This window comes from Trichomycterus rosablanca, chromosome 3 (assembly GCF_030014385.1).
Source record: "Trichomycterus rosablanca isolate fTriRos1 chromosome 3, fTriRos1.hap1, whole genome shotgun sequence".
Classification (NCBI taxonomy): Eukaryota; Metazoa; Chordata; class Actinopteri; order Siluriformes; family Trichomycteridae; genus Trichomycterus; species Trichomycterus rosablanca.
Window position 1 is genome coordinate 30,140,156 of NC_085990.1, and position 72,089 is coordinate 30,212,244.

Here is a 72,089-nt window from a genome sequence, read left to right on the forward strand (position 1 = left end):
TACAACCTAGATAAATAAACACACTACAACCGTGAGGTAAATGGGTAGAAAAGTCAATGCTGGTGTGACATTGTCCAGTGTAATGGATTTTACCATAAAGCTGATGCTATGAAGTTCAAAAATGGCAACGAGTAAAACCTAACACAGTAAAAACCATAAAACAGTGTTAATAGTTCTTACCACATACCATTCGTCATACCTGATGCACATTTCCTAATCTAAACATAGCACCATATTGTATTGTGACGTACTCTGCTAGATCGGGGTTGCAGGTGGGGATGCGGCTACCCATGGGGCTGTACACCACCTGCAAACCGGGTCAGCAGAAACGCTAATAACTTCTCCTAATGAGAACAGTTTGAAATAGGCCAGTGTTTAGGAGAATCTGTACAATTAGACAAATCGAACCTTGTACATTAAATGCTGACTGTTTAGTTTGTGGTTTATTCAGCCTGACTGTGTTGCTTAGTGTAACTGGGGACCCAGCTCGATAGTTGTGCATGTAATCAAAGGGTACAGGTAGTTCCTATACCTGTTCTTCTGCCCACTGATTCACATAATTTGTTTATTTATCATATAAAAAGAGCAAATTGATTCCTTCTTGGTCTGTGTCGACTCCACAATATGCACGCTCATTCTAAACGTGATGGCCAAAACACATTCCAAAACGTTTACCATAGAGCCTAGTGTTGCATTACCTTTATTTTTATATATGTTCTGTCATCATATTTTTCCTGCCAGCTTAAGGATATGATGATGTTGATGATGTAAAGCTTGTTTGACTGTGAACAGTAACACCTTTATTTCAGCATCTTCTAAATTATTGTAGACACGTTTCTGCAATCTGCCTAGTAATACATGTACTCAAACCATACATGCACAGAGACGTCACCAGCCAAATCATAGTTACTAACAAGGATTTTCAGACATTGTAGAACAGTATGAAAGGGGGCTAACAAAGCATGCATAGAAATAGATGGACTACAGTCAGTAATTGTAGAACTACAAAGTGCTTCTATATGGTAAGTGGAGCTGATAAAATGGACAATGTGTGTAGAAACAAGGAGGTGGTTTTATTGTTATGGCTGATCGGTGTATGTTTCTAGTGACAAAAAAAGATTTACCAGTCATCATTTATTCCAGAACTTATATTATATACATACAAATTTATTATACATTCATACTTACCTGTGCTTCAACATGATTAAAACCATTGTGTATTAATATAACATCATTAACCATTAAAAAAGCAATCTATTTATACTACATAATTAAAGCTTTATGATGCATTTAGTGCATTTACAATGCTTATAAGGATTCGTTATTAACTGAGGGCATTGCTTAGCTATTTAAGAGCTTATTTAAAAGCTGACTGCTAGATAATACATGTTGTTAACGCAGGTACCATAAAAAAGACCTAAAATTAACATTATTAACTTCTTTATTGAGCTATTTTATGAGACTGTTTGGTTTGCAAATCACTCAGTCCTGCAAACATCTAAAAACTTTAACTGATTCAAATTTAATTATTTTAATTTAATAATTTTATATTAGAAATATTTACAGTATATTGTTCATGTATGTGCGTGTTTATTTTAAAATATTTTTAAATATTATTATTAATAGTATTTAATATTAATAGTGTTTTATAGTATTATTATTGTTATTGTTATTATTATTATTATTATTATTATTATTATTAACAGTATTTACAATTTCATATTGTAAATATTTAGTTTTAAAATTTTTTAAATGCTATTATTAATAGTTTTTAATATTGGTAGTGTTTTATAGTATTATTATTATTATTATTATTATTATTATTAACAGTATTTACAATTTCATATTGTAAATATTTAGTTTTAAAATATTTTTAAATACTATTATTAATGGTATTTAATATTGGTAATGTTTCATATTATTATTATTATTATTATTATTATTAACAGTATTTACAATTTAATATAGTAAATATTTAGTTTTAAAATATTTTTAAATACCATTATTATTAGTATTTAATATTGGTAGTGTTTTATAGTATTATTATTATTTTTATTAACAGTATTTACAATTTAATACTGTAAATATTTAGTTTTAAAATATTTTAAAATACTATTACTTAGTAGTGTTTTATATTATTATTAACAGTATTTACAATTTCATTCTGTAAATATTTTTAAAATTTAAAATATTTTTAAATACTATTATTAGTAGTGTTTTATATAATTTTTCTACTTGTTCCTCAGCCTTTGTCCCATTTTTCGGTTACGGGGTCGGCATTTCCGGCTTCTTCCCGTTAGGGGTCGCCGGCAGGATTTGGCACAGTTTTTTACGCCGGATGACCTTCCTGACACAACCCTCCCTATTTATCCGGGCTTGGGACCGGCACTACAATGCACTGGTCTGTGCATCCCAGCGGCTAGGTAACTATGGGACAATTCAGTGTCTCCAATTAGCCTAGCGGCATGTCTTTGGAATGTGGGAGGAAACTGGAGCACCCAGAGGAAACCCACGCAGACGCGGGGAGAACATGCAAACTCCGCACAGAAAGGACTCGGACCGCCTCACCCGGGGATAAAACCAGGACTTTCTCGCTGTGAGGCGACAGTGCTACCCACTTAGCCACTGTGCCGCCCAGTGTTTTATATTATTATTATTATTATTATTATTATTATTATTATTATTATTATTATTATTGGCAGTATTTACAATTTCATACTGTAAATATTTAGTTTTAAAATATTTTTACTAAACATCTGAGTTATTCTGAGTAACTTAATAAAACTGAAATACTGCTATATCTGTAAAATATCTTCTAATGTTATGCTTGCTTTATATAATAGTAAATAATCCTAAATAACCTGCCACAAGTCGTGATTGTATTTTTTACTGCCACATAAACAGTCTAGTTATACTCAGACACTTTTGTCACATCAGCTGTCTTGTCATCTTTTGCCTCTCTCATCCATTCTCTGCCAACAAAATCACTTCTTTCATTTCAGGTTCACTGACAGGTTTCTCCCGACGAGGCTGATGGGTCGCAGAATGGCAGTGGAATCTGAAATGACAAATAATAATGGACTCGCTGCATGTACAGGCTTGCAAATGAAATCTGCACTGTGAGATCTTTGCCCTCTCTTTTCGTGGGTGGTGTTTCTCTGGCTTATGGCATTATTCAGACCAAATGAAGCGGCCAGACGAACACGTGGGAGAAAAATAGCAGCATTCTCAAAGCACTCTCGCTGAATAAATTACATGAGACAGAACAAAGCTTATCTCTCTCTCTCGCCTTTTAAATTTGAAAAATGAAAACTCGTATTAAATACAGTTTAACATTTCTGAGCGCTCCTGTCCTGCCTGCTGAGATTATTAATTTCTCATTATGACTGACTGAATCACATTACTGAAATTTTGGTTCACTTCATTAAAAGATGCAGGTAGGACACTTGCTCAGTATTATCTTACCTTGGCGGAGCAGTTCAGCGAGTGCAACCTAACGTGTGATTTACATGATTTACATCTTTTAAAGGTCACAAATCCAGTCTGGATGCTCTGCACAAAGTGAAATTATCATGCTGTATTTCCGTCTGACTTGGAGGATAATAATAGCTAAATTAACTTTGTACAAAACATGTTTTGCTGTGATTTGCATAAATCTCAGTTTTGCATATGACTAGGAAATAAAAGCCTTACCAAGATTGTAAAATCCAATAATGTGCTGCTTTGATCATTTAATGTAGTAAAAACAACTAAATTAAGCATGGACACCTCATGCTGTTTGCCATAAACAATTTGAATAAAGATCCAATTAAGCTCAGATCTTTTGTATGATTTCTTCTTTAATTTAGGATTGGGATCTCAGCATGTATGTTTTTGTGTGTACTGAAATGGATGCTGTAATAAATTGCAATACTAATGATGAATTAGAGCTAACAGTAAATTTAAAGTACACAAAATGTTAATTGCTTGCCACATCAGCATTGTTGCCCATCTATCTATCTGTCTGTCTGTCTGTCTGTCTGTCTGTCTGTCTGTCTGTCTATCTATTAGTTAAATACAATATACAGTACAAAAGATGCATAATGAAGATGTGGATCTAAAGCTAAAATATGGATGTTCTTGGTTTTAATTAAAAAAAGAAATGCATTAAAGGTTCAGGCGCACTAACACATGGTCACCAAAATGACACAGGGTTTAAACACTTCACATTGTAACTTAACATATACACCAATCAGCCATAACATTAAAACCACCTCCTTGTTTCTACACTCATGCATGCTTTGTTAGCCCCCTTATATGCTGTTCTTCAATGGTCAGGACCACCACAGAGTAGGTATTATTTGGGTGGTGGATCATTCTCAGCACTGCAGTGACACTGACATAGTGGTGTTGTGTTAGTGTGTGTTGTGCTGGTATGGGTGGATAAGACACAACAATGCTGATGGAGTTTTTAAACATTCCACTGTCACTGCTGGACTGAGAATATTTAAAAACTCCAGCAACACTGCTGTGTCTGTGTCTGTCAGTGTCACTGCAGTGCTGAGAATGATCCACCACCTAAATAATACCTGCTCTGTGGTGGTCCTGTGGGGGTCCTGACCATTGAAAAACAGGGTGAAAGCAGGCTAAAAAAGTATGCAGAGAAACAGATGGACTACAGTCAGTAATTGTAGAACTACAAAGTGCTTTTATATGGTAAGTGGAGCTGATAAAATAGACAGTCAGTGTAGAAAGAAGGAGGTGGTTTTAATGTTATGGCTGATCAGATTATATACCCTCTACTCACCATTAGTTAAATGTTGTTAGACCGTACCAGAACACAGTAATTATTGATTTTTCTTAATTTTTATGTAGTTATGCATCTTTAACTAATGAACAGCATGCATAGCCATTAGCTTATAAGCATTTATTGATGTGTCCCAATCCACATCTTACCTTACTAAATAAATGACGAATTAGTACATTAGTGCATTATTGTCAATACTGTTTAATATGTAGTATTTTGTTTGTTTTGAATTTAGCTTGATGTTCAATTATTAGTCTTATTAATTATTAATCTCCAGAGAGATAAGACTGTTTGAATATGACGGGGTGGGATGTATGATTAAAATGGCAATTGTATTACAGGATTTCCCAATAACATAGACCCAATTAATAAAAAAGCAAATCCTTAATGTTAATGGCAAATATAAATTCAGTACTAATCTTAAATATTTCCTTCAGTTCAGTCTCAGACTTTTGATTAACTGCAATAAAAGCCAGAATCATTAAAGTCAGGCCTCATCTGGTTAATTTTAAAGATAACAAACCTAGCTAGCAGTGTACATGACTATATATTGTACCACCCTGAATTTATAGCCATTATGTTGTTCCTTTGAATAATAATATTTACAGATTTTAACAGTTAATTTAAATAATTTATTGAGATGTCCTTGGTTGCCAGTATTAGCTTAATAAGGCTCTCATTAAAACACAAAGCAATAGCCTCAGAAGAACAGACATATGGACACATGGTATATAGGCTGCTTAATGTAGCACAAGTGTCTGGAAAGTACATTTAACTATACTAAATAACAGAAGTTTCATTAGCACTATTATGAGTATGTGGGATCAGGAGACCAAAATGTCATAAATAAAATAACATAACTCTGGCGCGCACACACACTATTCAGCTGTGAACCAAAACAAACAGCTTAAGTGACCTGATAAGGGCCAATATTCACTGTAGGGGCTATAATTTAAAATTTGAAACACTCAGAGCTATAATTGTGTACTCTAAGAAGCATGGTTTAAGGTTTAAAGAAAATGTTAGCAATTTTTGAATCACCATGTCTTAACATCTACAGGCAAACGACACTTTCATGTCGAAAAGTGTTTGGTAAGTGTAAATGTTAAGACGTGGGGATTCATAAAGGCTTATTTAACTACAAATATAAGCACCTGAAGTTCACTAGATGCTGATGGAACCTTGAGTGGAATTTCGTTTTATAGCCGAATGAGACAAAATAGATTTTTGACAGCACTTCCAGAGGGTTCGGCAAAAAAGAATATTTGTACAAACAGCAATCCTATCCTTAATGTTAGGTATGACTTTGATTAGGTATGATATGGGACTGTTTTTTATCTAATGACCCTGGAAACTCCGGAGATTTTAAAAGAAATCTGTCTAAAAATAGGACATTTTATCATTAAGCACAACATTGATCTACAGTATACAACTATGCCTTATATGCTGTCTAAACAGCTTTGACCCACCAAGAAATGAATATGAGACAGCTGAAGGAATCCTGTAATATCTGGTACCAGGACATTACCAGCAGGTCCTACAACTTCTGTACATTGTGAGGTGTATTGTCCTACAGTCCTGGTGCCATCTCTTCTATGAAATGATGGCCACCCACATGATCGTGCTTTTAACGGTAGACAGGAGTTTGACAGACCTGCGACTATATAGCCCCATATGCAGAAAGGTTTGATATACTGTGTGTTTCTGTAGGTTCATCCAATTTATTCATTTATTTATTGGGGGTGGTCATGATTTTTGGTTTATCATCAGAGTATATCTATATTTAAAAGAAAAAAAATGGCCAAGCGTCATGACCATAGTAACAAGCTGTCAAAGCATTAGTGCTGTTGTCATGGTTTGTGCTGAAAATATCGTGAAAATACAGCTAAATCAGTGCTAAATCGGGTGTGGGAACTGAAACAGAACCCATTCCATGTTGGTTTAAAAGAGCTATCTGTGACCAGCATAAATTATTATTATTATTATTGGTAGTAGTAGCGGTAGTAGTATGTATATTTATTTATTTATTAATTTTTTTGTGAATCCTCTAACCATCATGCATACTGCTATTAAGCAGGCAAAGAGATGTTGTACAATAAACGTATATTATGTGTCTTTGTAATTTTTTGTCTGGTTAAATAGAATACATTTACTTCAGTTTAAAACTTAAAAAGTTTCATTCCCTTCATTTTTCAGATTTAGCTAATTAATATTTTATCTTATTTTTAACCTAGAGACTTAAATCCCTTATAAACCTTAATTTTGTTAGAGATAACCCCTAGTGCCTAACTGTTTAAAAGTTATCATGGATGTGTTTCCACTACACTTGCAGCTATTCCAGCAATAGCACTACCTGCTAGTGAGCCCTGCATCAACACAGGATGTACTGTATACCGTGCCATGCCATGTGGTTATGCTTTAATGCCTTAATGCCACATGCTTTTAAGAGTGTCACCTATTTTATCATAAGACACAGTGACCTTCCGCGGCTGCCCTCATGCTTAACAATAGCAAAATGTAAACAGTGCTTGGAATCTCTGTCTTCATAGTTTAACCCAAACTGTAACAGGACACTGGGTAAAAACAATGGAAAGATTTATGGACCCAGTAAAAGATATATATTACTGGGCATTGTTCTATTACTTGATTATTGTTTGTTAGCTATTTTACCAATCACATTTAGTAGTATAACTTATTCTACCCAACTAATTTTTAGTAATTAACACAATTATTATTAATAACTCAATTAAAATAAATAATTTGTTGTAATAAAAATAGGTTCAAAGGGCCAGCTGTAGCCTAGTGGTTAAGGTACTGGACCAGTGATCAGAGCGTCGCTGGTTCAAGCCCCACCACTGCCAGGTTGCTGCTGTTGGGCCCTTGAGCAAAACCCTTACCCCTCAATTGCTTAGACTATATACTGTAACTGTAATGTAAGTCGCTTTGGATAAAGGCGTCTGCTAAATGCTGAAAATGAAAATTTAAAAGGGCACAGTGGTACATTTGGTGCTGGGGATGGGGGAGGGGGGTGACCAGAAAGCAATGGTAAGCTGTGGTAAAACATAAAAAAGCAGATAGCTGCCCTATCCTGGTTCATGGTGGGTCTAGTTTCATTGGGAAATGCTGGGTAAAAGGCAGGAATACCTTGGACAGTGTGCTAATCCATCGCAGGGCTTCAGCCATCCTTCCTCCCATAGGACATAGCCAATCATAGACACCTGGCTAGCTGATAGCACGGCTGAGATTTGGGACCCTGACCAGAATAAAGCTATAGTAAAACATAAAAAAATGAATAAAGATAATGCAATAGGCAGAAAGTAATAGAATAGGCTACATGTGTGTATACACAGCTATTCTGTCTGTTTCCACAGTATAGGTCAGCAGACACTTACTGTACACTTTACATTATGTATGCACCTGCATTCTACACCATAAATCTTCAGCTTTGGGCAATTTAGGAAGTTTTGTGACTCGTCAATTTTCTTCAGGACAATCTGCCCATCTCCACTCTGTGTGTTTAATTAGACAGTGCTCTAACAAAGGTCATTCAGTTTGCATCCAAAAAAAATGGCTCCAAATGTAAGCCCTTGTTTGCCGCTGGTAAAGGGCTCCTCTTAAAACGTCTGCCTTTGCATTTTTCCCTTCCTGCGCGCTTGGTCATTAACCTTTGCAAAAATTGAGTTTGGGTTTGACGAACGGAACAGCGTAATGCACTCGCCGGCCTCCGAAAGTGGATTAGGCAGCGAGGCCCTTTATCAATGTGGATGGGAACCATAGATAGTGTGTAAACTAGGCAGACAGAATGAGGTGAACAGCATATGGGTCAGAAAAAGACAGTTCTGCTCGTTATTTACCTCTGTGCTTCAGCTTGCTGCATCCTTTTGCTTTGTATTGACCACATTTATTATGATCTGAGCGAGCCGGGGCAGCAGGATCCCCTCATTATGCATTTGTGTTCTGCACTTGGATGAGCTATATTGATCATTCAGATAACTAACAGAAGGAAAAAAAAGACTCATTTTTGCTCAACAAAGGACGACCTATTTCCAAAGTTAAGCACTCTAAGATTTAAATGAGGAGCCATTATAGCCCAGTCCTCGGTAATTGGGAAATTTAAAAGGAAGCACGGCAATGGCATTGTGTATAGTGAATATACCTGCACTTCTGCTTAAAGAAAAGAAATTCCAAGCTTACAATTTAAGACTAGCAGAATAGTTTATAAGCAATTTTGATCTCATTTTATATATTTTATAGGTAGCCTTACCAAACAGATTGGTCAAAAACATTAAAACCATTTATATTTATGGCATTTATGTCAAGCGACTTACAATTGTGGCTGAATGCAATGCAATGAGAGTTGAGGGCCTTGTTCAGTGGCCCAACAGTGGCAACCTACAAATGGTGAGGCTTTAACCTTTTGATAACTAGTCCAGCTGAGCTGCCACTGAACCTCCATGCTCTTGTATCTGATAACTCTGTATCATTCTGATAAATAACAATAATGACCCTCTTACAATAAATCATTCATTCAGTCATCACTAGTTTAATTATTAGTTGAATCGTAACTTGAATCACTTGCAGCATGGTTAAACTATGATGCACAATTTGAGGTTAATATCTGTCTAACTGCCTTTAAAAGAACAATTTGGCAGTGTGACATGGATGTCACACAGATTAAAATGACCTGTTTAATACCAATGTAAGTCTTACAGCACATTCAGCTACTTTTTCTTATTATTATTATAATTATTAACATTATTATAATTAGTAGTAATAGTAGTAGTAGTATTTTGGAAGTACAGTGGTACCTTGTAACTCAACGTCCCCTAAACTTGAAATCTTTAAAACTCGATGCCCTTCGTCGAGAAATTTATATCCCTAAACTCAACGTTTCCCTTAACCCTCCTATTACCTTCAAATTTACTAACACTTTTTATGCTTGGGGTCAATTTGACCCCAGCAATTTAAATCTCCAGAAAATGATTATAATTAAAATTGTTACCCAAATTTATGTCACATACTTTTTGTTTGTTTATTGACCACCTAAATAGCCTTTTAAAAAATAAACAACCCCCATCCCCCCCCCACCCCCTTACACATCCAGAATACCTGTTGCGCGACTATAAAGAAATATGCAGATCACCATCAAATCTCATTGATTGACCTAAAATTGGAAGTAGAGATCTTTTTGGTGTTTAAATGGATTTATATGAGTGACATATTTTTGTTATCTATAACATTTGGAATGAAAAAACAATTTCTGTTATATGGAATAGTAACCTGTTTGGGGTCAGTTTGAAACACACAATTTCAAAAATTTAGAAGGATTTTATTTGTAAAACAGATGATCATTATGGGCATGTATTGTCTGAAAGGACAGAGCCCACAAAATGCAATTAGACATTCATCCACAGTCACGTGGGGGCCTGGATTGTAAAGAAAGGGTAATCGCTGAACCCACTTGTCCCATACATCCCATATTGCTGCAAGTTTGTCACTCTCTCGTCGGCCCTGCCTTGTTTCTCCGTCATCAAAGCGTATGACACGGGAGAAAACATGGAATGTGTTTAGAGACATGGTGGCTGGAAATTTTGCCCTTCTAGTGTCAGCAGCCCAAAGACTTGCTGTTGCTTCGCCTTTTGACTTGTGCACTTCCGCCAAAATAAGCAACCCAATGTAGGCTTGCAAGTGGGTCACATCCAAGTCTTTCCAACTGTCCCCATACACGTGCCTCCCCTCTAACTTTGTCATCTCAAGTAAATCCTTTTCAATTGATGGTGTCATGAAGAGCTCAAATGCTGATTTTATGTCTTGGACATGACTGACAGCATATCTGGTGGGGCCTGGAAGCATTTTGTTGACATTAGCAGCACTAAGTCTGCCTTGTTATTCCAGTGGGGAGACAGACCATAATAACTTTTCAGTTTTGGAAGGTAGTGTGTTTGCTGGTGGTTGAGAGACAAAAGAATGGTCAACACTGAGGGTCTCATTCTTATCAGAGGAGGATGCCTAATAATCCGGGTCCTCCTCAACATCATCATCTGTGTCTATTCGCAGAAACCATATTTTCCTGTCCCCACAGCATGGGAAATATGAAAAATCTTGCGAGGATGATGTTTCCCCCTCCCCCAGGTTGTTTGAACTATTAGTGGTTCTGGCACTACTACAGTTATGGTTATGTGAGGTTAGGGCCTTAAAGTTTTTTGAAGATTATAAAATTGCATGTCATAGTGACCTCAATATCTTCCTAAACAACCAAAACAAATGTGTGTAAAATGTTGATAATTTTTATATGTTTTATACAGCTAAAACAGCCTGGGGTCAAATTGACCCCAAAGAACACCGATGCGTAGAACATGTGTACAGGACACTGAAAACATAACATCATGTTAATTTTATGTTTACCCAGTTGTCCCCATTAAATTAGGAAAAGTCATCAAATATGAAGCAAAAAAAATTGTCAATCATTTATTTAAAGACGTTAAACATTGAATGGGGTCAAATTGACCCCAAAGGTAATAGGAGGGTTAAACTTGACGTGTGTGTGACTGTCGCTTTGCTCAGCGCTTGGCTTGAGCAGTGTGGTAAAACATAATCAAAGTGTGACTATGAGACAAATCTGCATTTGTGTTGAATAACTCCCAAATTCATTCTGAAAGTGTCCACATGTATCTGTGTTTAGCTGGATTTTCCTCCTGTTTCACTTTTAAACTTGTGTTATAGCTTGGGGTTCTAAAAATGGTGAGAATCAACTTTTCCAAGAGAGTCCTAATGTGACTTAAAGCATTAAAAGAAGCACTACACAGGAACACTAAACCTCTTTTAATTATTACTGCTCATAAGTTCTATTCACTAATAAAATTCCTCACTCGTTGTTTTAGTACAATAAGTCACGTTAAGCTTTGTACACCGCTACACTACATAGAAAATAACGGCACAGCCAGCGCAAAAGCTATTGTGCCACTACAATATACAGTATTCCAAAATCAAGCATCTCCACGATTAAGAAGCGTAATGAAACAATAAAGAAGTAAAGGTAGATTGCAGGTTTTATTGTATTAAACTGTTTTTATATTATATTTGTGTCAAAAACAACCTTCTTATTTTACATGAACCTAAAATATATGCAGTTCCACGGGACCATGGAATGCATTACCATTTTTTCCATACATCCTTATAGGAAAAAATACATTGAAACTCAACGCCTTTTAAACTCGACGCCACTCCTAGAACCAATCGACGTTGAGGTTCAAGGTACCACTGTATGTCATAAAATGTAAGCACTCGCATGGTGCAGCAGTCTATTATGCTAGCAGTCCACCTCTGGGATCCGAGTTCAAATCTCAGCTGTGCTATCAGCTTGCCGGGTGTCTATGATTGGCTCATAGGAGGAAGGATGGCTGAAGCCCTGTGATGGATTGGCACACAGTCCAGGGTATTTCTGCCTTGCACCCAGCGTTTCCCAGTGAAATTGGACCAACCGTGACACTGACCAAAATAATGCAGTTGATGAAAATAAAACATCTATTTCTTTTTATTTCTTAATAAATTGGTGGCACCCAGTTTTGGTCATTAGCATTACTACACATAGTAAAGTGTACCCACTTTTCGAAGCAATAAAAATGTGTTAATAAATTACATAGTGAATAAAAAAAAGGAGAGAGAGATTTAGTTCCCCACTTCAGGTCTAGTCAACTGAAAAATTGAGATGAAAATTGTGTGGTGTGCACTAGGCTTTAGCCAAATTAGCCTCATGCCAAATATATCATGTAGATTGATCAGTTATGTTTGTTGTAGAAGGAAAATTATGCTAATTTCATTACTGGTCTGTGATTCAATGCAAACTCACAAAAAAACAGTTCTCAGCTTATATATTCCTGCTGAACTTTCTTTCACAACACTTTTGTTCATTGTGATTGGCTCATCTCAATATGTATGAGACGCTACAGAGAGCACTATCACTCGCACCTATTCCTCCATAGTCTCATAATGAAATTACTTCTCACACTGCGCAAGGGCAGTAAATCATAAATATTCATGTGAATCACACAATTCATCTCAGATATGTTTGAGTTTAGTCAGAATGGAACTGTGCTCCTCTTTAAAGCAAGACACTGGCAGCACCATCATTAAAAACGTCACGAGTGGTCGACTTGCCATCTCTTTTTCCGTCTGACATACTGAGATGAAGCATGCAGGCCATGCTGAGGCTGATTGACTTTTAAAAAAAAGGCTGGTTGGGGGCTGTCATTATGTTTCAGAGCCAGATCACTTTAATGGGTAAGACAGTGGAAGGGGGGGATGAAAGCTGAAAGCAAATCTAAGGGTCAGTCTTTAAAGAGCATCTCTTCAAATGTTATTCCTGACAATTCAGCATCATTAACTGATCTTTCATCAATAGAAAGTCAGTAGAAACAATACAGGCTACTACAATTCTCCAGCATATTACAACAAAATGTGATAAAGGACTTGCACTATACCATAGTAAAATAGAAATATTTAGCCACAAAGATATAGACATGACAGATTTAGGGGTCACCACAGTAGATCTGGTCTGCATACCAGACTTGGCACAGTTTTGGCACTGAAATGCACTGACTAGGCTGTTTTGACCATCCTCCATTTCAGGCATTATCCAATCATATCTGTGAGACTTGAACATTAAATTTGGACTTTACTGCTGTGCCATTCCAGGGCCTGAATCTACCATCCAACTATTCACTTAAAACTAAAACATACTAAAACATGGTCAGGATCCCCACAGGACCACCACAGAACAGGTATTATTTAGGTGGTGGATCATTCTCAGCACTGCAGTGACAATGACATGGTGGTGGTGTGTTAGTGTGTGTTGTGCTGGTATGAGTGGATCAGACACAGCAGCGCTGATGGAGTTTTTAAATACCGTATCCACTCACTGTCCAATCTATTAGACACCCCTACCTAATTGGTCCACCTTGTAGATATAAAGTCAGAGACAATCGCTCATCTAATGCTGCAGTTTGAGCTGGTCATCTTCCAGACCTTCATCAGTGGTCACAGGCCGCTGCCCATGGGGCGCTGCTGGTGGACTATTCTCAGTCCAGCAGTGACAGTGAGGTGTTTAAAAACTCCAGTAGCGCCACTCATACCAGCACAACACACACTAACACACCACCACCATGTCATTGTCACTGCAGAGCTGAGAATGACCCACCGCCCAAATAATACCTGCTCTGTAGTGGTACTGGGAGAGTCCTGACCATTGAAGAACAGCATGAACCAAAGCTAACAAAGCATGCAGAGAAACAGATGGACTACAGTCAGTAATTGTAGAACTACAAAGTGCTTCTATATGGTAAGTGAAGCCAATAAAATTGACAATGTGTGTAGAAACAAGGAGGTGGTTTTAATGTTATGGCTGATAGGTGTATGTTTCCAGGCTCTGCTATGCAGCCACTGTTGTGTCCATGAGCAAGGCCCTTAACCCTTTCTACTCCGGGGCGCCGTACAATGGCTGACCCTGCGCTCTGACCCCAGTTTCAAACAAGCTGGGATATGCAAAAAAATAATTGTATTGTACTGTATGTATATATGACAAATAAAAACATTCTTCTTCTTCACTTTATTTAGAACACCTGTTTACCTGATAATTTAATGATTCAATCAGCAAGTCATGTGGCACTACACAGTTCACAAAAGCTTCTTAAATGACTGTTTGCATCAAACATCAAAAGGCAGAAAAAAAATGTGATCTGACAATGACATGGCAGTTGATCCCAGACTGGTTTGAGCAGACAAAAAAATACAACCACTGTGAGCAGTAAATCATATCAATTCATTGAACATTATGTACGATGGCCTCCAGCAGCAGAGGACCACATCAGATTCCACTTTTGTAAGCCAGTAACAGAAATCTGAAGCTACAGTAGATACAAGGTGGTATAATAGTGTGGGAAATGTTTTCTTGGGACAGTTAGAACAATCTAATACTGATCAAAAGTATCATTCAAATTCCAACAATATTGCTGCATTTGATACATTTTTTATTATTATTATTATTTTCTTTATGCATTTTCTCCCCCTTTTCTCCCCCTTTTCTCCCTGCTCTGATTGAGGAGAACGAAGCTAACCCACACCCTCCGAAACGTGGGCAGCATGCCGTATGCATATTATCACCTACACTTTGACGAGTGCAGTGCAGCTCAGCGTTGTGTACGGAGACACACCCTGAGAGCACTCTTTTCTTATCTCTGTGCAGGCACCATCAATCAGCCAGCAGAGGTCGTAATTGCACCAGTCATGAGAAAGAGAGAGAGCCCATCCGGCTTAGTCCCGCCCATCTGAACAACAGACCAATCGTTGTTCATGTGGCCGCTCAGCCTTAGCCGGCAGGCAGAGCTGAAATTTGATACGATGTATTCGATATCCAGCTCTGGTTCCAGCATGTGTTTTTACCTCTGCGCCACCTGAGCGGCCATCTGATACACTCTTATTAGAAACACACACTACCACATTTACCATGTTTGTGTCATTGCAGTGCTGAGAATGGTCCACCAGTCAAACATTTGGTCAGTGGGGGTCCTATGGAAGGTCAGATGGATGACAAAGTATTCAGAGCAACAGATTGACAATGGTCAGTAATTGTAAACCCAAGAAGCTCACCTGTAAGGTAGGTGTAGCTTATAAAATAATCAGTGAATGTATAAATCGTTAAGCTTTAAACACATTAGTGCGTTTCCTGGTAGCATGAGTTTAAAATAACATTTTGTACTGAATCATCTGCTTCAACTCGTTCAGCAAGCAGTGTAATCTGAGACACCTGTGATATTTGCATGCATGCCTACTCTAGATGTAATAAGTCTCTGTCTTTTGCTCTCTTTGACTAAGTTTGTAGTAGATAATGATAAGGAATTGGCAGGAGTATAAACACTTTATAATATTTAAAAACAAACATCAATTATTATGTTTAATTATTGAACCAACTTTTGTCCAGTATAAAAACTGGCTACCTGCTGTAACACTGACCAGGATAAAGCGGTTATGAAAATGAAATAAAAAAAAGAACATGCTGTATGGAGCATAGTGATGTGACAGTAAGCAGTAGAGCAATAGCATGTCATTGTATACATATATATTAAAAACAACGAAAGCAAGACTGTTTGGCCTTAACTTAACTTAACTTGTTTGAGAGAGGTTTTTTGGTAACAAATGAGGGTATCATGTTTGGGTATAAAGATGGGTCATGTTTAACCTGTTTGTGCCAAATCTCATGAGATAATTGTCAATCAATTCATAAAGAACATTTCTTAGTGCAAAAACAGGGTTTTCACCATCTACCATACATAATATTGCAAAAAGATTCAGAGAATCAGTTGAAATCAGTTAAATTCTTTGCAGGGCAAAAATGGAAATCCACTGTTAAATGTGTGTGACCATTGAGCGGTCAGACATCATTGGGTAAGAAACTGTTATGCCCTTGTGATAAATATAGCCACAAGGGTGGCTTTGAAGTACTTCAGAAAACCATTGTCACAACACAGTTTAACACAGTTTGTTGCTGACTTGTTGAGTTGGTCTGCCTGTCCAGATCTGTCTCCAATTAAAAATGTACACTAGAAGAATAAAATAGAATGCCTTTTAAATGTCATTATACATGTACAGACATACAATACGACAAAATTCTTTCTTTTATGTATCCCAGCTTGTTTTGAAGCTGGGGTCATAGCGAAGGGTCAGCCACTGTACGGCGCCCCTGGAGCCGAGAGGTTTGAGGGCCTTGTTTATGGACCCTACAATGGCAGAGCTGGGATTTGAACTTTCAGCCTTTCAATTGATAGCCAAAAGCTCTACCCACTAGGCTACCACAGTCCCTGACCTAAATGGATAATGGTATTGGAACATTCCTTCTATTTTTTATTGATGTTTTTTTAGCCCCAACAATTGCTAAAAGGTGTATAAACCAATTACAATTACCAACCAATAATAAACCAATATAAACCAATACAAAAGGAAATTATATGCCCTTTCCTGTTTCAGCTTTACGGTTTGTCTGGGCACAAAGCAAGGTCTGTAAAGACATGAAGAAAACTTGGTTTAAAGACACTTCAGTGGCCTGCACAGTGCCCTGACCTCAGCCCTACTGATCAGCTTTGGAATGAACTGGAACATCAATTGAGGCTTTCTTGACCAACATCAGTGTCCAGCTATGCAAATGCTTTTTTGACTGAATGGGTACAAATTCGCACAGACATAATCTGTGGTCTTGTGAGAAGCCTTCTCAGAAGAATGGGTGTTGTTATAGCTGAAAAGATCACATAAATGTTACTCTATTTTATCACTGTTTGTTTTTGTAATGGGATTCAAATATGCTCATGGTCAGGTGTCCAAATACTTTTGGCCATATAGTGTATGATGCGTCATGAAGAGGAGAGCGGCTGGCATCTTGTATCAAGCAACAATGAACACAATTTCCTTAGTTATTTACTTAGTGCAATTATGTTAGATTTCAAACTGAAAATCTTTCATTGTACTTCTGTCTATTGATAAAGATTCAAGAGAATCAACAAATCACAGATTCCTGTTGTTGTTTACATGTTTACTAGATGTCCCAACGTTTCTGAAAATGGGGTTTGTATATGACTAACAGCTCAAAAACCAATTGTGCTACAGCACTAGCCATGTACTGATTTCACCTCCAGCTATACCTCAGCTTAACTACACCATCATTTCTTATTCACAGCTGATGAAAAATGAACCATTTGCATCTCTGCGTCTCAGCAGGAAACTTGTGCTGCTTGTTGTGTATATATAGTAAATTGTGTTGGGTACTGGGGAATCATTTTTCTTTTTCTGTAGCTCTGATAAAGCAGCTGGCTGTTTAATGAAAACAGAAGTAGTTTATTCAGCGCTATTCTGTTACAGCACTCAGATGAACAGACTAGGACTAACTTTATAAGATTTTAGATGTAGTCATACTCAGAATAGGAAGAGTTTTGGATCATTTAACCCATTAACCCTCATTTAACTCTCATACTAATACTTTTTATTCTACAGTAATTTAAGGCTATACAAAACACTGAGTAACACTTTATTTGGATTATATGTGTTTAATTACCAAGTAATTATTAAAAAAAAAATTAATCTAAAGTCAATGTTAATTAACAGCAGTGATATAATATCATATTATGTTCAGTATTATAATAGTTAGGCTTTTATTATGCTTGTATATAGATTCCCTACTTATCACAGAAAGAAGGTCCTGGGTTCGATTCCCAGGTGGAGCAATCTGGGTCCTTTTATGTGCCATTGGCAAATGTAATTTACAATTTACTGTGATGGCAACATACAACCCCAAATCAGAAAAAGTTGGGACAGTATGGAAAATGCAAATAATAAAGAAAATACAGAGTTTCATACATTAACTTTTATTTCATTGCAGACAGGATGAACCTGAGATATTTCATGTTTTGTCTGCTCAACTTCATTTCATTTATTAATAAACATCCACTCCTGCATTTCAGGCCTGCAACACATTTCAAAAAAGTTAACAGTAAAGCATTTACCATTTTGTAATGTTGCCATTCCTTTTCACCACACTTAACAGACATTTTCGCACCGAGGAGACCAAGTGATTTATTGTTTTAGCTTTTATTTTGTCTCATTCTTCCTGCAAACATGTCTTAAGATGTGCAACAGTACGGGGTCGTCATTGTTGCATTTTTCGTTTCAAAATTCTCCACACATTCTCTATTGGGGAGAGGTCAGGACTGCAGGCAGGCCAGTCCAGTACCCGTACCCTGTTCTTCCACAGCCATACCTTTGTAATGTGTGCAGCATGTGGTTTTGCATTGTCTTGTTGAAAAATGCATGGACACCTTTTCCAAAAAAGACCTGGAATTCTGATTCATCTGACCACAATACACTTTTCCACTGTGCGATGGTCTATCTTAGATGCCTCCGAGACAATCTTTCTTTGAGGTCCATTGTTTTTAAATATTTTAATCATTTTCTCACGCATTTTCAAGATCCTCTGATCATCTTTGCTCATCAAAGACTCGGCCTTTCCTGGATGCTTTTGTACCAAACCATGATTACAATCACCTGTTGACATCACCTTTTTGGAATCACATCATTATTTAGTTTCTTCTCCTCAATACTAGCCCTAAATTGTCCCCGTCCCAACTTTTTTTGGAATGTGTTTCAGGCCTGAAATGCAGGAATGGAGATATATTAACAAATGAAGTTGAGCAGATAAAACATGAAATATCTTGGGTTCAAACTGTCTGCAATCAAATAAAAGTCAAAGTAAATGTAAGGAACACTGCATTTTTATTTTATTTGCATTTTCCATACTATTCCTACTTTTTCTGATTTGGGGTTTAAAATGCAAAAATAAACATTTAGATTTTAGAGCAACATCTGCATCTTTTCCAGGGACTTCCATGTCTTTTTCAGCAAAACAATGCAAGACCACATCTTGCACACATTACAAATGTTGCAGAGAAAAGGGTACAAGTACCAGACTGGTATTCCTGCAGTCCTGACCTGTCCTCAATAGAGATTGTGTGTGAAAAGGAATGCCAACATTATAAAGTGGTTAATTCTTTACTGTCCCATTTTTTCTTTTAATGTGTTGCAGGTATGACATGCATGAATGGATGTACAGTACTGTGGAAAAGTCTTATGTCACTATTAAATTTGTTGTTTGAGAGAGAGAGAGAATAAATGATACGCCTTTTACTTTTGACAGCTGTTGGAGGTAGATAATGTCCTTCTTTCTGCACAATCTTACCACTGTACACAAAGCAGATCCATGAAGACTTGAACTTCAACAGTGAATGTCAACAGTGAGCCAGAGCTTCTTATTTAACATTGGTGCCTGGCGTTACCAATGCTCTTTTGAGTTATTGGCATAAATTCTCACAGACACATTAAACTGTCTTGTTCAAAGCTATCCCATGACTGCAAAAGAGGGGAGTGGGGATGCTTTATTTTTTGATTGCCTATGGTTTTGGGATGTGATGTCCCACAAACTCAAAATAGCATACTTATATTGTACATATTTTAAACTCTTTACGGTTCCTTACCCTCTGTGATGCATTAAATATAAGACTCAGAAAAAACCCCACAAAGTTCTATTTGGAGCCCTACAACACTTTGAGGTACAAGGAAGCCTTATAAATGTAGAGATTTCTAATGATTTATTAATTGGAAATGGTTCCACCAAGAACTATAAGGCATTTGAAGAATTCTTAAAGAACAACAATAACTTCCCAACTTTCCAAGAATAGTTGTAGAACATTTTTAAGTGCTTCAGGAGTGTTTGGAAAAGAGGTTCAACAAATAGGAGGGAAGGAAGGAAACTTAGTTCTAAGAATATTAAATATAGAGGCCAGGCTTCAACCTGTCAACGGGGCTCAAACTTTCTATTGGGTGCAATGCATACATGATTCCTGATGGCAATGAGTGTTTAGAAAGGGATGTTGTTCCAGAAACATGTCCTACTTTAAGAAATCCCATTCAGCCTAGGTTTGATTAAATGGGTCCTTATGTTATTTAATATAGATTCATTCATAACAGTTTTGTTATCTAGATAATCCCATTCACAGGTGCTTTATCACACTACAGTGTAGTTTATGAAGTTTCCCTGGGAGATCCATGCTTTAATCAGCAAGACTGTCTCCTATTAAAAATGTACATCGATCAACCATAACATTAAAACCACCTCCTTGTTTCTACACACCCTGTCCATTTTATCAGCTCCACTTATCATATAGAAGCACTTTGTAGTTCTACAATTACTGACTGTAGTCCAACTGTTTCTTTACATACTTTTTTGCCTGCTTTCGCCCTCTCCCTTTTTCGGACTCTCCCAGGACCACCACAAAGCAAGTATTATTTGGGTGGTGGATCATTCTCAGCACTGCAGTGACACTGCAGTCCAGCAGTGACAGTGAGGTGTTTAAAAACTCCATCAGCGCTGCTGTGTCTGATCCACTCATACCAGCACAACTCACACTAACACACCACCACCATGTCAGTGTCACTGCAGTGCTGAGAATGATCCACCACCCAAATAATACCTGCTCTGTAGTGGTCCTGGGAGAGTCCTGACCATTGAAGAACAGCATGAAAGAGGGCTAACAAAGCATGCAGAGAAATAGATGGACTACAGTAAGTAATTGTGGAACTACAAAGTGCTCCTATATGGTAAGTGGAGCTGAGTATTTTAGACATCAATATGTTTATATAGGTTCTTCAAAGAGTTTCTGCACTTTTTTAAACTCTATTTATTAGGAATTTCCAAAACAAATGACATCACTTTTCTACATAGTCACCTTCCAACATTTTGCCCAGCGTCGTATCAACTTTTTAATGCCATCAGCAAAAAATTTTTTTGCTTGGGCGTGTAGCCACTGATGTACCTCTGCTTTCACATCATCATCACATGCAAATCTCCTTCCCCTTAAAGCTTCTTTGAGCGGTCCAAAAAGGTGGAAATCAGATGGCACTAAATCCGGACTATAAGCTCTCTCTCAGTCTCTCAGAAATTACCAATTACTACTTCTCCCACCCTCACTGTTTCCAACCAAAATATAAAAGTGCAGAAACTTTTTTGAAAATCCCTCATATATACAAAATACAAGAAAGTTAATTAGTAAATATATCTTATATCTACTTTCTAACATCTTTCTACTTTTACAAGATTCTTTTTTTATTGTGTTTTACAAAATGACCCTTTTTATTTTTTTTGAAAATGTGATTTGTGGCTAAAAGTATGTGGACATGTGACTCTCCAATTGGACATCCCAATGCAAAAACATGAGATTTATTATGAAGTTGGTTTTCTTTCTTAATAGAGTAGAAAGCCTTTATTTGTCATATATACATATACTGACATACAGTACAACTAAATTATTTCTTCCCGTATACCACCTTGTTTGGAAGCAGGGGTCAGAGTGCAGTGTCAGCCATCGTATGGCGCCCCTGGAGCAGAGTGGGTTAAGGACCTTGCTCAAGGGCCCAACAGTGGCTGCATGGCAGAGCTCGGATTCAAACTCTCAACCTTTTAGTTGGCAACTCTAAGCTCTACCCACTAGGCTACCACTGTCACAGTGGTAGCCTGTTCCATGGGCATAACAGCCTAAAATGCCTGTCACAAGATTTTTAAGTGTGTCCATGGAATTTTGTACATGTCACTTGAGTTATTTTTCTCTAAACTCACCAAACTATGATTTTATGGCCTCGCTCAAAACAACACCAAAAACTCAGTAATTATATATCCTATTGTTGGCCTAATAACTACTGCTTTAAAAGTAGTGATTTATAGTGGTTTGTGCCATATTTCCATGTCTTACAGAAGTGCCTGTGTAATGTGTTTTCAGCTTCCAGTAATGTATTCAGTTGTTTCAGTAATAGTCAATATAACTGATTTTAGCTATTTTTCATCCATTTTTCAGAACCTAGATACAATTTACTGCTTTTTCACAGAGCAGCAACTTATAGCTTGGACATGCACTTTGGTTTCAATGGTTTTAAATTATTTGGCAGATGCTAGGATTTATTTGTTCTTTGGAGTCATAAAAAGTAGGAACTTATTTTTCCCCTTAAAATAATAAACTTTAATGAACTGTAAATTTCTCAACCACAGTTTTGGGAACTAGAGCTCTGGAGCAACCCATAAAGTTTTATGTAGACCACAACAACAGAGCTACTTTAAAAGACATGTTACATCTCGCTACATTTCAGAGGATTTATTAACTAGAATTGGTTTTAAATTAAAACATTATGCATTCAAAGTACTATTTAGAAAGCCTGATTTTGAGACGTGTAAACAATAGCTATCCTGTCTATAGGCATACTTGTCTATAGGACTTCTTGAAACAGAGGTGCAGTAAATGAAAGTAAATTTGTCTGGGGAGTGTTCAGGTTTTACTTGAGGATGGTTGGTACACATGATATGATGGAAGTGATTGTTTAGAAGTAGTGTTAAACGTGAGAAACGTGTCTTATTAAAAAATAAATCTAGGAAGACAGGAACACAGATCTGCCTGTTTAGGGTCATTCCTGGGATTTGGTGCCTTTTGGACCTTAAAACTTTTTGAAAATGAAACACTGTTTTTATTTATTTTTCATGTTTTATTATAAAAAGGACATTTTATACTTTTCCAAACTAATACTGGTCAAGCTCAAGCAAGCACACAAACTGTAGGTTTTATTAAAATATTCTTCTGAGGCCGCTCAGGTGGTGCAGCGGTAAAGTACGCTTGCACGCCAGAGTTGGGGTTTCGAATACATCGTATCGAATCTCAGCTCTGCCTTTCCGACTGGGCTGGGCAGCAGCATGAACAATGATTGGCTGTTGTTCAGGATCATAGGTCCTCATAACTGGTGCAAATGCGACCCCTGCTGGCTGACTGATGGCGCCTGCACAGGGCTGAGGAATAATGCTGATGGGGGTGTGGCCCTCCATACACAGTGCCCGTCAGTGTATGAACTCGACTCGTGCAGGTGAAAAATGCAGTCTGTACTGATTGTAAGTGCCAGAGGGGGCGTATGTCAATTGAGAGGCGTCCTCAGTCAGCGGTGAGGGGTCGAATCAGTATAGAGGACGCAATCAGGGTAATTGGACTAGATTAAGGGAGAAAAATTGGGGGGAAAATTTCAAAAAAAATGTTATGCAGTCTCTGACCCAGGATGTCCACCCTGTCTTTCAGCTGCACTTAAGGTCATTCTTTAAAGGATGCACACATAATATCAATTACACATGCACCTCATATACACTGTGACATCCACCCTGTTCCATATTAGGTTGTAACAGGGTGGACCATAACAGGGTGGACATTCTGACATAAAATTAGCCATTAGCTAGCGAGTGAGCAAAACCATGTTAGCATAAAAGTGAATTCAGACAAAGAATTCTCTGCTTTTTAGTATGATTATTTTTAAAATGATCAAATCATATTGCTCTTTTTCATATATCCCATAACAGGGTGGACATGTTATGGTTGACCATATGAGACCTTTAAGATAAAATGTGGAAAAAACAACATTAAAATGAGGAGTTAGCCACTCCTGATACATGATGTCAGTATGCTCTTCATTTTAAAAGACAGTAGTAAGAGATAACAGGGTGGACAGCAACTTGAGGGACATGTGAAAAACCCTTATAATCAGCAATAAAATGAAACTCATAAAGAAAAATCCAAGGTTTAGAGGGACTTAAGCAAAACTTTTAAACAGTATTGAAAGACTGAGATATTTTCATGATTAAACCTCATATATTCATCACTAAATCAGAATGTACAGCACTGGGGACATGGGAAAACCTCTGATATCTAAGAGATAAAAACAGTATGTATACAGTACTTGTAACATGTACTTAATAAATACAATGATCAGTACTGGGGACACAAAAGGCACCGAATTGTAGGAATTACCCTTATACTGTTTAACTGGTTAAAAACACTTCACTGCATTTCTGTGTTAAGTTTCTCCACAAAGTCTTTCAGTTTTATGCACTATACAGTATGTTCAAAAGTCTGTTGACACTTGACCTTGAGCTTATTGGACATCCCAGAATTAATGAGCTGAAAATGTGTTTTCCAATAATACGTCAGTCAACACTAATAAGATGCAGATAATTTTTGAATTCAAAGTAAGGTAGGACTATAAACAAACAAAGTGCTTTAGCAGTTAATGGCACTGGGGTAAAGAGCCATGATTACATAAGCATATCATGAATCACTATGGTAAAACAACAGTCTGTACAGGAAATAGATTTTATGATGATGCTTTTAAATGCAGCTCACACATAAATGTATGTTGGTTTGGTTTGGAGGGTGTATGGGTGGTAGATAGCCAACTGTTGTTAGCATAAATAACTTAATTTAGTCTGCAGAGTAAAATTAGAAATGTTAGCAAACTACTTGACTACTACTTTATCTTGGTGAGGGTCAAGGTGGATCCGGTCTAATGGAAACGCTGGACGCAAGGCCAGTAATTTACCCTGGACTGCGTGCTAATCCATTGCGAGTCTTCTGCCACCCCCCAGACACAGCCAATTATGTCGGTGTAGATGTCTGGCTAGCCGATAGCACCTGCTGAGATTCAAACCCAAATCTCAGAGATGGTGGGCTAGCATAATAGCCACTAGCAAACATTTCTGATGAAGTAGATTAGTCATCACATACACTCGCCTTCTTAAAATCATCTTACTGCTTTTGGACTTTTACCCTCTCACATACACTCACACACACACACACACACACACACACACACACCGATTAGCCATAACATTATGACCACCTCCTTGTTACTACACTCACTGTCCATTTTATCAGCTCCACTTACCATATAGAAGCACTTTGTACTCCTACAATTACTGACTGCAGTCCATCTGTTTCTCTGCATGCTTCGTTAGCCCCATTTCATGCTGTTCTTCAATGGTCAGGACCCCCACAGGACCACCACAGAGAAGGTATTATTTGGGTGGTGGATCATTCTCAGCACTGCAGTGACACTGACATGGTGGGTGTGTGTTAGTGTGTGTTGTGCTGGTATGAGTGGATAAGACACAGCAGCGCTGCTGGAGTTTTTAAACACCTCACTGTCCTGCTGGACTGAGAATAGCCAAAAATATAAAAAATATATCCAAAAATATATCCAGCCAACAGCGCCCCGTGGGCAGCGTTCTGTGACCACTGATAAACGTCTAGAAGATGGCCAACTCAAACAGCAGCAATAGATGAGCGATCGTTTTTGGTTGGTGGACTATTGTCAATCCAGCAGTGACAGTGAGGTGTTTAAAAACTCCATCAGCATTGCTGTGTCTTATCCACTCATACCAGCACAACACAAACTAACACACCACCACCATGTCAGTGTCACTGCAGTGCTGAGAATGATCCACCACCCAAATAATACCTGCTCTGTAGTGGTCCCGTGGGGGTCCTGACCATTGAAGAACAAGGTAAAAGCAGGTTTAAAAAGTATGCAGAGAAACAGATGGACTACAGTCAGTAATTGTAGTGCTACAAAGTGCTTCTATATGGTAAGTGGAGCTGATAAAGTGTACAGTGAGTGTAGAAACAAGGAGGTGGTCATAATGTTATGGTTGATCAGTGAACTGAAAAAAATCAGAAAAAAGAGCAGAAGAATGTATATATGTAGTAGGTAGAAAAAAAGTACAGGCAGTTCTCATTTTTTAGGTTAATGGGTGAAGTGTTAGCAGCTGTTAGCTGGTCTTTTTGTCATTTATTACAGGCCATGTTATCCTAGGCTGCCATCATACTGCATTACTACCATAAATCAGAGAGCGCTAGGCATACTGTGTTACACATATGTCTGATTTAAAGAGAAGATACATGGTTATGTTCACCAAATGTGTGGGTTGAGTTTAAAAAAAATAAAAGTAAAATTATATAAATAGATTGTTAGTGTTTTTGTCAAGAAGATAAACTCAGAAAAGCAAAATGAGAGGGCATGTTAACATTGCATAGTCTAACAAAAGCCCTATTTGTAATCCACTATAGACAGCTGGCATAATTCCATAATCTTAGGCAGCACTCAGATGTATTACCAGCAATCAATGTCTGTGTTTGTTTTTCTTCCCTCATTTCCTGTTGTAAAATCTAACAGCCAATATATACAGTGGATTCAGAAATTGTTCAAACCTCTTAACTGTCTGCACAATTTGATTTGAATATAATTACTTTTTTTGATCACCCATAATGATGTTTAAGTTTTTTTTAATGAATTACAATCAAAGACTAATACCTTATTCACGAACATATTCAGACTTCTTATTTAATACAGTGGCACCTTGTAACTCAACATCCACTAAACTCAAAATCTTTAAAACTCAACACCCTTCGTCGAGAAATTTGTACCCTTAAACTCAACGTTTACCATAAACTCAACGAGTTCAGTTTTATTTTTTTTATTCACTATAAATTAACAATGAACAGTCACTTTGGTTAGCGATTGGCATAAGCGGTGCAGTAAAACGTCATCAAGTGCGCATATTAGACAAATCTGCATTTGTGTGGAATAACTGTCAAATTCACTCTGAAAGCTCTACATGTATCTGTGTTTAGTAGTGATGGGAATTTCGGCTCTTTTTAGAGAGCCGGCTCTTTCGGCTCCCAAGTGGCTCCTTAGATTTTTTTGTTGCTTAAATTAATTTATTACCAAATTACATGTAAAATGAATTACTAATGTAAAAAAACATTGTATCAAATGTTTATTATTTAAATGGCTTTATTTATATACTCAACATGGAATAGAGTGCTACAACAATAAATTATAAAATACAAAAACAAAGACCCATCTCAATTAGACAAAAAGGTCTGATTGTGTATATTATTTGTAAATTTGCATCTAGAGTGGGGTGGCACGGTGGCTAAGTGGGTAGCACTGTCGCCTCACAGCAAGAAGGTCCTGGGTTTGATCCTCAGGTGAAGAGGTCCGGGTCCTTTCTGTGTGGAGTGTGCATGTTCTTCCTGTGTCCGCGTGGGTTTCCTCCGGGTGCTCCGGTTTCCTCCCACAGTCCAAAGACATGCAAGTGAGGTGAATTGGAGACACTAAATTGTCCGAGACTGTTCATTATAACCTTGTGAATTTTACCCTTGTGAAAAGTTCCTTTCATGAATGTAACCAAAGTGTAAAACATCAAACAGACTTTAAAATCCTAATGAACAAAACAAAATAAACAAGCATCTAGAGTGAAACAACACAACAGCAACGAAGCATCACTCAACAAAATATTAATGAAACTGTGCAAAACAAAAAGAAAAATCAGCATCCAGGTGACAGTATTTGTAAGTATTTAGCGAAGATTGGCATTCAGAAAAACCAAGGAGCTCATCTTTGATGGGTTGATCCTGTTTCTCCTTCCTGTTATGATTTGCCCTGTTAAAAAAGATTCTCTCTGAGGGGACAGATACACAGTCTATGTGCCATCACATGTATAAGATGTGGGTAGACTGAACACTTGGTCTCCCACCAGTTCAGTGGGTCTGAACTTCTCTGTAAAAGGGGCTTCTCGTGTCCAAAAACTCAACGTCTTTTAAACTCAAACCCACTCCCAGAACTAACTGACACTGAGATTCAAGGTACCACTGTATTTAAGTGTCTTCTTGGACACTGGTCTCTACAAGCTGATAATCTAAAGTTCTCTAATATTTGATGGTGATCATCTGTAAACTGCCATCTTCAGGTCTCTCTACACATGTTTGATGGAGTTTAAGCCTGGGTTTTGGCTGGGCCACTCAAGGACATTTAGAGTCTAGGCCCCAAGCTGGCTGTTATATTTATTTTACTTAGCAGTGTCTTTCATCTTTCCACTGACATACAGTGTATCACAAAAGTGAGTACACCCCTCACATTTCTGCAGATATTTCAGTATATCTTTTCATGGGACAACACTGACAAAATGACACTTTGACACAATGGAAAGTAGTCTGTGTGCAGCTTATATAACAGTGTAAATTTATTCTTCCCTCAAAATAACTCAATATACAGCCATTAATGTCTAAACCACCGGCAACAAAAGTGAGTACACCCCTTAGTGAAAGTTCCTGAAGTGTCAATATTTTGTGTGGCCACCATTATTTCCCAGAACTGCCTTAACTCTCCTGGGCATGGAGTTTACCAGAGCTTCACAGGTTGCCACTGGAATGCTTTTCCACTCCTCCATGACGACATCACAAAGCTGGCGGATATTCGAGACTTTGCACTCCTCCACCTTCCGCTTGAGGATGCCCCAAAGATGTTCTATTGGGTTTAGGTCTGGAGACATGCTTGGCCAGTCCATCACCTTTACCCTCAGCCTCTTCAATAAAGCAGTGGTCGTCTTAGAGGTGTGTTTGGGGTCATTATCATGCTGGAACACTGCCCTGCGACCCAGTTTCCGGAGGGAGGGGATCATGCTCTGCTTCAGTATTTCACAGTACATATTGGAGTTCATGTGTCCCTCAATGAAATGTAACTCCCCAACACCTGCTGCACTCATGCAGCCCCAGACCATGGCATTCCCACCACCATGCTTGACTGTAGGCATGACACACTTATCTTTGTACTCCTCACCTGATTGCCGCCACACATGCTTGAGACCATCTGAACCAAACAAATTAATCTTGGTCTCATCAGACCATAGGACATGGTTCCAGTAATCCATGTCCTTTGTTGACATGTCTTCAGCAAACTGTTTGCGGGCTTTCTTGTGTAGAGACTTCAGAAGAGGCTTCCTTCTGGGGTGACAGCCATGCAGACCAATTTGATGTAGTGTGCGGCGTATGGTCTGAGCACTGACAGGCTGACCCCCCACCTTTTCAATCTCTGCAGCAATGCTGACAGCACTCCTGCGCCTATCTTTCAAAGACAGCAGTTGGATGTGACGCTGAGCACGTGCACTCAGCTTCTTTGGACGACCAACGCGAGGTCTGTTCTGAGTGGACCCTGCTCTTTTAAAACGCTGGATGATCTTGGCCACTGTGCTGCAGCTCAGTTTCAGGGTGTTGGCCATCTTCTTGTAGCCTTGGCCATCTTCATGTAGCGCAACAATTCGTCTTTTAAGATCCTCAGAGAGTTCTTTGCCATGAGGTGCCATGTTGGAACTTTCAGTGGCCAGTATGAGAGAGGGTGAGAGCTGTACTACTAAATTGAACACACCTGCTTCCTATGCACACCTGAGACCTAGTAACACTAACAAATCACATGACATTTTGGAGGGAAAATGACAAGCAGTGCTCAATTTGGACATTTAGGGGTGTAGTCTCTTAGGGGTGTACTCACTTTTGTTGCCGGTGGTTTAGACATTAATGGCTGTATATTGAGTTATTTTGAGGGAAGAATAAATTTACACTGTTATATAAGCTGCACACAGACTACTTTTCATTGTGTCAAAGTGTCATTTTGTCAGTGTTGTCCCATGAAAAGATATACTTAAATATCTGCAGAAATGTGAGGGGTGTACTCACTTTTGTGATACACTGTAAATACTGATTTATCAAGTGCTGCAGAGATGGTTGTCCATCCAACAGGTTTTCTCATCTCAGCACAGGACTTTTGGAGCTCATTATAGTGACTGTTGGGTTTTTCATGGCTCTCTGACCAAACCCTTCATGTATGGATGCCCAATTCATCCAGAAAGCCAACTCTAGAAAGGCCACTATAGTCCTGGAAATTAGATATTTAGATATTGTCTTACATCATTGCCTGTTACACATAAAAGTTTCTCAACTATAAGGTTTGTTTTTGTCCAAACAATACACTACCCTAATAAACCTGGTTTTCCATTCTAAACTATGTCCAATATATTGACATTGCAACAGATGGGCTATTGAGTTTTAGACACGTCTCAAGAAAATTAAAGCAAACAGGATGCATCTTCTCAAGGTGAAGTGCTACCATAAAAGGTCTGATTACTTTTGTGAATGGCACATGAGATGTTTTCACTCTGTCATTATGGTTGATTGAGTGCTGGCTGGTGGGTATAGTCAAAGTTATATTTGTTCAAAGATAAATCCCAACTTGCTAAAGTGGTTTCGTGTTGTATATATTTAACATTTGTTAAATGCAGCAGATATCAGCATAATGACTTGAGTGAATTTGACAAGTGCCTAGTTGTTATGAGCCAGAAGACTGGGTTAAAGTGTCTCATAAACAGCAAGGGGTGCTCACATTCAGCCACTAAGTGGTCCAATGAGTAACAAGCCACTAGCTGAAGCCAGAGGACATGGATAGACTGGGGCTTAAACTGCAGCTCATTTTAATAATGGTGGAGAGGTGAATGTGTCACATAGACTCCTTCTGTTTATCAGACTGTATAATTGCAGGCCAGTCAAAGTGCTGTACTCCACTATTAAATGCACAAACAATGACCATGCTGTCATAGGAACTGGAAATGGATTATAACCGGACATTATAAAGATTGTAATATATACAGGATCATACCAATCTCTCTGTATTCATTCACCACTCATGCCAAAATCTCTACAAGACAGTAGAACTTGCTGCATCAGAGCAAGCAGGGGATTTTTGATCCTACCTATGGATCAAAAATATTCCTCAGACATTGCCAGTTACATCTGACTGGGCCTTTGACACTGCTGAGAACTGAATTTTGAACTGCTACATCACAAAGGCACAAACTAAATAATGATTTAGTGTTCAGTCCATACTATCCATATACTTATTTATTCATTAATTCATTCATTGGTGCATTTATGTATTAAATTGATTATATTTCACCAAAAAATGATGTTCCCTTCTGTCTGCTTCATTTCTTTAGGCTTAAAGGAAAGTGTGTGTTTTCAAGAATACAGCCTACCCACTACTAAAAACCTCAAGAGCTCTACTAGCTATAAAAATTATCTGAATTTTCTCACTCTCTTTACTTGCTTAAAACTTGAGTAAGTACAGAGAGTAAGAAATAAGAATTGGGATTAGGAATATAAAACCAGTGGAATTTATGAAAAACATTGCATGCACATAATAAAATAACAGCATAAAACTCACCATATCATTCTGCACAAGAAGCAGAGGAGTGCTGTTGTGTTCCAAGAACAATTCTATAAACTCAATAGACCAACTGCAAGGCTACCTTGAGAACATGGTAAAGAATATTGTGTGCTTAATGAGACACAGCCCTTCATATTCCTAGCTAAAACTCTCTTTTCCCCATGTAAATATTAATTTTAATTGTTTAATTTTCCTCTACCTCTTTCTCCTGGTCAGGGTCACGACAGGTCGCATTGAACACAAAGCAGGAATACCCTGGACAGGCACCAATCCATCACAGGGCTCCAGTCAAAAACACTTAAACTGCTTAAAACACTTAAAATTCTTGTGGGGTGGGCACATTTCTGAATAACACCGTATCAGGGTTAATTGCCAGTCACAAAGCAATGTTAAGTAAGGACTGAGTAATTATGTGACGAAGTAAAGGTATGAGTACCTACGAGGGGTGCACTTATTAATGATGAGCTTGAGAATTTAGCACAGGTTCTGTAAATTAGGCATCACAGTTCTTTCTGCATTTAGGACGGGATGGAAATGGTCAGATAGTTAGCACGCTGTTAGCTTTTACTTCCAGGCACATTCACCTATGGTGTTGCATGAAAAGCAGTTCCAAAACAAATGGTGACTTGCTTCACTAGTCTTAGAGAAAGCTTGGCTGTAAGCCATCTTCCAACTACCTTATTGTTCCAAAAGCATGTTACAACAGGTGTTGTTAGTAATCTCTGGGTTTCTTAAAGAATGTGGCCCCCGGTATTAACATACAGAATCTTCATCTTTCTGAAACTGAAGGTAGACAGAGAAAGGTCACCAAGGTCACAGTGGAGAAGCCACCCCTCCTGAATGCGTTAAATTGCATTATGACATTCCATGAGTTTTACATGTCTTAGAAAAAAACATCAATCATGTCATGGTGGAGACTTAATTAGTGAGTAAGGTAAAAATCTGATAACAAAGTGCATTAAATCCCACTATTCCAACAACAATTACATTTACATTTTTGGCATTTAGCAGACACTTATCCAGAGCGACTTACAGAAGTGCTTCCACAGTAAAAATTTTCGTACTCTTGTTTAAGTTGACAACAGTCCAAGAACACAAATCTGCTGAAACCCTGTTAGAACATTTTTTTAGGAAATAAGAAATGAATAAGAGGGTTAGTAAGTACAAGCTGGTTCTCAGCTTAAGTGGTGGGTTTTTAATCGTCTTTTGAAGACGTTAAGAGACTCGGAGGTTCGCACAGACTGGGGTGGTTTGTTCCACCACTTTGGTGCTAGTACAGAAAAGAGCCTTGATGCTTGTCTTCCCTGAGTTCTGGGTGGAGGATCAAGTTGAGCGAGACTAGTGGCTCGGAGGTTGTGTGATACAGAGTGGGGTGTCATAAGTTCTCTAAGGTAGTTTGGAGCTGGTCCATTTTTGGCTTTGTAAGCGAGCATTAGTGTTTTAAAACTGAATGCAGGTAGCTACAGGAAGCCAGTGAAGAGAATGCAGCAAAACAGATAAAGTGCTAACACCTAACACTGCAAAGATGACACTGTTGGGCCCTTGACCACTGCCTTTAACTTCCAATTCCAAGTCAAAAATTAAAAAAAGTTAAAAAGTAGTCTTATGCCAATTCTCTTGGTGTATACACCGACCAGGCATAACATTATGACCACTGACAGGTGACACTGATTATTAGGCAGCAAGTGAACATTTTATCCTTAAAGTTGATGTGTTAGAAGCAGGAAAAAATGGGCAAGCGTAAGGATTTGAGCGAGGGCCAAATTGTGATGGCTAGATGACTGGGTCAGAGCATCTCCAAAACTGTTTGAGGAGCGGTAGTTACTCATTACATAAGATTAATCAGTTCACAAGGTTATATCAAACACAGTTTTGGACAATTTTGTATCTCCAGTTCACCTCACTTGCATGTCTTTGGACTGTGGGAGCAAACCGGAGCACCCGGAGTAAACACATGCAGACACGGGGAGAACATGCAAACCCCACACAGAAAGGACCCGGACTGCCCCACCTGGGGATCGAACCCAGGACCTTCTTGCTGTGAGGCGACAGTGCTACCCACTTAGCCACTGTGCCGCCCAGTCAAATCATAGTAACAATAATCTTACTTGTTTTTTAGATACATTGCACTGTGTGGAAAAGTAGACCTCACACACACAAACTCACTTTGTCTTACTTTTAGTCTTTCTTTGTGATGTTATGAAATGTTGTCTAATTTACTACCAGCGTGAGCGCCAGAGAGCTCCTCCATAATTCATAAAGATGAGGTAGAGAAAGACATATGATAAATCTCTATTCATGCTTATCTTAGGTCACCCAATGAATGTTAATGTGCAAAGACAAAGGATAAAAAATAAAGAGCACTGACAAGAGCATTGATAGTACTAAGCTATTAAAGAACAATGGTTTATTAGCTCAAATGTGCAACCTTGAAGGTTTTTGTTTTAAGTTTCTTAAATGAAAAAATTGCTAAGAATTTCTGGAATTCATCATTGGAGGTTCAGCTCATGCTATTGGTCTTATCTTCATAACTAAGCAATTAACAGCTTTTGGATGTGGTGAGCACGGCCACGTGTAGGATAAATGTAGTGAATAATTACCATAAATCATCAGACTGGCGGATTTTCAGGGAAATTGCAGAAGTAATCAAAGACTGGATGAAAATAGTGCGAGGAGAGTAATTGCAGTATTGAGTTCCAGGCAAAGTGAAAAAAGCAAGAATTTGAGATAGTGTTTGAGGAAAATTGTCTTCCAACATTACCTCATATAAACACAAACACACCAACCAATCATCATAGCACATATCACCCCTCCCCCACACACATAGTTCAGACAAAGAAGTTTTAGAACTCACCTGTAAATCAACCTGTGCTGAACAAGAATTTATGGCAGATGTGATTGGCCTCATTCCCACTGGGTAGAAAGGAAGGTGTCAGCTCATTAAAAAAGCAGGAATACACAAGCCCTCAGAGTGCCATTCACTGGTGATGACAGACTGCCACATTTCTCACAGGAATTCCCACACAATTAAACCACAACCCCAAAGCAAGTTCCCACGATTTTTAACATGATTAGCTTATCATAATTTGAGATTTTTTAAGTATATTTAAGTAATGCATAATAGATGGCATGGAACCCTAATTAATGTCATTGCTAACACCTGTATTTGTCCTACTATGTCATGTCAAAATGACAGCTGTAAAAAAGAATAGTCCACCAATCAAAAATATATCCAGCAAACAGCACCCTGTGGGCAGCGTCCTGTGACCACTGATGAAGGTCTAGAAGATGACCAACTTAAACAGCATCAATAGCTGAGTGATCGTCTCTGACTTTACATCTACAAGGTGGACCAACTAGGTAGTGGACAGTGAGTGGACACTGTATTTAAAACTCCAGCAGCGCTGCTGTGTCTGATCCACTCATACCAGCACAACACACACTAGCACACCACCACCATGTCATTATCACTGCAGTGCTAAGAATCATCCACCACCTAAATAATACCTGCTTTGTGGGGGTCCTGACCATTGAAGAACAGAACAGCATGAAAGGTTGCTAAAGGTGGCTAAAAAAGTATGCAGAGAAACAGATGGACTACAGTCAGTAATTGTAGAACTACAAAGTGCTTCTATATGGTAAGTGTAGCTGATAAAATGTACAGTGAGTGTAGAACCAAGAAGGTGGTTTTAATGTTATGGCTGATCAGTGTATGTATAAGTATAATTAATTAAAAGTTTAATAATATAAGACTAACTTCAATCATATAATTGCATTTAAAATGCCAAAGATTACAGAGTTTGACAAAAATAAAATCATAATTATGCATCAGCAAGAAAATCAGCAAAACATGATGCTTAAGATTTAGGCTGATATAAATAAATTTAAAGAATCAGGAGTTTCTTCTTTGTCCAGCAAAGACCTGGCTAAGCATCTGGCAGATTCAACAGGATGCCAGGTTGACCCTTTTACAGTCCGAAGCTTGATCAGGAATTGTCTGTTTGGAAGGGCAGCCAAGAAACCACTTCTATGGAAGGGGGGCAGGGTGAAAAGGGTAAGATATGCTAAAGCTCACAAACACTGCAATAAAGATCAGTGAAAAAGAGTATTATGGAGTGATGAATGGAACAAACATTTCAAACTTGGATTCATCAACAATACATGAGAAGAAGAAATGAAGAGAGATGGAAGAATGAGTGCTTCAGTGAAACATGATGGAGGGTCTGTCCTGGCTGGGGGCTGCATTTCTGTCAGGTGTTGGTGGTATTGTCTGAATTGATGGTATCATGATGCAGTGAAATCATATTTGAAGAGAAAAAAACAGCTAATAAAACACAGTCATGGACTGTCCTCCACAGAAGAACTCTAAGAATTCTGTGTTCAGTATGTGCTTAGTGCCAAGGGAGGTCACACTAAATACTGACTTTTGCCTGTAGAAGCCGTTTGGTTCCAAACATTCCAAATATTTCCTGTATTTTCTGTTTGTATCTTAATAAAGTGACCAAAAAATGAATATGGATGATAATTAAAACTTGTAAAGCTAGTAGTGGCCTAATTATTTTGCATAGTGTGTATATAAATGTATTTAAAGCAGTATTTATATACACTTAGTCGTTGTAATGATACATAATGCCCCAGAGGTTCTCAATTGGACTCTGGAAAACAGGAGGGCCAGTCAATGGCATCATTATGTGCAGGCTTTTGTGACCCTCAAAGGAAATTCCTCACCAGACCAACACTAACCCACTGCCAAACCAGTCATGCTGATGATGTTGCAGGCCATAGCGACTCCAGACGTCTGTCACATGTGCTTAGTGTGAACCTGCTGTCATCTGTGAAGAGAGCAGGGCATCAGTGGTGGACCTTGCCATTTCTGGTGTCCTCTGGTGAATGCCAATCAAGCACAGTGCTGGGCTGTGAATACAGGTCCCACTAGAGGATGTTGAGCCCTCATGCCACATTCATGGAGTCTCTTTATGACATACTGTAAGTCAGAAACATGCACACCAGTAGCTCTTCCTTCTCACACAAAGAAACAGCCAGCCAGCTCTTTCTGTGTAATGTTCTGTGTCCTAGTATCTCCTCCATGCTCTTGATATGGTGCTGGTAAACACAGCAAACACTCTTATGACAGCACATGTGGATGTGCTATCCTGGAGGAGCTAGACCTACCTGCCTGTGTAAGTAGGTACAGTTTCATGCTACCACAAGTGAGAAGGTCAGTAGCAAAATGCAAAATTTGAAAGTATCAGTCAGAAAGGATAATGAGACAGTAATGAGTCTTTGGTCACCACCTGCAAAACCATTTTCTTTTCGAGGGTTGTTGCTGTTGCATCTGCACCAATTGATTTATAATCTTTTATGCTACCTAACTTTAATTGACTTGGTGGTGTACTGAGATAAATAATTGTTCCCTTATTATGATTTTTTAAAATTATTTTTAGATATAGTGTACAACTTTATTTAATTATGTATTTTTCTCTTTTTCTCCAGTTTGTTTCCCCCCAATGTTCTCCCCTAATCTAGTCGTATCCAATTACCCAGATTGTGTTACGCTTCACCTCTACCAATACAACCCTTCACTGCTGACTGAGGAGCTTCGCCCCTCTGACGTGTGCAGTACCGACTGCATCTTTTCACCTGCACAAGGCGAGTTCATATGCGTATCAGCCTTGTGCACGGAGAGCCAACTCCCCAACTCTGTGCAGGTGCCATCAATCAGCCAGCAGAGGTCGTTATTGCACCAGTTATGAGGAATCCTGGCCCGGCTTGTCCCACCCTGTAAACAACAGCCAATCGTTGTTCATGTAGACGCCCAGCCCAGTCGGATGGCAAAGCTAAGATTCGATATGATGTATTCGAAATCCCAGCTCTGGTGTGCTAGTGTATTTTACCGCTGCACCACCTGACTGGCACGTGACCCACCCTTTTATAAATCCTGGGTTTAAAATGGGTTTAAAATGTATAGGCCAGTTGTAGCCTAGTGGTTAAGGTACTGGACTAGTAATAAGAAAAAGGTTTCTGGTTCAAGCCCCATCACTGCCAGGTTGCTGCTGTTGGGCCCTTGAGCAAGGCCCTTAACCCTCAATAGCTTAGACTGTATACTGTCACAGTACTGTAGGTCACTTTGGATAAAGGCATCTGCTAAATGCCGTTAATGTAAATGTAAATATGTTTTTTGTGTCATCAAGTATGTCTACACTACTGTATAATGCCTGGTATAAGCCTGCATAATGAGAAGGGGCATTTGATCACTTAATATGGCACAGTTGTAGGATGCTACCTTATCAACAAGTCATTTTACCAAATTTCTGGCCTGTTAGAGCTGCTTTGGTGAGCTGTGTCACTAGTAGGAGGTAGAAAAGTCTATGAGCAACAACAGCTCTGCCACAGACCACACAAGCTTACAGAGTGCTACCACAGAGCGCTGAATTCTCTGGATTGATAAATAATGATTTAACATCGACAAGCTTTAAAGTTTAAGAACATTGTGGAAAATTGGAAAGCAGAGTACAAGCCGGTAATAAGCCAACTAATTACTGCCTGACTTTTAGTCTTTTTAATAATCATTGTTGTGGTTGAACTGAAGTGAATTCCTGCAGTTATGTTATATAAAAAATGTGAAATGCTTCCCAGAATTCTAGAGGCTATTATGGTAACAGAGGATCACAGGATCAACTTCTTATAAATGCTTATAGCTGTAAAAGTGACTTTTAGGTCTTAAGCGTTTTAATGTTTTGCATTTAAATGAAATTAATAACTTGTGAAAGTAACATATTTTGGCAAATATGAACATGAATATTCTAAACATCATTAACCACAGTTCTTCTAAACGCTCATTAATAAGAGTACTCTGTGTGTGTGACAGATTTGTGAAATGCAGCAAATATAATAATAGTTGCATGTTTTAGCGAGCAGATGGTAAAGGTTGATCATGCAGACTCACATTTGCTTATGATGGCATACCAAGGGAGCAAAAGACCCCACTTTTAATCTTACATGCAGCTGCTGTTAGCAGAAGCATCAGGTTTTGCATACTGTATGAGCTTCTTTATTTTTTTTCCTTCCATTTCCCTGTTTGCAAAACAATGCTCTAAATTTACACACATCTGTGCACTAGGAAAGAGAATGAGCATGATTTAATTCAGTGCACCATAGTGCCGAAGCAGCCCTGTGTTTGCACCCTTCAACACTGACTGATCAAAAGGTAATAGGCTTTTGCATTGACACTGCAGTGACTTGGGAGCGCATGGGGAATTATTTTGCAGTATGCTGCCTGAATGGAGTATATGCATTATTCTGCCTTGTACGGATCGTTTTCTGGTCTGGATTGGAAATCACTGGTAATGATCTGCTATTAGAGCCATCTGCTTTTTCTACAGGGGCCAACTCAATGTTGTGATGAAGAAATATAAGGAATGTTAAAACAGAGAAGAGAGCAGAGGTAAAGAGAGCAGCAAAATACACGAATTCATCAAGTAAATCCAATTATACACCGATCAGCCATAACATTAAAACCACCTCCTGGTTTCTACACACAATGTCTATTTTATCAGCTCCACTTACCATATAGAAGCACTTTGTAGTTCTCAGTTCTCCCAGTTACTGACTGTAGTCCATCTATTTCTCTACAAACCTTTTTAGCCTACTTTCACACGCTTATTCAATAGTCAGGACCCCCACAGGAGCACCACAGAGCAGGTATTATTTAGGCGGTGGATCATTCTCAGCACTGTAGTGACAATGACATGGTGGTGGTGTGTTAGTGTGTGTTGTGCTGGTATGAGTGGATCAGACACAGCAGTGCTGCTGGAGTTTTTAAATACCGTGTCCACTCACTGTCCACTCTATTAAACACTCCTACCTAGTTGGTCCACCTTGTAGATGTAAAGTCAGAGACGATCGCTCATCTATTGCTGCTGTTTGTGTTGGTCATCTTCTAGACCTTCATCAGTGGTCACAGGACACTGCCCATGGAGCGCTGTTGGCTGGATATTTTTGGTTGGTGGACTATTCTCAGTCCAGCAGTGACAGTGAGGTGTTTAAAAACTCCATCAGCGCTGCTGTGTTGTGCTCATACCAGCACAACACACACTAACACACCACCACCATGTCAGTGTCACTGCAGTGCTAACAATGATCCACCACCCAAATAATACCTGCTCTGTGGTGGTCCTGTGGGGGTCCTGACCATTAAAGAACAGCATGAAAGGGGGCTAACAAAGCATGCAGAGAAACAGATGGACTACAGTCAGTAATTGTAGAACTACAAAGTGCTTCCATATGGTAAGTGGAGCTGATAAAATGGACAGTGAGTGTAGAAACAAGGAGGTGGTTTTAATAGTATGGCTGATTGGTGTATAATAAGAAATAAAAGGGTTGTTTTTTTGTGCTCTTCATTAAAAAGCAATAAAAAAAACAGTGGTAATCCCAGGCCAACATGCATTTTCATTTAGATAATTCAGTCTACCTACTGGCATGTTTTAGATGATCAAAGGAACCCAGAGTATTCAGAGGAACCCATGCAATAATTGGAAAAGCATGCCAGTCTTCACAGACAGTGACCAGGGAAGGGTATCGAACCAAGTTTCCCAGGACTTATTGCCACCCTAATCTAATCATAAAATCATAATTATAGGATTCTGTAACATAAATCACATTGTGGTTTCGAATTAAATTAAACCGACATATTGTCCACATCAACAAAACTCAGATTGTGTAAGCCTATATTAGAAAATTGTATGCTATGTCAAAAAAATCAAACATTTTGAGGTCGGCCAGTGATATTTGGACAGAAATCGACGTTCTAATACATCCAAATTTGTTATATTTAATTGGTTAGTATGGTTAAAGTACAGATTTTCTGTAGATCCTTCAGATCAACCTTATCAAACTATGTCTTGATATACCTTGTATCGGGACGCAGTTATGCTGGAATAGAAAAAGGGCTTTTTTAAAGTCCTTGCCAGAGGAATCAGGGTCATGGAGACAGGATAACGCATCGGTTTTACAATTCTATAGGAGATGTTTTATTATTATCTAAAATTTTATATTTTTCCTAAAGTTATTTAGTTTTGTATAATTATATAAACATCTTTCCAATGCTTTAGCAATACTGTAACTTCTTCAACAGTCATGCTAATAAAGCTCTTTGAATTGAATTTAATTGAATTGAAACCGGGGAAGAATAGCACCCAGCTGGCTTAGTGAGGAGAAAGGTGTTGGGCTTTCCTGATGCACTCAAGGTTCTTGTGGTCCATATACACCATGCAGGGCTGTAGAACCTCTTCTAACCCCTGATTACCCACACCATAATTATTTTCTGCCTGGAATAATAAACTATGTGATACATCTTCTCAGAATTGTCCTGTCTCAAGAAGAGAATGGCCCCCACTCCAAACTCTGAAGCATCCACCTCCGCAGTGAATGGTCATGTGGGCTCTGGTTGATGTGGGATACTAGCCTAGGTGAACTGCTTCTTGATGGAGGTAAATGCTTAATCATCAGCTGGTGGCCAGGTAAGTCAGCGTGGAGCTTCCTTCAGAAGGGGGCTAAGCAGCAGTGCTAAAGTTTAGTATGAAACATCTGTAGTAGTTGGCGAATCCCAGGAACTGCCTTTAACCGTGTGTGGTTAGGGCCACCTTCTCATCTTTCCTGCGTACTGTGCCGGGGACATAACCCAGGAAGGAGACTGTGGATGTGTAATTTGCATCTCTCTGCCTTGACATGAAGCCAATGGTTTCACAGGCGTCTCAGTACCTCCCTAACATGACCTAATTGTTCCTCTAGGATGTGTGAGTAGATCAATAGGTAGGTCTGTTATAGACATATCACAAACATGTGGAGCAGGTCATGGAGGACTTCAATGATGTCTGACTGGAACACAGCTGGGGCACTGGCCAGATCATAGGGGCATTACAAAAAGAAGAGTTAATTTGTGAAAAAACTGATAAATGGCATTCTTTAAAAAATGGCGACTGTTTCATTGTTTCCTATGGAGTGTAGTGATGCCATTTAGTCTGCCGCTGTGCTTTCCTTAGCAGAGCGCACCACACCTGCCATGCCGCTCAAAGTCCACTTGATAGAACTTTGACTAAGTTTGCCGCTGTCCTTTTCAAAGTGTCTCCAATGAGAAGAACTGTTTAATATGACACAGTAAAAGCGACTCAGGCAGTATGAATAACGCTTAACATGAACAAAGCTTAACATGACTTATTGTATTAAAACAAGCGAGGGATTTCATTAGTGGAGAGAACTTATGAGCAGTAATAATTAAGAGAAGTTTAGTGTTCCTATGTTGTTCTTTTAATACATTAAACCACGTTAACCTTTTATAATGATAAGCATTTTAGACTCTCTCGAAAAAACTGATACTTAGCATTTCTTAGCACCCTGAGCTATAACACAAGTTTAAAAGTGAAACAGTGAGCAATATACAGCTAATTATAGATGTATGTGGATACTTTCAGTGTGGATTTGATGGTTATTTCACACAAATGCAGATTCGTGTCATGGTGCACTTTGATGACGTTTTACCACACACGGTGTTGCTGCTTCTCATGTGAGCGTCCTTAGTCTGTGGGCCTGAATGACATGTAGAGAAAGAGTTTCTTGGTAGGCGTTGGTATTTTACAGTGCCTGTCCCCAGTTGTCTTTCATCAAGAGCGTGTTGCTTAATGGGTGAAAGATAGAGTTGTATCAGGATTTTGAACTGTTTAAACATCTGTTCAGGGATAAATTTGCCTGTGGCTCCTGTATCTATCATTTCTGTAACAAGAATGGTATTAATACTCTTACTAGCTTTATTTGGTGCTGGGTCTATGCAGGAGAGGCATAGATAACCTCCTCCTCCACACTACAGACATAAGCCAAAGGTGCAAAAGGTAAGTACATAGTCAGCCACGGTCTTCTTACCTTGGTGCAGGTTTAATAGTTCCTCCCCGGTCTTCTTGCCTTGCCAGACGGATGGTCAAAACATTCTTAGTGGATTCTAAGTGCTTACATGACATTGTCTCCCCTCCCTGTTGTTCCCACACAAATGTAGCCCTTTGGTGTGCTCTGCCGATTAACCTGGACAATACAAAAGCCACCTTGGCACTTTCAGAAGGAAAAATAAGCAATTATGTGCAATACAGAAGGGTACTCACAGTAGGAATCCTCATCTCACCTGATTGTGAAGGAGGATTGGCTTGGTTGGAAGTCAGCTGCTGTAAAAAACTCAATATCCAAACTATTTAAGATGTCAGCATCTGAACTATCTGAGCTTTCTGATGTTCCACTGTTTCACTCGTGTGATCTCCTACAAACATGCAGTGTTTGTGGTATCTGGGCACAAACACTGATGCTAGTATTTATTGACAGAACAAATATTGGAGTACTGCAAATAACAAGCACATAAAAACCATTAAACAGACAACCCACACGTATATTAATATGCAAAAGCACCTCAATATGCAATAGAGTGCTCAATATGTAAATAATCTGTGATATCAAATGTGACAGTATATGCTGAATGTTAATGCTAACTGTTAATGTGCAAACACTTACCGCTAATGCCTAGTTTACACTACAAGATTTTTGCCCTGATTTTCGCTCACCGACAGGCCACTGCTAGATGTGGCAGCTCGGAGGCAAATGGGAGTTCGCTCGGGGCTCGAAAATCGGCTTTTGGTTGCTATGTGTGATCTGTTCAACAACTCAATCTGAGCGGCTTGGCGAGCGAGACTCAAGAAAAATATCTAGCATGTTAAATATCTGGACTTGTCGGCGACTCAAAATCATGAAGTGTGAAAGGCGTTGTGATCAGGTTGTGATTGTTATAAACGCAAAATACAGAAGGGAAACCCAGAGGAGGATTTGTAAATATGTGGAACAGGGACATAATATAGTTTATATCAAAATACATTAGCACACACAAGCTTTACAGTATTTGTGACGTTATCGTCCACGCCAAACCATAATACCAACACTGCATTGCAAAAAATATTTATTTGACTTCCAGCTCTCTCTGCAGAACAGAACAGACAATCCCTGCTGGCCGCGTAACCAAACCCATTCCTTCACCCAGATTCATTTATTTTTCCTACTTGCTTTTACGCTACATATCGGTGCACAAACAACTTTGATCACTCGCTTCTTGCTGGCGTGCAATTTTTGGATATGGTATCATTAAACCCCTTGTCACTTCTTGCATAACAAAACGCAGTTTGGGAGACCAGACAGACTCGTCTGAGATTTCTCCTCGTGATAGATTGTGTAGTGTGTGACCCCCTATCGCCGATCAGTTGTGTAGTGTGAAAACCACAACGACTTAAAAGACTCCCAATTACAAGAGATCCAGTTGTGTAGTGTGAACTGTACAGCGATCTGAACAACTTGAAAGTCGTGTAGTGTTAACTTGGCATAACATGACTTGTGACTAAGAGTGAACTAGATGTTAGATAACAAAATCAACACCGGAAATGTTGAAAACACAAACCTAATATTACCCATAATTGTATAAACAAGAAACTGAAGAACTGTTCAGAAATGCTCCAGGAGCAGATAGCGGCCCGAAAGTACATGGATGTCACAATGCTGTGCAAGGAATTGTGGGATGGAGATTATTTTATGGTGCGCTGATGACGTGCAGATAAGATTTAGGTGCTATTACTCAGGTGAGTGTGAAAGCTGTAATCTCTCAGTCATGGGTGCAACAAGGGAAGTGGGTTGGCAGTAAATATAGTTTGTTATATTTATTTTAAGTAAATCTGTGTAATCTGTATGAGTAAGAGTATTTACTGTGTGCACATAATGTCACATGTGTGGTACTGTAGCACTCAGATTTCATCCTAGGGATAAATAAACTATCTATCTTTTTGACTGTATGTGTCTCTGTCTGTCTGGCTGGCTTTCTATCTGTTCATGTGTTTATTCAAATTAAATAACTAAAAGCTTAAAATTAAAACCAAGGAAGTGAAAGAAATCCATTACAAGTACAACCCCAAATCAGAAAGTTGGGACAGTGTGGAAAATGCAAATAAAATAAAAATGCAGTGTTCCTTACATTTACTTTGACTTTTTTTGATTGAAAACAGTTTGAACCCAAGATATTTCATGTTTTGTTTCTTTAATTTGTTAATATACCTTCAATCCTGCATTTTAGGCCTGCAACACATTCCAAAAAAGTTGGAATGGGGCAATTTAGGGCTAGTAATGAGGTGAAAAAACTAAATAATGATGTGATTCCAAACAGGTGATGTCAACAGATGATTGTAATCATGGAAAGGCTGAGTCTTTGATGAGCAAAGATGATCAGAGGATCTTCAGTTTGTCAACAAATGTGTGAGAAAATGATAAAAACAATGTACCTCAATGAAAGACTAGAAGGGATTTGCATATTTCTCCCTCTACAGTGCATAATATCATTAAACGATTCAAGCAATCGGGAGGAATTTCAGTGCATAAAGGCCAAGAGCGCAAGCTTAAGCTGAACGCCCATGATCTTTGATCCCTCAGACGGCACTGCATCAAGAACCGCCAAAAATAGCTGATATAACCACATGGGCAAGGGATTACTTTGGCAGACCTTTGTCAAGCTCTACAATACGGAGTTACATGCACAAATACCACTTAAAACTTTACTGTGCAAAAAAGAAGCCTTATGTTAACCATGTCCAGCAGTGGCGTCAACTTCTCTGGACTAGGAGGCATCTAGGATGGTCCATCACACAGTGGAAATGTGTATTGTGGTCAGATGAATCAGCATTCAGGTCTTTTTTGGAAAAATGGACGCCGTGTGCTCTGGACCAAAGATGAAAAGGACCATTCAGACTGTTATCAGCAACAAGTCCAAAATCCAGGGTCTGTCATGGTATGAGGCTGTGTCAGTGCCCTTGGCAAAGGTAATTTACACTTCTGTGATGGCAGCATTAATGCAGAAAAGTACATTGAGATCTTAGAGCAACATATGCCTTCAAGACGTCATCTTTTCCAGGGACATTCATGCATTTTTCAACAAGACAATGCAAAACCACATGCTGCACACATTACAAAGTCATGGCTGTGGAAGAAGAGGGTACGGGTACTGGACTAGCCTGACTGCAGTCCTGACCTGTCCCCAATAGGGAATGTGTGGAGAATTTTGAAACGAAAAATGCGACAACAACGACCCCGTACTGTTGTACATCTTAAGACATGTTTGCAGGAAGAATGGGACAAAATAAAAGTTGAAACACTAAATCACTTGGTATCTTCGGTGACAAAACCTCAATTTCCTTCGAGATCTATCTAAAACGGCTTTTATGGTGAAAAGGAATGGCAACATTACAAAGTGGTAAATGCTTTACTGTCCCAACTTTTTTTGGATGTGTTGCAGGCCTGAAATGCAGGAATGGATGTTTATTAATAAATGAAATGAAGTTGAGCAGATAAAACATGAAATATCTCAGGTTCAAACTGTCCGCAGTGAAATAAAAGTCAAAGTTAATGAATAAGAAACTGTGTTTTTTTTATTATTATTTGCATTTTCTATGTTGTCCCAACTATTCTGATTTGGGGTTGTACAAAATTGTTTCTAAGCACAGTTAAACAAAATAACTAGTCCTCCCTACCAATGAATTAAAAAGAAAACTGACACATTTTAACGTGCAGACATTTCAGAAATGGCAGGCAAACTGAGCCAGCTTTGTTTTTTGTGTCTCTGGTTGGCCTGTCACATCCCACCCCTCTAATTTTGCCCCTTATTCCTCCCTCACTTTCTCTTCCATTTGGAAATAGTGCTGTCTTTCATCCTGATCTCAGTCTGAGACCAGACTATGCCCCCCATAATGGGTGTGCTTGAATGCTTGAGACATTGTAACACACAATGTCTCTTTGATTTCAATGCCTTGTTCCAATCTCTAAACAAGTGTAATGCACACACACACACATGCACACACATGTACACACACACATTAACAAATCCCCTTTATTAAATGACTGATTCCTAAGGCTAGACCACACAGTCAGCATGCAAACATTCTCAATTAGTTGCTGAATTGCAATGTGTGGTAATGTTTGTCTGCATGAGTGTATGTGGTTGTGTTTCACTTCTTGCTTTGTACAATTCCACAACTGCTGATATTCTGCAAGTCTCAGTTTGCAGGAAAACATGCAAACACACACCAATCAGAATATACTGTACATATAAAAATGCATTAAGGGCTATATGTATTAGCCATTCCCCCCTTTCTTCAATTCAGCTATATTATGCATGAAATAAACATATGAATAAAACAGACATGCTGTTTTCATGGCATTTTTTACTTCCCTTTCTTCAACATATGCAAATCTGACAAGATAAACATCGATCAGCCACAACATTAAAACCACCTCCTTGTTTCTACACTCAATGTCCATTTTATTAGTTCCACTTAACATATAGAAGCACTTTGTAGTTCTACAATTACTGACTGTAGTCCATCTGTTTCTTTACATACTTTTTTAGCCTGCTTTCACCCTGTTCTTCAATGGTCAAGACCCCCACAGGACCACTGCAAAGCAGGTATTATTTAGGTGGTGGATCATTCTCAGCACTGCAGTGACACTGACATGGTGGTAGTGTGTTAGTGTGTGTTGTGAGTGCTTCTGAGTGGATCAGACACAGAAGCACTGCTGGAGTTTTTAAATACCGTGTCCACTCACTGTCCACTCTATTAGACACTCCTACCTAGTTGGTCCACCTTGTAGATATAAAGTCAGAGACGATCGTTCATCTATTGCTGCTGTTTGAGTTGGTTATCTTCTAGACCTTCATCAGTGGTCACAGGACACTGCCCACGGGGTGCTGTTGGCTGGATATTTTTGGTTGGTGGACTATTTTCAGTCCAGCAGTGACAGTAAGGTGTTTAAAACCTCCAGCAGCGCTGCTGTGTCTTATCCACTCATACCAGCACAACACACACTAACACACCACCACCATGTCAGTGTCACTGCAGTGCTGAGAATGATCCACCACCCAAATAATACCTGCTCTGTGGTGGTCCTGTGGGGGTCCTGACCATTAAAGAACAGAGTGAAAGCAGGCAAAAAAGAATGTAGAGAAATTAATGGACTACAGGCAGTAATTGTAGAACTAAACTGAAACACCTGTCATTTTAGTGTGGGAGGTTTCATGGCTAAATTGGACCAGTCTGGTGGCCAATCTTCATTAATTGCACATTGCACCAGTAAGAGCAGAGTGTGAAGGTTCAATTAGCAGGGTAAGAGCACAGTTTTGCTCAAAATATTGCAATGCACACAACATTATGGGTGACATACCAGAGTTCAAAAGAGGACAAATTGTTGGTGCACGTCTTGCTGGCGCATCTGTGACCAAGACAGCAAGTCTTTGTGATGTATCAAGAGCCACGGTATCCAGGGTAATGTCAGCATACCACCAAGAAGGACAAACCCCATCCAACAGGATTAACTGTGGACGCAAGAGGAAGCTGTCTGAAAGGGATGTTCGGGTGCTAACCCGGATTGTATCCAAAAAACATAAAACCACGGCTGCCCAAATCACGGCAGAGTTAAATGTGCACCTCAACTCTCCTGTTTCCACCAAAACTGTCCGTCGGGAGCTCCACAGGCTCAATATACACGGCCGGGCTGCTATAGCCAAACCTTTGGTCACTCGTGCCAATGCCAAACGTCGGTTTCAATGGTGCAAGGAGCGCAAATCTTGGGCTGTGGACAATGTGAAACATGTATTGTTCTCTGATGAGTCCAGCTTTACTGTTTTCCCCACATCCGGGAGAGTTACGGTGTGGAGAAGCCCCAAAGAAGCGTACCACCCAGACTGTTGCATGCCCAGAGTGAAGCATGGGGGTGGATCAGTGATGGTTTGGGCTGCCATATCATGGCATTCCCTTGGCCCAATACTTGTGCTAGATGGGCGCGTCACTGCCAAGGACTACCGAACCATTCTGGAGGACCATGTGCAATGGTTCAAACATTGTATCCTGAAGGCGGTGCCGTGTATCAGGATGACAATGCACCAATACACACAGCAAGACTGGTGAAAGATTGGTTTGATGAACATGAAAGTGAAGTTGAACATCTACCATGGCCTGCACAGTCACCAGATCTAAATATTATTGAGCCACTTTGGGGTGTTTTGGAGAAGCGAGTCAGGAAACGTTTTCCTCCACCAGCATCACGTAGTGACCTGGCCACTATCCTGCAAGAAGAATGGCTTAAAATCCCTCTGACCACTGTGCAGGACTTGTATATGTCATTTCCAAGACTAATTGACGCTGTATTGGCCGCAAAAGGAGGCCCTACACCATACTAATAAATTATTGTGGTCTAAAACCAGGTGTTTCAGTTTCATTGTCCAACCCCTGTATATGGTAAGTGAAGCTAATAAAATGGACAGTGAGTGTAGAAACAAGGAGGTGGTCATAATGTTATGCCTAATCAGTGTAAACTCTGTAATATAAAAAATAGTCTTTGCAGATATTGGAAGTATGGCACATTATATAGAAGTTTGAGCAGTAAGCAATGGGCGGTTGATGCCTAATTATTTTAACCTTTCAACACCAAGTGTAATTTATTTGCAACAGTATTACAGGGAGTCAGGAAGTGGTTGCCAGGCTCCCTATTTTCCTGCTAAATTGAGTTACGTTGTGAACACAGGTGCAGGTTTATATTTGTACTATCAAATTATGGTTTGGACTTTTGCCATGCACAAGGTGGTCTCCTTCAGCACATTATACTTTTTCTCCCATTAAAACAAATTAGCTCTGTATGTTCCTGGATTAATATATTTGCATCATTGAATTGGTCTACTTTCCCTAGATAAATTATATTCATATGTTATAAAATAGGCAATAAAATGGACCATTTGAAATGAAACGGGTAAACATCATTTTAACTTTGCTTGTTCATTTTGTTACTGCCTTTTGCAGAGCTTAATAACTTATCTGACAACTCTTGTCAAACCAGAATCCAGCCATTGCATTTACAAGAATGTAAAGCTGTAAGAAAACTGCATAAAAAAGCCAAAAGTTGACCACAAGAACTAAAATGTTTATCTTTTTAAATAACATATTTTATTCTGTTTAAAGGAATGTTTTCATCATGAATAATTGAGAGTTGATAATACAGTATTATTAACTTTAAATTTGAAAAAAAAAAAAATATTGGATCAATGTATAGATTTAATAAATCTAGCATCTGGGCTTACCAGAGGAAGTAAACACCCATTCTCACTGATGTACACCGATCAGCCATAACATTAAAACCACCTCCTTGTTTCTACACTCACTGTCTATTTTATCAGCTCCACTTACCATGTAGAAGCACTTTGTAGTTCTACAATTACTGACTGTAGTCCATCTGTTTCTCTGCATGCTTTGTTAGCCCCTTTTCATGCTGTTCTTCAATGGCAGCACAGCAATGCTGATGGAGTTTTTAAACACCTCACTGTCACTGCTGGACTGAAAATAGTCCACCAACCAAAAATATCCAGCCAGCAGTGCCCTCTGGGCAGCGTCCTGTGACCACTGATAAATGGTCTAGAAGATCAACCAAAGACCAACTCAAACAGCAGCAATAGATGCATACATCTACAAGGTAGACCAACTAGGTAGGAGTGTCTAATAGAGTAGACAGTGAGTGGACACAGTATTTAAAAACTTCATCAGCATTGCTGTGTCTGATCCACTCATACCAGCACAACACACACTAACACATGACCACCATGTCATTGTCACTGCAGTGCTGAGAACGATCCACCGCCTAAATAATACCTGCTCTGTGGTGGTCCTGTGGGGGTCCTGACCATTGAAGAACAGGGTGAAAGCAGGCTAAACAAGTATGTAGACAAACAGATGGACTATAGTCAGTAAAACTACAAAGTGCTTCTATATGGTCAGTGCAGCTGATAAAATGGACAGTGAGTGTAGAAACAAGGAGGTTGTAATGTTATGGCTGATCAGTGTCTATTGTAACTTTACGTCCAAGCCTGTTGTTATTTTTTGGCACTTAACTTTGTTTCTAAAACAACATTTCCCATTGCTAAATCCATTCATCTCTGGTGTTGCTGTCAGTTTTGGCATGCAAATCATGAAGCTATTGGGACATTGGTAGCCTAGTGGGTAGAGCTTTGGGATTCATTCAGAAGGTTGGGGGTACAACTACTAGCTTTGCTATGCAGCCACTGAGGGGCCCTAGAGCAGGGCCCTTAATTATTTTGGCTCCAGGGGTGCTGTACAATGATTGACCCTGCATTCTGACCCCAGCTTCCAAACAAGCTGGGATATGCAGAGAAATATTGTATACACGTACAGTATATGTATATATGGCAAATAAAAACATTCCATCTGCCCTAGATCAATATTTATAGTAGTTTTAGTAGTATTATACTAGTCATACATTTCTATTTCCAATTGTATAATCAATGTTCTATAATGGTTATCATTTAAAATGTAATGTTCTGGGTTATCACACTCCAATCAAATGATTGAATTCAGCTTCTGGTTTGTAGTATTACTCCACACAAGCAAATGAAAAAACAGCAAATGAATCCAAACATCTCATGCCAGAAGTTAAGCTTTCAGGTTATTTAAATAATTCAGCATTTTAGATTGAATGGTCAAAATTAATGATTTTTTTTATTTGGTCATTAGTATGGACAATCATAGCACACATGCAAATGTGTACTCACAAGATCAGACATTTTTAAATCCCTCTTTTATTAGATTTGATTCCAAAACAAGCACTGAAGCTCTACTTCCAGCTGCTCAACACAATCAGCAAGCCAAAATAACTCACAAATTACTAAATTGCCATGTTTGGGTTTCACTTCAGGGTTGGCGTGATTCCATGTCTGAGGGATTTCTGCATTTAGCTTTCAGGAAAACATTCCTACACACACCAAATACAGTGAAATCTTGTTATTCATACAGAGTTTGTTCCAGGAGTTTGCGAATTGCGATTTGTATGAATTCTGAATCAACTTTCCCATAACTGTATATTTATGTATTTATGTAAATAATGTAAATTGGATTAAATCATTCTAAACTAGAGTATGTTGACTCGCATACTGTGCAGTAAATAGTAAATTAGTACTAACACCAACATTGGTAGTGTGTTAACTTGATATAGTAATTAATAGAATTGTATGTATGTATATACACTGATCAGCCATAACATTAAAACCACCTCTTATATCACTCACACTTATCAGTTCCATTGACTATACAAAAGCACTTTGTAGTTCTACAATTACTTACTGTAGTCTATGTCTATCTATGTTTGTACATACTTTTTTAACCTGCTTTCACCCTGTTTGTCAATGGTCAGGACCCCAACAGAACCATCACAGAGCAGGTATTATGTAGGTGGTGGATCATTCTCAGCACTGCAGTGACAATGACATGGTGGTGGTGTGCTAGTGTGTGTTGTGCTGGTATGAGTGGATCAGACACAGCAGCGCTGCTGGAGTTTTTAAATACCGTGTCCACTGACCGCCCACTCTATTAGACACTCCTACCTAGTTGGTCCACCTTGTAGATGTAAAGTCAGAGACGATCGCTCATCTATTGCTGCTGTTTGAGTTGGTCATCTTTAAGACCTTCATCAGTGGTCACAGGATGCTGCCCATGGGGTGCTGTTGGGTGGATATATTTTTGGTCGGTGGACTATTCTCCGCACTGACAGTGATGTGTTTAAAACCTCCATCAGCATTGCTGTGTCTTATCTACTCATACCAGCAAAACACACACTGCAGTCCTGAGAATGATCCACCACCTAAATAATACCTACTCTGTAGTGGTCCTGGGAGAGTCGTAGAACTACATATTGTAGAACTACAAAGTGCTTCTATATGGTAAGTGGAGCTGATAAAATGGACAGTGAGTGCGGAAACAAGGAAGTGGTTTTATTGTTATGGCTGATCAGTGTATTCAGTACTGTTGCACTAAGGACTAAAGTATGTGGACATTTCTCACTGAATGCTGTATTCAATCTATCATATAAAAAAAAAAGTCATGTTTCAAACTTTGTAACTACAGTAAGGCTGTTTCAGTATAATTGCACTTGAGCAGTTTGTTTTGGAGTAACTGCAGTCTCTATAGTCATGACAATAGCCCTATCAAACTCCTTTGGGATGCACTGGAGCTTTAGTTGTGAGCCAGACCTTGTTATCCAGCATCAGTGATTGACCTTACTAAAGCTTTCTTTGACCAAACTTACCACAGATACAAAATCTTGCAGAAATCCTCCCTAAAGAAGTTAATGCTTCCAAAGCTGCAACGAGGGAGCCAAATTCATATAAATCTTAATGTTTTTATTCAACACCCAGGCAATTATTGTCCAAGAAGCATGCAAATTTGAAGATGCTCCTTTGAATATCATTTACACACTCATTTTTTTCAGTCTATTAGAATTCATCAATAGGGCTGGTTCGATATTGGCCCAAATTACTGGATCGGATATCGGAAAGAAAAAAACATGAAATCCGATCTAATACCATTGCTTAATGTAAAAACAGTTAATGTAAATAAAGCCATTGTTTGTGTGTAAAGCAAATAACACACAAAGATATGTTCCAACAGAGCTCCATTTATTGCCAGCTCAGTATGCAATTGCAGTAACTGGATGACATCATTAACATGTGCCACTGATCTACAACTCATCCGCAACAGCCATTCAGAAATTAAAACACACTGATCTACTTAAACTTTTAGCATTTAAAAAAAAACATCTACTACTGCCACATCTAAAAACACTGTTTAAACACAATAAAAATCGCTTTATAAATGATAAATTGCTCACCTGAGAAAAAAAAAAACTTGTCCCGGCTTGGAGATCTCTCACATCCTCAATGATTAATCCATTAGTGTTATGAAATAAAACAAACTACACCGTTTCCCGTTTAGCCACAGATGTCCTATTCAAAATCCAGCAGGGTTTGTAATAAGCGCGCTTTGGTTTTTAATAATCTAAAAACGTGACAGAACTTTAACGGAAAATCTCACATCTGCGTCAATTCTAATTGGTCCATCAAGTTTGATTGACATCCACATCTTCCAAATGTAGACACTTTTGTTAAACAAGCCAAAAATGCTGCTCAATGTTCTGTGTGTAAAAGTTAAAATAAAAACAGCAGTTTTGCATAAATGTGATGTTGTAGGTTCTGTATTTATTCCTGTATTTATTTATTTGTTTCACAGTCTGAGCATTGTTATTTAGATAGCTAGTTTAACCATGGTGCATTGAGACATGTATTATTACTGCTTAGATGTTTGAGAGGAGAAATGACGGTATCAAATTGGTATCAGTATCGGCACATACTCAATTTGCAGTATTGGTATCGGACATAAAAAAGTGGTATCAAGCCAGTCCTAATCCAGAATTACAGAAACATATTAAGGCTTGTAATTCAAGAGCTAACACTACAGTTCTGGAAATGTGACCTTCAGACATTCATTTTTAAAATAACTGAATAGTTACAGTACATGTAATTTCTAAAAGACTAGAGAAGGAAAAATCCTTAAAATCTTAAAGGTGAAAGAAAATGCGGAGTAAACAGAGTTAGTTCAGATGTCTTGTGTTGCACTGTTGGCCGTTAGTGTAGTAAAAGCAATATCTTACAGCAATTTATTTATGTGGAAAACATAATACAGTGGTTAGAATTCAAGGGCCTTTACTTTCAATTTGAGATTCATGTGTTAGTTATTTTTTTATTACAGAGTAATGTGAAAACTTTTGTTCATGGAGATCGCCCACACTTGACATATGTTGGATCGAGATTAAGCTGCAAAACGCTACTGTATTCCTTTTAACAAAGTTCTCACACCATCAGTGTGATAGAAAAAAAAAATATATATATATATAACCCACAGTGCTATAGTGAAAAGCATGCTGAATCCTCGTCTCTGTGACCTTTGTGTCTTTGAGAAACTTTTCAAAGCCCAGAAGTATTTAAAGAGTCACTTTGAAAATGTTGTCTGATAAAGAAGAGGGATAAGGACCAGAAAAAAAAAAGTAAGAATATGATACTGGTGAAAAGCAGACTCCCGTGCGGTATAAGGCAGTAGGGATTGCACTTTGATGGCGCCCTGTGTACTGACCCTAGGTCAGCTGCCTCTGATGGATGATCTTACATTATCGTGCACAACTCACATTTATTATATTGCCTAATGATAAAAAGATAAGGAAAGAAATGGATGATCCTGAAATCCAAGCCCACACACACAGCACCGTTGCCGATTGTGCCCGCGCCTCTGGGCAAGGCAGCCCATCTCCGCGAGGTAATAACGCAAAATAGGCGGGGGAAATGCTTGCACCGAATACAAATGTTGCCTTTAAGTGGGAGATGTGTGCCTGGAAAACGTGGCACCATATTGAAGGAGGAAGATTTAGCTCTTTAGCGGATTAATCACTGTCATCATCTGGGCATTGTGGAGAAGTAATTTAGATGGTAAATACTAACTTTGGCCATACATCATCGGTTGGTGCAACACACCAAAGGTGGGCTGTGCATTTAAGACGGAAAGGCTCTTATACGGAATACATGGCCAGGCATTTATCGTCTCAGAACAAGACATATTTAAAGAGGCTTATCGGAATATCATTTACACAGTCATAGATTTTTACTTAATTATAATTCAGACAGAATCACGGGAGCATATCAAGGCTTGTCATTCAAAAGCTAACACCACACATTTCTGGAAATGTGACCTTCAATCATTCACATTAAATTAACTGAACAGTTGCAGAACATGCCATTTCTAAAAGACTGAGAAATGAAAGACTCTTCAAGTAAGGTGAAAGTAAGGAAAATATTCACCGATCAGGCATAAAATTATGACCACCTTCCTAATATTGTGTTGTTCCCACTTTTGCTGCCAAAATAGCTCTGACCCGTTGAGGCATGGTCTCCACCAGACCCCTGAAAGTGTGCTGTGGTATCTGGCACCGAGATGTTAGCAGCAGATCCTTTACCTTCTGTAAGTTGTGAGGTGGGGCATCCATGGATCGGACTTGTTTGTCCAGCACATCCCACAGATGCTCGATTGGATTGAGATCTGGGGAATTTGGAGACCAAGTCAACACCTCAAACCATTCCTGAACCATTTTTGCTTTGTGGCAGGGCGCATTATCCTGCTGAAAGAGGTCACAGCCATCAGGGAATACAGTTTCCATGAAAGGGTCTACATGGCCTGCAACAATGCTTAGGTAGGTAGTACGTGTCAAAGTAACATCCACATGGATGGCAGGACCCAAAGTTTCCCAGCAGAACATTGCCCAAAGCATCACAATGCCTCCACCGGCTTGCCTTCTTCCCATAGTGCATCCTGGTGCCATGTGTTCCCCAGGTAAGCAATGCACATGCACCCGGCCATCCACGTGATGTAAAATAAAACGTGATTCATCAGACCAGGCCATCTTCTTCCATTGCTCCACGGTCCAGTTCCAATGCTCATGTGCCCATTGTTGGTGCTTTTGGAGGTTGACAAGGGTCAGCATGGGCACCCTGACTGGTCTGCGTTCCTTACGCAACAAACTGCGATGCACTGTGTATTCTGACACATTTCTATCAGAACCAGCATTAACTTCTTCAACAATTTGAGCCTCTTCTCATATAGCAAGGCTTATCACATGATTGTGGAGTGGCTTCTGACTATTCCTTAAAATAATAACAATCCTCAGATAATGATATTAAACAAGAAGACCTGACTCACAATTAGTAACCATTATAAAAATTGACAATGCTGTATGATGTTAAAAAAAAATGTAAAGCTAATAATGAAATACAACTGCTCCACCAAATTTGGATGAAGTTACTGTATGCAAATAATGACATGTGAACCACTCATGTAATCAATTAGCAATGTTAAAAGAAAAACATTTCTGCCACCATGTCCTCTGACTGATTGCTAAAACAATAGCCTTGCTGTCGACCTTGTTCACTGGCTTTCTAAGAAAAATAAATTATCAGAATGGCCGACAGTGCTTAATGTTTTTTGCCTTAAAGTACTTACACTCAGGTTTGGATTTCTTTAAAACGTTGGCCAACACTTCCTTTGGTGTGAGACAGGGATGGGGACTCGAGTCTGCGAATCGAGTTTGAGTCGCACGTAAGTCTTACACACAGCGACTTCAGACTCGACTTGGACTCGTTTCAAATGACTCGTAAACAACAAGAGTCCCTAGCGTCAACATGTGTTAACATTAGTTACGTGTGACAATTATATATATATATATAAATATATATATATATATATATATATATATATATATATATATATATATATATATATATATATTCTGATATTTTGATTTGGGACACAGCCTCTTCTTGTGACGCATCATAAAATGGTGAAATACCCAACGTGGTGGGTAGGGTATTGTTCCTATACCCTACGTACAGGAACAACTGGGGTAAGTGAAACACTTCTACAGAATTGGCGCTAATGGTTTTAAATTTAATAGCATCTGGAAGAACATAAGCTAAGGTAAGCAGTGGTTATGATTTTTTTGCTGTGTTTTGGATTGTGGCCGCTGTGCCGTGATTTATCGCACGCTTTTGTTTTGCAATGAAAACAAAACCTATCAGTTTAAGCTTTTAACTGGTTCCTTCTTGTTATGGAAATTACATTCATTTGCACAATGACTAGGAAAGTAAAGGCACTAAGTAAAACAGCAATACAGTCGCTAATCTGTTGTTTTTTTATCTGAACGTACATATTATTTGTTTATTTCTACACTACATTTCCAATATATGTTTTGTGTAGATTATATTGACTCGTGACTTGACTCTGACTGTAGTCTAAAGACTCGTGACTTGACTCGGACTCTAGCCTAAAGACTCGTGACTTGACTCGGACTCGTATTGTGTGACTTGTGAACATATCTGGTGTGAGGACACTTCCCACTTTCTATTAAATTTCTTCATTGCTTTGCTGAGTGACTCAATGCTTCAGAGTAAGGATTTGCATATGAGAGGAAGAAGAATGAGAACTTTGTATTACCTCCACCAGTCTAGGCTACAAATACATTGAATAAAAACTAATTCTGTTTCATGATTTCAATTGATGCACTACAACAAAGACAAGTCAACAAGCGCTTTGATCAGCATGAAAAGTCAAAAGCCTTTCCATGTTTTTAGCTCTAACAAGCTCATCCAGTCGATGTATTCAGGTTACGAATGAACACAGGTAGACCAAAATTCCCTTTTATCTTGTCTTGACTGCATTTGACAGTGGCGTATACTACATGTAGCCAATGCAGTCAAGTACATTAATTATTTACAGCCCCTCTATTTAACAATGCCTAGAGTGCACATTCCTTCAGCAAGATTCAAACGTCTTCATTATGCACTCTGTCACATGTTGAGGAAAACTGGAGTGCAAAAGCAAAAATATATCAGTTCCTTTACTGAATTTTTATACAGACCACCTAAAAACATGAACTGGAATTTTAGATATTGCACAAAGTTCTGGAAAAGTAGAAGAACAAAAGAAAATAGTTTTTAAGGCACTACTGAGATTATGACTGTAAAACTAACTATGATGTCAACTAAATACTCAAAAACCACACACACACTTTAAAAGTTTTTTTTTTTTATTAAGTGTATGCAACCCCATATCAGAAAAAGTTGGGACAGTATGGAAAATGCAAATAAAAAAAATAATGCAGTGTTCCTTACATTTACTTTAACTTTTATTTACTTTGTCAACAAATGCTTAAGAAAATTATTAAAATGTTTAAAAACTATGAACCTCAAAGAAAGATTGGAAGGGATTTGCATATTTTCCCTCTACAGTGCATAGTATCATTAAACGATTCAAGGAATTGTGAGGAATTTCAGTGCGTAAAGGCCAAGGGTGCTGAATGCTCGTGATCTTCAATCCCTCAGACAGCACTGCATCAAGAACCGCCACTCAACAATAGCTGATATAACCACATGGACAAGGGATTACATTGGCAAACCTTTGTCAAGCACTACAATACGGAGTTACATGCACAAATACCACTTAAAACTTTACTGTGCAAAAAAGAAGCCTTATGTTAACCATGTCCAGAAGCGGCGTCGACTTCTCTGGGCTCTGAGGCATCTAAGATGGACCATCACACAGTGGAAGTGTGTATTGTGGTCAGCTGAATCAGCATTCCAGGTCTTTTTTTTTCTTCTTTTTTTTAAGAAAGGAAAACCTGAAGCACTAAATCACTTGGTATTGCTTGGTATTGCTTGGTAGGGCAGTTGTAGCCTAGTGGTTACAGTACTGGACTAGTAATCAAAAGGTTGCTGGTTCAAGCCCCACCACTGCAAGGTTGCCACTGTTGGGCCCTTGAGCAAGGCCCTTAATCCTCAATTGCTTAGACTGTATACTGTCACAACTGTAAGTCATTTTGGATAAAAGCATCTGCTAAATGCCAAAAATGTAAATGTATCCTCGGTGGCAAAACACCTTTTAAGTGTAGTGAAAAAGAATGGCAACATTACAAAGTGGTAAGTTCTTTACTGTCCCAACTTTTTTTGGATGTGTTGCAGGCCTGAAATACAGGAATGGATGTTTTTTAAGAAATGAAATGAAGTTGAGCAGACAAAACATGAAATATCTCAGGTTCATCCTGTCTGCAATGAAATAAAAGTCAAAGTAAATATAAGAAACTCATTTTCCATGTTGTCCCAACTTTTTCTGATTTGGGGTTGTAGAATTGAACAGAAATATACAAGACGTCTCAGTAACAGAAAAAAAATATTAATACATACAAGCAATTTTAAGTACTTACTGTACATCAACATTTTAAGGTAAAAAGCATTTAGTTCCATTGACAAATGCCCATTTGCCCCATTCAACCCCCAGCCTTAGTATTTGGTGCTGACAACCTTTAATAAGCAATTTCGGTAAGTGCTAACAATCTTCTGGTGCCTCTCTTGTGGAATCTTCACCCATTCTTCTCATGTAAAAGCACATCTCAGCACATTGAGGTTTGATGGCTTGGAACTGCTTTTTTTTTTTTAATTATCTATGTGATCTAAATCTGGAGACTGAAAAGACCAGTCCAGGATATTCCAAGACTGATTGCAAGTTCCTGCAGCAGGAAGAAAAACATCCCTACATCATCACTGACCAACCTCCATGCTTGACTGTGGGGACAGTATTCTTCTGGTCAAAAACCTTGCCATTCTTGTACCAGACAAACCACTGATCTGTATGGCCAAACAGTTCCAGTTTTGATTTATTACCCAAAGAACTGTGTCCAAGAACTCTGTAAGCCTTTTCTAATTCCTTCTCATGTATTCTGGTTTACACTTCCTGTGCTTCTTGGTCAAGAGTCATGTGTGTCGTGGAGTCTGGCCATTAATTCCTTGGTTGTTAAGTGATCTTTTGAACTGCCACATTTGTCCCAGCCTTTATCAGGTCATCCTGTATGTCTTTTGCTGAAACATTATTTTTTCTTTGTTTGTCTTGGTAGGATTGCTAAGGCTTCTGGATGAAATTCCGGACTTTTGTGAACAGGCAGGTTTGCTGCTGTGCCATAGGTTAGGATCTTTGGACATTAATCCCAATAGTGTCTTTTGAAATGTTCAAGGTCTTAAAATGCATCCTATACTCAATGAAATGATATCCCTTTTCAGCTTTTGTGACAGCTCCTTTGTTTTCTCCATGATTGCAATACACCCTGAACAGTTGAATCTATGGACGGTGTTTATATAACACATCCCAGCTACAGAAACAATATAAGGCTCATTATTGAGTTCCAAATGGTTTAATCATGTTGTTACCCAACTTTAGGTTATATGGACTAGTATTACCTTTTAAGATCAGCAGTATTATTTAGGTGGTTGAATTATTGTGGCGTGGCAGTATTAACAAAATATCTTGCTACTCTAAAATACATCATCATTTAATAATTCACAACATTAATGAAAATTAATTTTACATAAAAACAAAAAAATACTGTAAAATGTAAACTTATAAAACATTACACACCTGATTTCATACTTTTTGATTCTTTCTTTGTGTTAGTCTTAAATAATACATGTATTTATTTTTAACCTAATTTAATTTTATTCTTGGGTGGCTCGGTGGGTAGCACTGTCGCCTCACAGCAAGAAGGTCCTGGGTTCGATCCCCAGGTGGGGCAGTCCAGGTCCTTTCTGTGCGAAGTTTGCATGTTCTCCCCGTGTCTGCGTGGGTTTCCTCCGGGAGCTCCGGTTTCCTCCCACAGTCCAAGAACATGCAGTCAGGTCAGTTGGAGACACTGAATTGCCCAGTAGGTGAATTCCAGGATCCAGGATACTGTGTGCCTTGCGCCCATTGAAAAGCTGAGATAGGCTCCAGCACCCCCCGCGACCCTAACTGGATAAGCGGTTAAGACAGTGAGTGAGTGACTTAAACCTGATTTCATACTTTTTTATTCTTTCTTTGTGTTACTCCTAAATAATACATTTATTTATTTATTTTATTTTGGCAATGCAAAATTTTCCATTCATTTCATTCAATTCTATGTAACTGAGATGTCACCACATGGATATGAATAAATGCGGTTGTTCCTCCTGTGCGTGTGCTGCATTGATCTACAGTTTTAATTTCACTGCATAAAGGGATTCTCTCTTATATAACTGAGGTCGTACATAAAATGGCTATGTGACAAACGTGTGCATATTGAAAGCATATTTCAAATAAATTAGTCAATGCACCATGTTACTTTCCAGTGCTCACAGGGAACAGTATGAAGTGATGGGGTGATAACAAATGTGAAACCATTCTTCTCGTGACATTCACACAACAGCCATGTCTAATATCAGCTGTCCAGAATGCAGAGACGATGGGAATAATAGATCTGATGCAATTTTGCCTGGAATAGCTCCATCGACGACCTGAAAAGTATGTGGCACCACTGGTAATAAGCTGGAATTTATCCAGCAGCTTTCCTTATCTCAAAATGAGCCGAGAGATTTTGCTAAGGGGGTTTGAGGTGCTTAAGTGAGGGTTTTAGGCTCAGAGTGTGTGATGGTCCATTCCCGCTTAGTAGAAGTTATACATCATAGTTACAAGACGTACATACAGTAAGATGTGTAATCATAAAGATATTTTACCACACTGATAAAAACCTACAGATACAAATATACAAATATATAAAGTCTTTACTATCAAAGCACATTTAAAATAAGCTAACACTAGTGGCCCAACCGCATGATAAAAATGTTGCAGTTGCCAAGAGTTATTATGATCAGGGTCATATCTTTTTATGTGCTATATTTATTTATTTCTTTATTGTGTGCTTTAAAAAGGATGCCAGGTATACCACATGTAAAATAGAAAATAAACCCAGTTTGCAGGATGCTTAATCAAGGTACAATAATACTGTGGCTAAAAAGAAGCTCGAAATGCCTGTGTCAATCCAGTTATCAGAAAAAAAGAGACAAAAGAAACCCAGAACAAGCTGTAAAAAGCAATGCACGTGCGCCCAGTGTGAATCCGAATGTGGGGTCGGCTCTGGAAATAAGCCATTACACCATCTTTGTGGCATCTCGCTTGACCATAGCAGTTTCCCTGTGATGCCTGAAAAGTGCTGAGACACTGGGTGAATTCCCAGAAAGAAATAAAAGTGTGCTGACATCATATGCCAGCAGAAAACTAGACCGGATTGAGCCCAGCATCACGATTCCAAAAATAGCAAATTGCTAACAGAGTAGCTGGCAAATTTTGAGAGGTTAACCATTATATATAGAGACACTTCCACCTGGAGCAAATGAACTCTTAACAAAGTGCGGGTGAGTGTCAGTAAAGAGGAACCGACACATCATCATCTGCAGAAGATAATAGGGTGGCACAGTGGCTCAGAGCAAGAAGGTTCTGGGTTTGATCCCCAGGTGGGGCGGTCCGGGTCCTTTCTGTGTTGAGTTTGCATGTTCTACTACTGTTTCTGTCATGAATGTAACCAAGGTGTGTAAAACATGACATTAAAAGCTTATTAAATATATAATCCCCTAAAACTGTTCCCGCCATATACCACAGAGTTTCAGGCTGTATTTCTTCATGCAATGCTGCAGAAGTGCAAAAATAGTAACAGCACCACCTATAATTATCCTTTTAAGGGACTCAAACTTTATAACAATAACGATATCACAATAATTAACAATAATTAAAACAAAATAGATCTAAATTATCTATATCCTTATCTATCTATATCTAAGAATAGCTCACAAACAACTTTTATTTTAAATAATGTTCAGCAGAACCTCCTTACATTAGGAAAAAAACTACAAAAAGTTCTTTACAGGTTTCTTAAAAGGAACACGAGCCTGTACTGTGCTGTTTCCACCACTGAGTGAGTCTGTATCAGTATCTACATTGGGGGGGGCATCAAGCGATCACTCAGCTCAGCTTTGATTTTGTCCTCTTGTGATGTTGTGAATACAACATTTTAAACATTTAAGGATGTGTAATGTGTCATTTTAGTCCTATAAAACTTTCAAACTGTATTAACCACTATTATGCGTCGTAGAATGATTCTATTCTATTGAACGGCCCTTTAAGCCAAAATAAAGGAACCGATTCGCGCATTTGGGAGTCGTTACATACATACGGCTCTTTAAAAGGAACCAAGACAAAAGATCCGACTCCCTATCGCAGAATTCACTGCAGCAGTTTCCCAGACGCGATTTTTTTACTCAGTAACGGATGTGATTTAAAATGTAGCGAATTACAATTCTTAGTACAAAACTTACTTAAGTAAAAGTAAAATTACAGGCTGTAAAATCTACTTTAAAAAGTACAAGTACACAAAAAAATCGACTCAATTACAGTAACGCGAGTAAAATGTAATTCGTTACTTTCCTCCCAATCCTGATCGCGCTCATCGGCTCCGTATTTTGATTCAGTTCAGCGGTGTTTGATTCAGTGAATCTTAATGAAACTCTTCTGTTTGTGTCTCGTTTTGCCGATCGTGTTTGCGCTCCTTATTACTGAATCTAACCGTTACCGTGTATAATCCTTGTTGTCTTCCGTTTACTGTTTTGGTTTTCGCTGGTTTTGGACTCTACCTGATTTTGTACACTGTTTTCGCCCTTTTTATATTAATATTTCCCTGATTTATATTCCGCGAGCGTCTGGTCAGTTTCTGCTTCGTGACATGTTGGTATTTTAATTAAAATATAAAGTATGTAAACAATCGCGATTGTCACATTCTAACATCGGGTGAAAATGTTCATTCGAATTAACCGAATTAATCGTCAAAATCGCCCAGCCCTAGTTTGAGGTTAATAAATATTTTTTGCCATCTGAGAGCTCAAACGTCATGCATATTCAACAGTTTCCAGCTCTGCCCAAATCAGCACTGACACAGCCACATACTATGACAGACCTGGATTGCTAATTTAGTTGACCACAATACACACTTCCACTGTGTGATGGTCCATCCTAGATGCCTCCAAGTCGACGCCGCTTCTGGACATGGTTAACATAAGGCTTTTTTTTTTTGCACAGTAAAGTTTTAAGTGGCATTTGTGCATGTAACTCCATATTGTAGTGACTGACAAAGGTTTGCTAAAGTAATCCCTCACCCATGTGGTTATATCAGCTATTGTTGAGTGGCGGTTCTTGATGCAGAGCTGTCTGAGGGATTGAAGATCACGAGCATTCAGCCCCCTTGGCCTTTACACACTGAAATTCCTCTTTATTCCTTGAATTGTTTAATAATATTATGCACTGTAGAGGGATAAATATGCAAATCCCTTCCAATCTTTCTTTGAGGTACATTGTTTTTAAGCATTTCAATCATTTGCTCATCTTTGCTCATCAAAGACTCAGCCTTTCCTGGATGCTGCTTTTGTACCAAACCATAATTACAATCACCTGTTGACATCACCTACTGTCCCAACTGTTTCTGATTTGCGGTTGTAGATTATTTGCAATCTTGTCATGAGAAATGTTCTTTTTGAACTCTGACAATTCTCTCAGATAGGTTTGGTGCAACATGATGAGCCACGGTCCATCATTGCTTGTAAAGACTGATCCTTTGGTGGTTTTTCCTTTCATACCCAATCACAAGTCCCTCACCAGTTAGCAATTCACCTGCTTATTGTGGAATGCTGTAACTTAAATATTCTATAAACTTTTTAGTCTTATTTTGCCTCTGTCCCAACTTTTTTGGAATTAGTTGCTGGCTTCAAAATATAAATGTGTTTTTATTTACAAAAAACAATGAAGTTTGTACAACAGTAAAAAAAAAAAGTATACAACCCCAAATCAGAAAAAGTTGGGACAGTATGGAAAATGCTAATAAAAATAAAGTGCAGTGTTTCTTACATTTAGTTTGACTTATTTCATTGCAGACAGTGAGAACCCATTATATTAACATAAACTGGTGGACACTTATTTTTAGGTACACTAATAGGATAATAAATTCAATTTTGGTTGTGACATAGCTCTTTGTACCCACCCATGGAGATCAAACAACTAAAGGGAGACCCCCCCCCCCCCCCCCTTTAAAAGGTGATGTCATAAGCAGACAATCTGTGTTGACCCAGCATGGCCTGCAGAAATGAAAAGCATGTGCAGCAGCAGCGAGTGGCCTGATAATTGACATCCTTGCTTTGAAATGCTGATTATGCAGAACCCACAAGGTCCTGCTGACTGTGCAAATGCTCTTATACAAAGGTCTAGATCAGAGCGATGACCCTCACAGTGTGGGGACCAGGCCTCACACCATGTCAAAATTGAGTCTGGAGATTCTCCAGGAACTCAAAGAATGAAGAACAGAGGATCTGTAAACGGTGCTGCTGTTCTGTGTTGTTTTAGCTTGTCTGTTTCACTTTCATCATGATCCTGGAGTACCGGTAGAACATTTTCTTTGTTGAATGGTGTTGGTAGGTATTCTTTTATCTGGTATAACTGCTTCATTCTGATCAGGGTCATAGTCTTAAAGCGTATTTTAAAAACAATGTGACCAATCGACCACATCATTAAACACTTACCTGTTTACTCAATCAAACCTAGGGACAATTTATAATAGCACATCTATCTACTGGCATGTTTTTAGAAGCTGGTAGAAATGTGTCATTTGTTTTATCTGACCTGCTTCATAAACTTAAAACTTTTAAAGTGAATTCTGTGAGTGTGTGGCATCAACCAGACAACACCATCCCTGCTACAAAATGTGGTGGTGGTAGCATCATGTTATTGGGATATTTTTCAGCAAATTAGGTTACGACTGGTGAAAAACAAATGGTGAACAGTACACACATCATAGGATTAAAAATATGTATTGTGTTTTGTTTAAAAAGTTCAAGAGAAAACGTTTTTAGGGTGCATTATGTCTATGCCATTCCTCTTTTAATTTATCTTCAGACATGTTTGTTTGTCTGTCTGTCTAGCCAAAAGCCAAACATCACATCTATGTCTTTATTTCAAAACCATGAGCATTCTGTTGACTCTTTGCAGCAAGATCAGGATTTTCTTTTTTGGAAAGTCTTTTTACTAAGCTTTGAATTATGACTGTGTCGATTATCAGTCACTTAAATATTAGTGAATTAGACATTGATACTGTGCAGTAAGTGTTGATTCAATTCATTTAATTCAAAACTTTTAAACTCCACGCCAGAGGCATATATCAACGCCAAATTCATACCACTTTATTATAGACCTCACTTTGTGCATGTGGCCGATTTCATACTAAATTAGGAAAAGACCTAACTGTTGCTACAGAGAGGAATCATTTGTATATAATGTCATTGTATGCTGTAGAATCTAGATGTCTCTTTACTGGAACTAAGAGACCAGTCATTAACCACCAGAACCATCTGCATACCATTATTCCTCCTCCATTAGACTTTACAGTGACTGCTAGCGATACTGTGGTCTGTTTGTACTAGAGAGAAGACTTGAGTACTGAGAAGAAGACAACGCACCTCTGTAAGTTGCTTTGCAAACAAATGTGGCATCAGTTAAGCCCAGATTTGTCTGTCTGATGTAGAAGCATCAATGATTTTTTTTTGCCTTATATTGCCTTATATTCCAAAAAAATATGCCTTATGTAACGGCTTACGGAAACTGAAGCTCGGGTAGATCAGAGGCACCTTTTAAATTTTGATATGAAATGATCTGATTTTAATGTTATTGTTACAACACAGTATAGGCTGGGGATTCATTTATATCCAGATAGAGGAAAAACCAAAAAGCCCAATGCTAAACAGCACAATGCACATTTAGGATAACCTGCAGAAGTTGCAGTGGTTAAGGTACTGGACTAGTTAACAGCAGGTTGCTGATTCAACACCCAACACTGCCAAGGTGACACTGTTGAGCCCCTAACTGTCAATTGCTTGCATTGTATATGATCACAATTGTAAAGTGCTTTGGATAAATACAGTGTGTTTGTATGTGTTCTTTCAAGATGACTTTCAGGTGCAACTTGGTTTATGAAGTTTAAGAACCACTGCTCGTCAGAATGACTGCTTTAAACCACTCCAAACAATGTGTCATGCATCACAGTTTTTTTAGGTTTGATTCCAATGGCAGAACCATGATGCTACCACAGTGTTACCATAGCATTTTTTGCAATGTTTTGATATGGTAATAGCTTGTTAACCATGTGTAATACATACTCAAATAGATCTACATACAGATTTGCTGGATGGGGGTGGCCGAGGCCCCACGATGGATTGGCTGCCAGTCTGGAGTTGCGTAACTGAATTTTCCACAGTGATTCCAGGTAAACTGGACCCACCGTGAACCTGACCTGATAAATGAATAATTAAAATTCCTGAAGCTGTAGCCAAGTCATGCAGTTAGTGTGGCTGCCTCACATTAATTTTACTCAATGTAATGCATAAGGCCATTACACTATTAATGCTCTCATTGTGCCAGTGTGGGTTTCTCTCCAGAATCTTGTTTTCAACCCACTACCCAAAACATGACAGTAGTCATTCATAGTGTATTCTTGGCATTACATTTAGTATTATCGTGTTAAATATACAGTATCACCCAAAATGTTTCAATGGCTCTGTCTGAAATTGCATACCTAAACAGTATGTACTAGATTTGAGGCAGTGTGCACTGCTCGGCCGGTAAAGCAGTACGCTCTTTCAGTACGCAAGTGTGCATTTGGACGCAACCTCAGACATACTAAGTCCACCATCTTACCAACGTCATGGGTCCTGGGTTCGATCCCCAGGTGGGGCGGTCCGGGTTCATTTTGTGTGGAGTTTGCATGTTCTTCCCGTGTCTGTGTGGGTTCACTCCGGGTGCTCCGGTTTCCTCACACAGTCCAAAGACATGCAAGTGAGGTGAACTGGGGACACTCAATTGTCCATGACTGTGTTCGATATAACCTTGTGAACTGATAAACCTTGTGTAATGAGTAACTACAGTTCCTGTCATTAATTTAACCGAAGTGTAAAACATGACGCTAAAATCCTAATAAACCAACAAACAAAACAGCGTCATGTGATGCATGACGTCACGTTGCCGCAGTTATAACAATTTTAAAATCAGTCGTTCTCCACAAAGCTTCTAATAATGTTATTCAGGATTGTACTGAATTATGAGATAGATTATGGGACAGCAATGTGCTGTGTTTGCACACTCAAAAATGGCTGCCCATGCAATAGGTCATCCTGGGTACTTGATGAATACTATATATTAAGACACACTACCCGCTCCCGCATACTGCTTTTGCATACTGTTCAGTTTAAAAGTATGCGATTTCAAATGCAGCCAATGAATTACAAATCTGTATTATAACTCTCTTTTTCTTTCTTTTTAACAGACTGTAGGTCTGACTCAGAAATATTCATTTGGCTCAGGCACAAAATTGCATAATAAAATCTGTGGCAGTCTGAATTTCTAACCCCAGAATTTTCAACCAGGAGAAGATAATGAATGTGATCAGTGTCATTATGACATTTTGTGATTCACCGTAAATGTCAATTTTGTAAAACTATCATAAAGCTACCCACAGAAGACCTGTAGTATAGTAGCTTAATCTAAAAAAGTCCATTTCTGGCATACATGACATTTTCTTGGATGAAGCATGATGTTCTTGAATCGATTTTATCAGCTCAACTTACCATATAAAAGCACTTTGTAGTTCTACAATTACTGACTGCAGTCCATCTGTTTCTCTACATACTTTTTTAACCTCCTTTTACTCTGTTCTTCAATGGTCAGGACCACCACAGAGCAGGTATTATTTGGGTGGTGGATCATTCTCAGCACTGCAGTTACACTGACATGGTGGTGGTGTGTTAGTGTGTGTTGTGCTGGTATGAGAAGATCAGACACAGCAGTGCTACTGGAGTTTTTAAATACTGTGTCCACTCACTGTCCACTCTATTAGACACTCCTACCTAGTTGGTCCACCTTGTACAGTGGGGTCAAAAAGTATTTAGTCAGCCACTGATTGTGCAGGTTCTCCTACTTAGAAAGATGAGAGAGGTCTGTAATTTTCATCATAGGTACACTTCAACTATGAGAGACAAAATGAGGAAAAAAAATCCAGGAAATCACATTGTAGGATTTTTAAAGAATTTATTTGTAAATTATGGTGGAAAATAAGTATTTGGTCAATAACAAAAGTTCAACTCAATACTTTGTAACATAACCTTTGTTGGCAATGACAGAGGTCAAACGTTTCCTGTAAGTCTTCACCAGGTTTGAACACTGTAGCTGGTATTTTGGCCCATTCCTCCATGCAGATCTCCTCTAGAGCAGTGATGTTTTGGGGCTGTCGCTGGGCAACACGGACTCCACAAATTTTCTATGGGGTTGAGGTCTGGAGACTGGCTAGGCCACTCCAGGACCTTGAAATGCTTTTTCCTGGAGCCACTCCTTCGTTGCCCGAGCGGTGTGTTTGGGATCACTGTCATGCTGGAAGACCCAGCCACGTTCCATCTTCAATGCTCTCACTGATGGAAGGAGGTTTTGGCTTAAAATCTCACGATACATGGCCCCGTTCATTCTTCCCTTAACACGGATCAGTCGTCCTGTCCCCTTTGCAGAAAATCTTGCTGGTTGGTAGGGGATCAAATACTTATTTCCCTTAATTAAATACAAATTAATTTATAACTTTTATTTAATGTTTCTTTTCTGGATTTTTTGTTGATATTCTGTCTCTCTCTGTTAAAATAAACCTTCCATAAAAATTATAGACTGTTCAAGTCTTTGTAAGGGGGTAAACTTACAAAATCAGCAAGGGAATATATATATATATATATATTTTTTTTTTTTTTTTTTTTTTTTTTTTTATTCATGTTTTACCACTGATTTATCCTGGATCATAGTGAGTCCAGTTTTCCCAGAATCATTGGGCCCAACCCCAAACACCAATCCATCACAGGGCCTAGATATTTTTTTGGGGGAAGGGGGACACTTTTAACCAGCATAAGCATTGAATCTTTTAGTGGGCTTGACCTCATGCAGACTGTGTATGGTCTGGACAAAGTCAACAGCCAGTATGACACCACTGCAAGGTCATCACCAGTAGACTCATTTATCAGCAAAGCCTGATTAGAAATATTGACAGGTAAAGTACCACAGAAGAACCAGGATGAGACCCAGACAGGAGGCAGTGGTGCTTTTTTACCATGCAAAACACGTAGTCTGTTGGATTAAAAGCAGCTTCAATAAAACCACCCACCAGTTGGTACAAGACACATAAAGACACTGTCAATGCCAGAATCAAGATGCTAGACATGACAGGCCAGCCTGTATGGAACAAAGGACACGACTGGTCTTTTTCTCCCTCTGAATATGTGTGGAATGTGTTCTATAAGAGAGGGAGGTCTGACTGCATTATTCATCCAGCTGACCCACTGACCCCTCCATCCAGGAGAGATCATGCAGGCGGTTTTTGGGGATTGATGGATGCTCCCTAATGTATGAACCTTCTCAAGTGAGAGTAAGACGGTGTTGATATATGTGCTCTATTTTAGTCTAGCATCATAGTTTACAATTATCTGATCACCACTGCTATCTTTATTTCCTTTTTTTATTTAGTCATTGCTGTTGTCTTTTGTCAAAAATGTGTAATTTTAATTTGAAACACTACACATTGACAGATTAAGAATAATGTGTTGCTGCCCTTTGTCCAGTGTTTTTGGTATTGGCTTTAGACTTACTCTGACCTTGATTAGAATAAAACTTTTTGCTGTTGGTACATTATGGATGGCATGGTAGTGCAGCAGACATACAGCGATGTGGGTCCCTGGTTTAATCCCCATTTTTGTTCATTGTCTGTAAGAGGTTTCGACATAAAGCTGTGCCATTACTCCCATCTAAGAAGTATATAATTTATACCATATATCAAACCGTGACTCTTAAACCTCGGCCCTCTACAGTATCAGTTTTAGTAAACAAACTACTTTTCAGCAATTGTATTTATTTTACTTATAAGGTATACTTATACTTTTTAGTTATACAGTGTATCACAAAAGTGAGTACACCCCTCACATTTCTGCAGATATTTAAGTATATCTTTTCATGGGACAACACTGACAAAATGACACTTTGACACAATGAAAAGTAGTCTGTGTGCAGCTTATATAACAGTGTAAATTTATTCTTCCCTCAAAATAACTCAATATACAGCCATTAATGTCTAAACCATCGGCAACAAAAGTGAGTACACCCCTAAGAGACTACACCCCTAAATGTCCAAATTGAGCACTGCTTGTCATTTTCCCTCCAAAATGTCATGTGATTTGTTAGTGTTACTAGGTCTCAGGTGTGCATAGGGAGCAGGTGTGTTCAATTTAGTAGTACAGCTCTCACACTCTCTCATACTGGTCACTGAAAGTTCCAACATGGCACCTCATGGCAAAGAACTCTCTGAGGATCTTAAAAGACGAATTGTTGCGCTACATGAAGATGGCCAAGGCTACAAGAAGATTGCCAACACCCTGAAACTGAGCTGCAGCACAGTGGCCAAGATCATCCAGCGTTTTAAAAGAGCAGGGTCCACTCAGAACAGACCTCGTGTTGGTCGTCCAAAGAAGCTGAGTGCACGTGCTCAGCGTCACATCCAGCTGCTGTCTTTGAAAGACAGGCGCAGGAGTGCTGTCAGCATTGCTGCAGAGATTGAAAAGGTGGGGGGTCAGCCTGTCAGTGCTCAGACCATACGCCGCACACTACATCAAATTGGTCTGCATGGCTGTCACCCCAGAAGGAAGCCTCTTCTGAAGTCTCTACACAAGAAAGCTCGCAAACAGTTTGCTGAAGACATGTCAACAAAGGACATGGATTACTGGAACCATGTCTTATGGTCTGATGAGACCAAGATTAATTTGTTTGGTTCAGATGGTCTCAAGCATGTGTGGCGGCAATCAGGTGAGGAGTACAAAGATAAGTGTGTCATGCCTACAGTCAAGCATGGTGGTGGGAATGCCATGGTCTGGGGCTGCATGAGTGCAGCAGGTGTTGGGGAGTTACATTTCATTGAGGGACACATGAACTCCAATATGTACTGTGAAATACTGAGAAGAGCATGATCCCCTCCCTCCGGAAACTGGGTCGCAGGGCAGTGTTCCAGCATGATAATGACCCCAAACACACCTCTAAGACGACCACTGCTTTATTGAAGAGGCTGAGGGTAAAGGTGATGGACTGGCCAAGCATGTTTCCAGACCTAAACCCAATAGAACATCTTTGGGGCATCCTCAAGCGGAAGGTGGAGGAACGCAAAGTCTCGAATATCCGCCGGCTCCGTGATGTCGTCATGGAGGAGTGGAAAAGCATTCCAGTGGCAACCTGTGAAGCTCTGGTAAACTCCATGCCCAGGAGAGTTAAGGCAGTTCTGGGAAATAATGGTGGCCGCACAAAATATTGACACTTCA